Raw genomic sequence first — 72,089 nt, 5'->3', positions numbered from 1 at the left:
TCAACATTCGTTTTCAACATTCGATTTTCAACTTTCAACATTCGTTTTTCAACATTCAACATTCGTTTTCAACATTCAACATTCGTTTTCAACATTCAATATTCGTCTTCAACATTCGTTTTCAACATTTGTTTTCAACATTCGATTTTCAACATTCAACATTCGTTTTCAACATTCAACATTCGTTTTCAACATTCAACATTCGTTTTCAACATTCGTTTTCAACATTCGTTTTCAACATTCGTTTTCAACATTCAACATTCGTTTTCAACATTCAACATTCGTTTTTAACATTCAACACTCGTTTTCAACATTCGATTTCAACTTTCAACATTCGTTTTCAACATTCAACATTCGTTTTCAACATTCGATTTTCAACTTTCAACATTCGTTTTCAACATTCAACATTCGTGTTCAACATTCAACGTTCGTTTTCAACATTCAACATTCGTGTTCAACATTCAATGTTCGTTTTCAACATTCAACAATCGTTTTCAACATTTAACATTCGTTTTCAACATTCAACATTCGTTTTCAACATTCGATTTTCAATTTTCAACATTCGTTTTCAACATTCAACAGTCGTTTTTAACATCCAACATTCGTTATCGACATTCGATTTTCCACATTCAACATTTAACAGTCGTTATCAACATTCGATTTTCAACATTCAACATTTGTTTTCAACATTCAACATTTGTATGTTTTACATTATGTATAATTATACTCTGTATGTACTATATATATATATTTCTCTAATTCTTCGTCAATTTATCCCTTTCTGCACCCATTGTATAAAAAAAATTTAATCAACGTGTGGTTCGTTTGATCTCAGTTCTTCATTGGTTAAAATCCGATTATGACGTCGAATTTTCTTGCTTTCCTCTGAATTTCCTATTGTGACGGCATGAAAAAAGGCGACCATGCCTGATGACGTCATATAGAAAGAGCACATCTTTTTGCAGATCATTCGAAAAGAATGAATAAATTTGCCTGCGTATTGTTTGAAAATCATTTGAGAAATAGATTCCACCACCAAATCTCGTGTAATACGATATTTATCCACTCTCGACAGTTAAATTTTAAATATTTAAAACGCTCGGCGAGCCTCGCGTTTTAAATTTGAAAATTTAACTGTCTCGAGTGGATAAATATCGTATCACACTCGATGCAGTGGTAGAATCTATATATATTGCACGAAGTGAGACTAGTATGATAAAATATTAAATCGGAATCGGAATCTTCTTAATCATCTCTAAAATACTAGAATATATTTATTTATTTTTATCTCATTAGCTTAATAAACCTTATCATAATTGATAAATACCGTACAGAATATCTCAGATAGTTATATAAACAAAACAACGGTATTCAATACAAATAAAACTAAAAGCAATGCATGTATACAAATAAAAATACATAAAACTCCGAGCAGCTGATTCTATGTTGAAAATCTAATGTTGAAAACGAAGTTGAATATTGAAAATCGAATGTTCAAAAGGAATGTTGAATGTTGAAAACGAATGCTGAAAAAAAAAAGAAAAAAAATTGAAAAAAAGTTTAACAAAAAAAAATTATGAATTTTGAAAACGAATGTTGAATGTTGAAAACGAATGTTGAATGTCAAAAACGAATGTTGAATGTTGAAAATTGAATGTTGAAAACGAAAGTTGAATGTTGAAAATTGAATGTTGAAAACGAATGTTAAATGTTGAAAACGAATGTTGAAAGTTGAAAATCGAATGTTGAAAACGAATGTTGAAAGTTGAAAATTGAATGTTGAAAACGAATGTTGAATGTTTAAAAAGAATGTTGAATGTTGAAAACGAATGTTGAATGTTGAAAACGAATGTTGAATGTTGAAAACGAATCTTGAATGTTGAAAATCGAATGTTGAAAACGAATGTTGAATGTAGAAAACGAATGTTGAATGCTGTAAACGAATGTTGAATGTTGAAAACGAATGTTGAAAGTTGAAAATCGAATGTTGAAAACGAATGTTTAAGGTTTAAAACGAATGTTGAATGTCGAAAACGAATGTTGAAAGTTGAAAATCGAATGTTGAAAACGAATGTTGAAAGTTGAAAACGAATGTTGAATGTTGAAAACGAATGTTAAATGTTGAAAACGAATGTTGAATGTTGAAAACGAATCTTGAATGTTGAAAACGAATGTTGAATGTTTAAAACGAATGTTGAATGTTGAAAACGAATGTTGAATGTTGAAAACGAATGTTGAAAGTTAAGAACGAATGTTGAAAACGAATGTTAAATGTCGAAAACGAATCTTGAATGTAAATAATCGAATGTTGAAAACGAATGTCGAATGTTGAATCTGAATCCTCTTAATCATCTCTAAAACACTAGAATATATTTATTTATTTTTATCTCATTAGCTTAATAAAACTTATCAGAATTGATAAATACCGTACAGAATATCTCAGATAGTTATATAAACAAAACAACGGTATTCAAAACAAATAAAACTAAAAGCAATGCATGTATACAAATAAATAAACATAAAACCACGAGCAGCTGATTCTATGTTGAAAATCGAATGTTGAAAACGAATGTTGAATATTGAAACTCGAATGTTCAAAAGGAATGTTGAATGTTGAAAACGAATGTTGAAAGTTGAAAATCGAATGTTGAAAACGAATGTTGAAAGTTGAAAATTGAATGTTGAAAACGAATGTTGAATGTTTAAAAAGAATGTTGAATGTTGAAAACGAATGTTGAATAATGAAAACGAATGTTAAATGTTGAAAACGAATGTTAAAACGAATGTTAAATGTCGAAAACGAATCTTAAATGTTGAAAATCGAATGTTGAAAACGAATGTTGAATGTAGAAAACGAATGTTGAATGTTGAAAACGAATGTTGAAAGTTGAAAATTGAATGTTGAAAACTAATGTTAAATGTTTAAAAAGAATGTTGAATGTTGAAAACGAATGTTGAATGTTGAAAACGAATGTTGAATGTAGAAAACGAATGTTTAAACGAATGTTAAATGTCGAAAACGAATCTTGAATGTTGAAAATCGAATGTTGAAAACGAATGTTGAATGTTGAAAACGAATGTTGAATGTTGAAAACGAATGTTGAAAGTTAAGAACGAATGTTGAAAACGAATGTTGAATGTCGAAAACGAATCTTGAATGTTAAAAATCGAATGTTGAAAACGAATGTTGAATGTTGAAACCGAATGTTGAATGTTCAAAACGAAAGTTGAATGTTGAAAACGAATCTTGAATGTTGAAAATCGAATGTTGAAAACGAATGTTGAATGTTGAAAACGAATGTTGAAAGTTGAAAATCGAATGTTGAAAACGAATGTTGAATGTTGAAAACGAATGTTGAAAGTTAAAAATCGAATGTTGAATACGAATGTTGAATGTTGAAAACACTTATGTTGAAAGTTGAAATCGAATGTTGAATGTTGAAAACGAATGTTGAATGTTGAAAACGAATGTTAAATGCTGAAAACGAATGTTGAAAGTTGAAAATCGAATGTTGAAAACGAATGTTGAAAGTTGAAAATTGAATGTTGAAAACGAATGTTGAATGTTGAAAAAGAATGTTGAATGTTGAAAATGAATGTTGAATGTTGAAAACGAATGTTGAAAGTTGAAAACCAATGTTTAAGGTGTAATACAACCATTGATTTTCCCCTATTAGTCTTTGTTAAATTTGCACTTTTCAAAAAAATGTGCAGAATTTATCTTTGTTTCAAATAAAGAAATACTTGGCATGAGTAAAGTTTTATCCTGTCCAGTACTATAGAAAAAATTTCACATAACATTTCATTGCATATAAGAAAATAACCATCACTGGAAGTTAACCAATCAAATTTTCCCCCTTTTTTAACCTGTGTACAAGCTTTAGTAACCATGTAACCTCAAGTTTCCAAAATATTCTATAGAAACCCCAAATAAAGAAATAATGTTGCTTTGAAATACCCAATATATATGTTTATGACTCAGAAATGTTTTACTGCAATGAAATGTAGGATCAATTACCTACAACTGTCAAATTCAAGGGAATATTTTTTTTCGACCTATTTTCGTATGCAACCGGATGTGACGTACTATGATTTGGTGGTATTACACCTAAAGAAGACTTTTTTGTTGAATAAACTGAATGTGACTTTTTTCCTTTGTAATACTGGTTATTTCAAGCATTCCTGTCAAGTTTTGTCATAATCAGTTCAATAGTTTGAGAAAAATCTAGTATAATGTAAGACGACATCTACAGCAATTCGAGCAAAATTTCTTCGAAAAATTCAAACCATGCCGCATCATGATAGAATATAGTGTGGACCAATAAATGATCAAATTTTATCTCATCTGCCTACAAACAGTTGAATATGATACAAAAGATGACTTTAGGATGATAAATACTACTAATGGACCTCTTATTCTTCCTTATAAAGTCTCTTTTGGTCCATTTATACCTCTCATTTCCTCAGAATTTCTACTTTTTTAGGCCAATAAATAAAAATTTTGGGGTAACTTTCACTCATTTATGATAGAAATGTTATTATAAATGATTAATTGAAGTATTCAAGCTGCTTGACCTATCCGTATAAAAGTTTATTGTCTCCAAGGAGGTTTCAATAAGTCCTTGCGTAAAACTTAAATTTACGCCGCGTTCCAGAGAGGGACATAAAAAACTTCTCTTTTGGTGAATATTTTGTTGTTACTGCTTTAAAAATAATTTCATTTACTTAAAACTATATATTTATTAAAGTATTTCTTAGGAAAAATTTTCTAGTATAGTAGAATATAAGAAATAAGGAGAAAAAGCTCCCCAAGACTCTAAGTATGGCTTGTTCTGTCAACTAATATTCATGGTAAAGTCCTATTTCAAGGAAATTTTCTCATAAAATGTATTTTGGAGACTCAATCCACTCAGAATATTTCATAATTTGTAATATTTCACTTAAATAGCAAGAAATTTTAACACATGAGAGTACTCACAAGGTCAAAGGTGCATGTACAGCTTCCCATATTAGGTGTAATACCACCATTGATTTTCCCCTATTAGTCTTTGTTAAATTTGCACTTTTCAAAAAAATGTGCAGAATTTATCTTTGTTTCAAATGAAGAAATACTTGGCATGAGTAAAGTTTTATCCTGTCCAGTACTATAGAAAAAATTTCACATAACATTTCATTGCATATAAGAAAATAACCATCACTGGAAGTTAACCAATCAAATTTTCCCCCTTTTTTAACCTGTGTACAAACTTTAGTAACCAGGTAACCTCAAGTTTCCAAAATATTCTATAGAAACCCCAAATAAAGAAACAATGGTGCTTTGAAATACCCAATATATATGTTTATGACTCAGAAATGTTTTACTGCAATGAAATGTAGGATCAATTACCTACAACTGTCAAATTCAAGGGAATATTTTTTTTCGACCTATTTTCGTATGCAACCGGATGTGACGTACTATAATTTGGTGGTATTACACCTTAATGTCGAAAACGAATCTTGAATGTTGAAAATCGAATGTTGAAAACGAATGTTGAATGTTGAAAATCGAATGTTGAAAACGAATGTTGAATGTTGAAAACGAATGTTGAATGTTGAAAATCGAATGTTGAAAACGAATGTTGAATGTTGAAAACGAATGTTGAAAGTTGAATATCGAATGTTAAACACGAATGTTGAATGTTGAAAACGAATGTTGAATGTCGAAAACGAATGTTGAATGTTGATAATTGAATGTTGAAAACGAATGTTGAATGTTTAAAACAAATGTTGAATACGAATGTTAAATGTTGAAAACGAATGTTGAAAGTTGAAAATCGAATTTTGAAAACGAATGTTGAAAGTTGAAAATTGAATGTTGAAACGAATGTTGAATGTTGAAAACGAATGTTGAATGTTGAAAACCAATGTTTAATGTTGAAAACGAATGTTGAAAGTTGAAAATCGAATGTTGAATGTTGAAAACGAATGTTGAATGTTGAAAACGAATGTTGAATGTTGAATGTTGATAACGAATGTTGAATGTTGAAAATCGAATGTTGAAAACGAATGTTGAATGTTGAAAACGAATGTTGAAAGTTGAAAATCGAATGTTGAAAACGAATGTTGAATGTTGACAGTTGAAAATCAAATGTTGAAAAAGAATGTTGAATGTTGAAAACGAATGATGAATGTTGAAAACGAATGTTGAATGTTGAAAACGAATGTTGAAAGTTGAAAATCGAATGTTGAAAATGAATGTTGAATGTTGAAAACGAATGTTGAAAGTTGAAAATCGAATGTTGAAAATGAATGTTGAATGTTGAAAACGAATGTTGAAAACGAATGTTGAAAGTTGAAAATCGAATGTTGAAGACGAATGTTGAATGTTGAAAACGAATGTTGAATGTTGAAAATCGAAAGTTGAAAAAAAACATTTTAATGTTCAATCATTACTTAATTTTCAGAGACAATAAGTATAGTTCTAAAGCAATAAGCATTTCATTTTCGAAAAATAAAACAACCATTATGAAATATTTCGAATACACATAAGATCGATTCAATTATCGTTGCTGCTTAATACAATTTATTAATGATCAAGACAGTTCTAGCAAAAATGTTATGCGATCTGAGAGATAACTAATTTTTCGTAAGTCAAGTAGGCGGCAAGAATGAAACTAACATATAAACTGAAAAATATTAAGTTATCATTAATGGGAATCATAAGAAAGTACCGTTGAGATCCCAACAGTATTACTAAAACATGTCTTAAATATATACTGTAAATTCAGAAATTATAGCATGCTTTTATTATTGCGATTGTTGTAAAAACACAACGAAAATATTTCTGAATCAACAGTAATACAAGGTTTTATAAAATTGAACATTTCCTTTTGTTTTTTTTTTTGCCTTAGTGATACCATTAGTTCAGGACCACCTACAACTGAAACTACATCAAAAATACGTTCTTGGCGGGCGTTGGTTTCGAAGGCTGGTATTACAATTATAACCTAACAACAATTCTGCAATATGGGTATGACACCTACTTCTAACTATATCTAAAGGACTTTGATTATCTGTATTGCACACATTAAGATCACAGTTATTTTCTAACAAAACTTCAACAATCCTTGAAAAAACCACAAACGATGCTTTAAAAAGAGGTGTTTCCTTATCTTTGTTGCATGTATTTGGATACAGTTCTGTTTTAACAATAATCTTACAACATCGATATATCCCTTGCCTGAAGCTATGCTAAGAGGTGTTTCGCTATGCACGCTACTCATATTAGGATCACCATTATATTCCAACAACAACTCTACAATCTCTGCATAACCCTCAAAAGATGCTTTAAAAAGAGGCGTTTCCTTATCTTTGTTACATATGTTTGGATCACAGTTTTGTTTTAACAATAATCTTACAACATCGATAATACCCTGGACTGAAGCTATGCTCAAAGGTGTTTCGCTATGCAAAATACAAATATTAGGATCACCTTTATATTTCAGCAATAATTCTACAATCCCTAAAAAACCCTCATACGAAGCTTTGAAAATAGGTGTTTCCTCATTTCCGTTCCATATATTAGGATCAAAGTTGTGCATCAATAAACAACATCGATATAACCTTTGCTTGAAGCTATGATGAGAGGATTTTCGTTATACGAATTACGTTTATAAGAGTAACAATCATTTTCCAGTAATATCTTAATTATGTCTGCATTCCCGTTATATGCAGCTGCATAGATAACACAACTGATGGTTTCCATTCTGATATTATGTTCAGATTTATATTTCAGGATTAGTGATACTATATTAGTATAACCAAAGTAGGATGCAACATGCAAACAGGCTAACAGTTATTTTATCACACACCTCAATTTTACACATATGATCTAATAGTAGTTGTACAATCTTTAAGTTACCATTGCGTGAAGCTAAGACCAGAGGAGACAACTTGACCTCGTCAAATATGTTAGCATCACAGTTATTTTGCAACAATATTTCTGCAATATCGGTATGACCTTGCAATACTGCTTGGAACAGAGGCGTTTTGTGTTGATCATTAAAGAGATTGAGATCACAGTTGCGTTCTGATAATACTTTAACAACCTCAAAATGACAATAAGATGACGAAATAAAGAGTGCTGTTTCTTTTCTGCTATTAGACATATTAGGATCAGAGTTGGAGGCAAGTAATAATTTTACAATTTCTGCGTTACCGTTACGTGCGGCTATAAACAATGGTGTTTCATTTTCTTCATTCTCGATATTGGTATCACACATTTGTTCTAATAATAATTTTTCGGCCTTAAATACGCTTTTATTATGACCAATACTAGTATCACAGTTACTTTCTATTGGTAATAACTTCACAACCTCAAGATAGTCATTAGATACAGCAATGAAAAGTGGAGTTTCCTGGTTCAAATTAAAAAAATTACGTTCACATTCTATTTTTATTCTATTTAAATTTTACAATGCCTTCATAACCTTTACTAGACACGATATAAAGAGCTGTTTCAAGTAATGTATTAAAAAAGAGGCGTTTCTTCAAAGTTATCGGAAATAGTGGCATCACAGCCGTTTTCTAACAACAATTTCGCAATTTGCACATAACCTTTACATGCAGCTGTATAAATTGGCGTTTTATTAAATTTATCGCTTATATTTGGATTAGCGTTGTATTCTAGTAAAAGCTTCACAATATCTGTACGACAATCATCAGACGCTATAAACAAAGCAGTTCGTTCATCTTTATCTCTGATGTTAGGGTCTGCTTTGTAGTCTAACAATAATTTCAAAATACCGAAACGACCACGACCTGTAAATATAATGGCGATATGCAGACATGATCTTCCGTATTCATCAGGAATATTGATATACTTTTTGGTTCTGTCACAGATACGGCTAGTATGTCTTTGGCTTCTTTCTTTCTGTTATATAATTCGTGCTCTAGCAATAACTTTACCACCTGAATATGACCTTAACGACAAGCTATAAATAAAGGTGTTTTGATGTCTTTATTTTGAATAGCTGAATTGCAATGGTGTTTCAACAGTGACTGTACAACATGAGTATGGCCAATACGACAAACTATAAACAAAGATGATTCGTCGTCTTCATTGCAGATATCTGGATTACAATGATGTTGTAAAAGTAAATGAACAATTTTAGAATAACCCTTTCGAGAAACTGCACAGAGTAATGCCTCGTGATCAGTTTTATAAATATATAAATCATTTGTAAGTTATAGTAATAGTGCTACAATATATGTATTACCTGCAATCGAAGCTTTATACAAATGTGTATCATTGCACCAGTTGCTAATATTCGCATTACATTGGTATTTCAACAATAATTCAACAATCTCAATGTGACCATTCATCGACGCTATTAAAAGCGGAGTGTCTCCTAAGGTATCGGTAATATTAACATTTGCGTTGTGATCTAACAATATTTTTACAACATCTGAATGACCCGAGGAAGACGATGTAAAGAGAGGTGTTGCACCATGTTTATCACGTAAGTTAATTTCATTATTTCGGTTTAAAAGTATTTTTACAATTCCATTGTGACGTATCCTGCAAACTACGTGCAACACTGACTGATTGAATCGATGCTATTTAAATCCACTTGTTTTTCAATTGACGACTTAATTGTCATTATATCACCAGTTTTACAAGCAATATAAAAAAGAACTGCATCATAACTGTTTACCAAATTTACGCCAGCTTCACCATTTATCATCATGTCTACAACATCTGAGCATCCTTTCTCTACAGCAATGAAAAAAAGGTGATACATTATTTATATCAGAAATATTGCAATTAGCGCTGTATTTTAGAAGCATCCTTGCTATGTCAGTGTTATTTGCATACAAAACTCTTAAAAGAGATGTAACATTATCATCATCCAGGTAATTTATTTCAGATTTGTACTGTAACAATAATGATACAATATCTTTGTAACCTTTTTCCGTTGCAATATCAAGAGGTATTCTATTGTACTTATCTCTCAAATTGGGGTCTGCATTACATTCAAGTAGTAACTTTACAACATCAGTGTGACAATTGTTCGAAGCTACGAACAAATGTGTTACATTTCCCCAGCTGCCAGTATTAGGGTCAGCATTAAATGATAAAAGAAGTTTTACTATAAAAGCATAGCCATTGAAGGAAGCTAGATACAAAGGTGTTATTTTTCCTCTGCATCTAATATTTGGATTCGCTTTGTGGTGTAATAATAATTTTACTATATCACTATTGGCCTTTTCTGAAGTTACATATGGGGAGGTCTCTGATTCTCCACATATTATATCTTTATTAGCTTCATTACAATATCGGCAAACCCATTTTCTGATGCTAAATGAAAAAGGGGTACGACAAATAAAAAAAAGAGTCATAATCTGGATGTATGAAGTTTACATCGACAATTTCTGATAACAATAATTTTTCACTATAACCTTCACGAACCATTGAAAATAACAAAGAAGAAACTGTTTTTGTATCTAATTTAGAAATCGCTTGATGAATATCAACTTTGCCTTCTAGAAATCTGATTAATTGCTGCCGCAATGATTTATACCTTAATTGTTTATTCAAAAATATCTTTTCAATATATCAGCATTATATATCTCTCAAAAGCCTCTCAAAATAGCTTTTTCGTTTGTTTTAGGAACTTTAATTTAATTATCGTGTGTATCCTTATTTTCTGTAATTAAACGTTTCAAAATGAATCGATCTCGTACAGCATCTGTGTGGGCAATACCAAGAACAAGATCAAACTTATGTTCACCACAGAAAGACACAAAAATGTCAAACGATTTGTCATGCAAAATACTGTATGAGTTTTCATTTTTTTTTTTTGATATGCCTCCTTCATTTTTTTTTATTCAAACTGAACAGTTTGAATTGAAAAATTACCCTGTAATAAGAAGTTACCGCTTAATTCTTCAAAATTTGTGTAAAAGCAGATCTCTTTGAATTCGAAAGCAAATTTTCGTTTAAGTTGTTATCATAAGCTATGAATAGAAATAAAGTTGCAAAGGTTGTTTGATCACTTTCGTCCATTAAAAGTTGTAAGTCGTCTCGAATAATATGCAATGGGTTATAAAAGAAGGAAACGACTTCTCTTGATGTTTGCTTTGCAGATATATTACATAAAAGGGGGAAAAGGTCATACTTCTCAAAAATATTGACCTGTACTTTCATAACTTCCTCGTTAGTCAAATACATTTTAGCGATTGATTTTTTTTCTGATTGTGTCAAGCTAAAATCAGATGTCAAATTACACACTGCAGAAGCCAGGTATGTGATCTTTTTAAACATACGGTCTTGATAAATGTGTGTTCTACATGTGAATAAAATTTTGATCGTTTTACCTTTTAACATTTTCTTAATATCATAAGTGAATCTAGACCACTTGTTAACTAAATTAGTATCTAAAGTATAGGTATGTTGTCATACCCTTGTTGATGTAACATTAAGGCAATATATTGGATAGATGTGGACTTTCCGCATCCTGATGATCCAACAGCTAGGACTGTGTCTTCCTTTTTGATAAGTTGAATAAGCTGATTTATAGCTCTAGTTTCTATCACCTTTTGCTTTTTCCATTCTTAAATTATTTGCATATGAATTCCTACAAAAGATACACATTACCAAATTACTGCTGTGAGAATAATTTTACAGAATTAGATATATATATTTTTATCGCACCGCGGGAAAATTATGACGTTGTGATTGGTTTAAATCCGTCACGTGGTGACCCCCTTTGGAACCGTATAGGGTTAGTCAATTTCATTTGGGGTTCATGACGTGACGTATAATGTGAATGGTGACATCATCTATTGATATTGTTGTATTTCATTGCGAATTGTTCTACAAAACGCGGCAGGAAAAGTCCCGTGTGCGAGATTCGACCTTCGGTCTCACCCTCTGTGGATTTTACTAACCCACTATGAATCCATCCGTATGTGGTCAGTAGCGAACCATATAACTTATGATATATATCAAACCTCTTGTTATCAATCTATTCAGATGATAAAATAAGACTTACTAATAGAAATACAAAAAGAACTTTACGTGTTATTAGGTTTATATTTAACATCCATTTAAATCGACAAGGTTGTAAAACGAAATGTAGTTAAAAACCGAATAATACATGCTAAAAAACAAACGTGTTATAATCATACTTTGTCTCTGTTTGTTTACACATAACTCCAAATAAAAATGACTATCATACGCCGATGTTAAAAGATCAAAGTTAAAAAGATTAAAGAAATTGTTCAGACAATGTGCATTAGAATATCAGAAGAAACAGAAACTCTACTTTAATAAGGGAAGAACTTATTACACAAATTCCTATAGCATGTATCTATCATCGGGGCTAGATTGATCAATGTCATGTTTATTTAAAACCATAAAAACAACATTTTATGATTTCTGGCGTCCAAATCATGTTCTTGATTAACCTCAAATCCCATAAAACAAACGAAATTCAACTACCTATATTATGAACGTGTTATGGGAGTATACGCGTGTAAGAAGCAACATAAGTTTTACGTCAATGGTACTATACCAGTTCATCTATTTAATACAAACAAAAACTACTTAGTCAAGTACCGACAGAAATACATTTTGGTTTTACTAAATTTACGACCATCGGCATTAGCAAACATTAATTAATCACAGAATGCACTGTTTCTTGTCGACGGAAAGGAAGCTAAACAATCGATGGACCAGTGCAGTTTTGTCTTGGTTTATACGACTATTTTTTCAATGTCTCCTATCAACCAACGAAAACAAAATTGCGAATCGATAGTTACTAATTGCCAGTACTGCGACAAACCATTAAAAAGCATTTAAAACAGTAGGATACCAGTTTACATATTTGTTACTAACATGTTATTTTAGAATATATAAGCACATATTACTATTTTCGATTGTGATATAACATTATCTTTAACTGTTCTAGATTAATGGAGAAAATGTAAAATTGCACGGCAAAACTATGTTCAGGGTGCCCTATGTGCAAAGAGATAAGAAAATAAGATTATTTGCAAATCATTAAAATAACAAAAAAAAATATTATCTTTCTTTTTCAAGTGAGAAAATCATTAGCAATTCCAATTTTACTAACTTTCTCATTTCATTCCGCACATTGTTCTGACAGAAACGTTCAGAATGAACGATACTTAAATGGCGATAGCAATACCAGTCTTTTGTGAACCTCTATCATGTCTATATGTGTTTCTTTGCACGTACAAACTACCTTTGTGCGACCCGTTTTCGTCTTTAAATTCAAAACTTAGGAATACATTTTGTCATGGATAACTTTGACTATTAGTAATATTAGTTATCTGAAATCCAACGGACGTTTACAGGCTCATTTCACAACGATTTGTGTAAAGGGACAACTTTTGTTATTCATTTTGGATCCGTAAATACTAGAATTCCTGCTTTATTGGAAACAAAACAATTTTAATTTTACGTTAAGTGAAGATGAAAAATATAACGGAGAAATGCAAATAAAAGACGATTGCAACGCGATTTGATTTTCTTAGCATTTTTAAATCTATTGAAATTGAAACAATTTCAGAGAAGTTAAATAATTCGCGATAATGAACGTTCAATGTCCAGCCATACATTTAATAATTGTTAGTGATGACATCATAATAATGGAACTAATCACAGGATTAAAACGACGAAGGAAAAACATGTTCGATAACAGTACTCATTGAATAAGTTTAAGCATCTTAAAAACATAAAGATACTGTTAAATTTGAAACAGATTTAAATAGAAACAGAATAAAACTATTACTTTTTGATTGACAAATGTTATGTTTATGGATAGAAATGTTGTTGAGCTCTTCCCAATGTCTGTTTTTTTTTTCCCTACATATTTCCATGAAGATGGCATTGAACATCTTGACATTAGTCCAAAACTGTCAAATGGCATTTTTGTAGATCTTGTCTTTAATATTAAGACATATTCTAAGACTGCAACCTTTCCAAATTTTTTAGTCTTCAATGCACTTCTACTTCGTACTTTATTTGGCCTCTGCAACATTTTTTTAGTCGAGAGTTACTGATGAGTTCTTTGTAAACGATATGCGCATCTGGTGTACACAATGCTAATCCTGGTATCTATGATGAGTTTATTTACGTGTATCTTATCTTTTCGAAAAGGAGTAGGGGCTATAAGGGCCAAAAATGGCCCCAGATTTACAAAATACAAAAAAATCAAACAGAGCAGATTTTTCTCCATAAATTATTAGAATATGAGTCTATGATTAAAAAAAAGTGTTTTCGTCTAACAAAATAAGGTTCAATGACGTCACAATGGTATGTGCAAATGACGTCATAAACGGGAAAATAAGCAAAAATATAGAAATTGGGATGGTTTTTCTACATATTGACCACCGCACCATGCTTGCACCAATTATAAATTTTAACATATCAAACTTCAGATAAAAAATCTTTTTGGTGCAAGGTTGGTGCGATAGTTTATTTCATAGCCAAGCGGAGCAATACAAATCTGAAATTTGCCGTCAAAATTAGACCTGTTTCTCTGACAAAGTTTAATTTATACATTCTCATGTCCAAACGAATTTAACTTTTTTGCTTATGAATCAGTAACATGTACTTTTTATATTATTTTACTAAGTGTACCTAGTTTAACTTTAAAAAAACCGAAAGCAATGGCCTACATATTGTAAAGGAGTAAACGATAACTTTGAGGAAAAGTTTTTTCTTGAAATATGAAATTTGAGATAGACATGCAATATAACACAATCTGTACATTTCTTATTTTTCTGCTAATCTCAATTCAAAATCTGGTGTTTGAATGGGGCAATCTTCTCTGGTATTAGGGTCAGATTTATAATTTATATGGGAAAAAGGGGGGGGGGTGGGGGGGTGGGACAAAGTATACCGAATTTAAAAGATTTTTTGCTTAAATTTACATAATTGGTGAGAAACATGAGATTTATTTTGAAAATGATACCACGCTAATTCCAATTTGATGTGTCTTTCTGGGTAATAAGCATTGAGTACAAGTTTCATAACATTTGTTTGTGGCAAAGTAAAGTAAGAGAACGGAAACAGCAAAATCCCGGTTTTTTGAACTTGTAAAGGAACATTACTTCAGAACAGTGACAGTGACACCATGCAAATTCTGACTTGATCTGAGTTTAGTGGTAAAAAGGATTGTGAAGTTTTAGAACATTTCGCAGGGGCTAAGTAAAGTTAGAAAACGGAAAACTAATTTCGGGACGGACGAATGGACGGGGGAAAACCGTGATGATCCAGGTTATTTCACCAAAAATCATATTTGTTTCAATTCACGTTTATTCCCTTTCACGTTCCCACTGCACATGTTTGCACCGTGGGTCTGTTCCAAAGGGAAGGTAGACTATCCATATATTCATATATATGGATGGTCGATCTCCCCATGGTTAAAAAACAAGTGCCTGTAATCTGTTAGCGTCCTAGACGTCTGCAACGGTTACCCTTTTAAACGTTTATGTTTTCAATATTTTTTTATGTTTAAAAATAAAGAGAAATTTTTAAAATGTAAACAGGTTTTGTTTTTTGAACTTTTTTGACGTAATGAATAATGAATATTGTAATGATAATCAAAGACCAGGTCATACGTCTCTAAGATTTGTGAAGGCGGAAGATACCAAGCAAAGATCATACTAGTCACAGTGACAACAACCACAATAAAAGAAATAATATATATATAAAGAATAGAGAAAAAATTTAGGAATACAGATATGAAGGACCCAACATACAGACCCTCTACCACTTTTGGCGTTGTTGTATATCATACTTGTCTAAATACACACGAGAATAAGGAGTCCAGCTGTTAAAAGCAATTAACTTTCATGTTTTAAATTGAAAATTTTCTTTGTTCTTACACCTACCAAGATAACTACTTGTATTTCTCTTTACACCACTAGTTATAACAGCTATCATGATTTCAAATATATAACACTAATACCAAAAAAGGTTTGCAAATACAATTTATAGTAATCATAGATAATAAACATTCAAAAATTAATCACCTAATCAACTAAAATTAATTTCATCCAACAATTAACAATTTTTGTTCATGAAAATATAAATATTTTGATATATACATCTGAAAACACAAATGTACATATAATAACCTGCATTTAAATAAAAATGGAGTTCGAATGTATATGGTGCGAACGAACCCATGAGGCGATCGTGTGGGGTTCGAACATATACCGTACAAATGTGGGAACGAGAGAACCGAATACCAACAATAATGCCTTCTCCACCACAGCGGGTGGTCTCACTTATTAGCGACAAGACATTTTATATAATATCAAAACAATAAATTAATAGAAAAAGTCAATTAATTACAGCTGATTATTTGTTTGTTTGAAAGGTTTAAAATTTTGTTTTACTTAGTATCACGTTACAGTTTTGAAATGCTATATATATGGTTATCTTGACTCTGAAATAAATAAAGATATACTAAAAAACGAAGATGGTTTGAATTTTGCAAATGTCAACCCTATTGATCCTCTACTTATGCTATTTCAATACTTAATTGATAGGGGGTGTCGCTGTGCACAGCATTTTCATATAATTTAGATTTTAAAGATATATACCATTTCATATATTGCGTAGGTAAAAAAGTAACTTTTTCCCATATTGTTTTGGTTTCATGTGATGTGTAATGTAAGAGTGGAATACCAAAGTGTCAAAAGAGAAAAAAAAAGGTTGATAAAGACACAGCCGGGAACACCAAGAAAGATGATAGACGAAGAAGTTATGGGAACCTTATTGACCTTATCATATATTTCTGATAGTTTTCCTGATCTATTCACATATTTTCAAGTTTGAAAAGGTGGCTTATGCCAGTGGCACGTCCTATCACCTTGTATATAGAAGTCCCCCCGACCCCACCCCCACCGAGACATTAGCACTTTAATGAAAACACACTGATATTTAAAAACACCCTTTTATGCATATTTCTATATTTTATTTATTTATTTTAGATAATCAATATTTATAGAATAACTAATTGAAGAATTCAAATAGAGATAAATTTTCAACGAGTGACCGAACAACACATTACTTCACGAATGCGCGTAGCGCATAAGTTAATTATCAGTGTTGTTCGGTCACGAGTTGAATATTTTTCGACATATAAATTCTTTGATTAGTTGTTCTTTTTATTACATTGACAGTTGCTTTTTTTTATGAAATTAAAGTAGAAAATATTTTTTTCAACGTATTCACAATTTGTTATGATCAGGCGTAATCGACGACTTGCAATTGACAACCCCTATTGTTGTATGACGTCAGAGGAGTGAAATAACCACGTTTATTTCACGTTTATTTCACATGTGAAATCATCGGTTTTAATTTCACTGGGAAATCAATGTAATTCATTGCAATCAATGTAATAATAAGATTTCTTAAAGCTAAATAAGTCTTCTTGTCCTTATATTATTCTTCTTGTCGCTGATAAGTGAGAGACCCACCTAGCACTAGATGCACAATCTGTATATATCAGCAATACCCAGTATAATTATAAGAATATATAAGGTGCACAGGCATTAATTCCTGAAAAAAAATGTAATAACCAGCAATTTCACCGTACACGTAAACGCAAAGACAGATTTTTTTTAACTCAACAGATGGACTCTTTAATTAAGTGCATTTCCTTACCAAGTTATCTTGAAGAATTACTGTTGGTTGTGTGTAGTTTTGTTTGTTAATGTTTCAATATTGCTTTTTCCCCTTTACATACGCTTTCGAGTTTGTTATTTTTTACAATTTGCATCTTGAATTGTCTTTTTGTTGCAACATATCTAAAATTAAGTCTTGTAAAATAGAAAACCAATCGCCGTTGCTGTGGACAAAGATTTGTTGCTAGGGGAAACAACAGTGAATTTGGCAAGAAATTTGCATTTCATTATGTTATATTAAAACAGTGTATAAGTGTAAAGTTTACTTCATGCTAAACAGATTCAATTTCAAATATAGATAGATTTAAGCTGTATATTAAGCATTTTTAACTCCGCCTTTATGTTGGTTGCTAGGCAACAAAATATACGAGATAGACCCAAAATGCAACCATTTTCAGAAGGTCTATGGTATAGAATTACAACATGGCAAATTAAATGAAATTTGGGGATGGGGCCAAAAATGGCCCTTATAGCCCCTAGTCCTTTTACATGAATGAAAAAAATAAGATACATATTAGCAACTTAACACTCGATCTTACTGTGCCTTTTGCCATAAATGAATACATTAACACAGCAAATTTACCAACAATCCAAATTACAAAAATAAATATCATACAATAAGTAAACGAACGCAATAAGACTGTTTGTCCTTATGCTGTGGTAATTATCAGACCTTTATCGTTGTGTATTTTGACATCATACCAAAAATCTAAAAATCTGAAACTGATCATTCGGTGTCGTTCTTAAATGATGAAAAAAAATAGATCATACCTTTAAGTCCCTTTGGAATAGGATCATGTGATCTTTCCATATTTCTAATCTCTGTGAGTATTTCTCTATCATTGCTGTCTAGCTTACATTTTTTCAAGTCATCGCATTTCTGTTTAAAGCTGGTTCCACCAAGTCTTACAATTGCCTTAAATGGAATAATTAACAATAATTAGGATGTTCATTTTTTCCTCTTTATTTTTGCATTAAAGAAAATAGAACAAAATCTATATATGTTTAAAAGACAATCTGTTCAAAGGTTTTTACATAAGTATAACTTTGATGTAAGTTTTTTTTTTATTCTACTAATGTTGAAAAGACAATATATTTAGAAAAGTGTATATAAAAAGCAACCATCAAATTTGAATAACAAAAGGTATAATTGTCAGAGTATTAATTTACCTTAGATATGTCTATCCAGTATTCTTCAATTTCAACATTAGTTAAAACACCATCATCACAGTGAGCCATTTTGTTTCTATAGTATTTCAACCTTGATAAATCTGCTCCCTCACTCACATCTGTTAAAAGGGGTAAAATCTCCCCTACTGATACTTGTGCAAGGTTTTGCATCAAACAAATCATGAGCGTCAAGTCAAAGTTCTTAGAGGAGGCCTTCCCTATTAAAAAAGCAAATCTATTTTTTATCCATGGTCAGGATGTATGAAATGTAATATGTCAATGCATAATTAGCATAGGCAATTAGGCTTCTTATAATATTCAACATTTTGTGTATGGTGAATCCATATCGTTGTTTATGATAAATCTAGTATTTTTATAACAATATATAGATAAAAGTTGCATATTTTACATAATATAAATTCATTTACATTTTCGTTTCTACAATATAGTTAATTTCCTCTCTTTTCTTTGCATAAAGCTTTAAGCAACTTTCGGCAAAGTATGCAGCAAATAAAACGTTTGCTTTACAATTATTTGATATATGTCAATAAATGTATAAAAAATCTGTAGTACAGAGATTGATTCTGTTCTAATATCAAAATAATAGATTCAATAAAATGTATTATAGCACAGTAAGTTATTAAGTGTAAGTGTTGGTCAACTACGTTCGAAAAAAATCGAATTCCTTGTATCTTAAACACGTGTTAATCTAAATGCTTATAAGTCTCCAATAGTGATAATTCAAATTTTGATAGGGTCTTTATTTTCAAGATTATAACCTTATAGATTCATAGACACTTTCAACCATTGAAAATATAGAAAAATTTAAAAACTGTTGTTTAGTTAACAATATAAATTGTTGTTTGTATACATAGACAATCACGTTAAAATTGAATACATTTTTGATATTAGATCTACGAAAGATAATCAATCAATCATATTTATCGAAAATGGTTTATGACATAATAACGGAATAACATAATTCCTAAAAGGTAATTTGTCGTCTGCAGAAAAAAAACTGTTTAGATTCCAGTTGTAATTAACTATACGTTACCGTACTCGAATTCTGCACGTATTTGCCTTAATTAAGTATGTTCACGTGGTTTGTATTTTCTTAATTAAAGTAGTTACATGTGCAGCATGTCATTTTGTTGAATAAAACCAGTAACATCAAATTATTTCTTAAATTATTCGAATAGAAATAAAGTTTTGAAGTATTAACATGACTCTAGCTTACAAATTTAAAAAAACACATGTTCAGTGTAAAATGAATTAAAAGTTAACATTCAAATTGAATGCCGTGTGACAAATGGATTTTTTCACAGAGTTAAGGTACCATTCGACAAATTCTAGTTATTGCATATGAGTGTATAGCTTTCAATTATATCGCAATGATAACATCAACTGTATTTTGATGAATGACTCTAGATAAGAATTTATTTTTCGAAAGTTAAACTATTTGTTTAATGTTTAATCGATAATTACCCGAGGCAGGAAACATCAACTCCCATTGCACCTGGTTTATGGTTTTCCTTCTTCGCAAAAATTCTAACTTTCCAAATTTGACTTTATTAAGTGTCGTCTGAAGTACACTGGGATCAAATTCTTTGTCAAATGTAACTCTGACAGTGGGTGGAGCGACTCTCAAGGTTAAGTTTGCTATCTTTAAGTAGTTCAATTCTTCTCGCGTTAATGACCAGTCAGGTACATCTGTTTGAATTGAAGAGTCTGGTATTTTCCTATGGAAACAAAGTAATTATGTACTATTTTCTCTGTATGTAATTTTGCAGGTTGCAAAACTAGTCATTTTTCATCTATGAATAATTGTTCAATCCCAATAAAAAGCAGCAATCTAGGATCAAGCGGACATGAAACACCGTACAATGCATAGCGACAAGAAGACCATTTCTTAGATTGGGATGGGTGTGAACCTGATCAAGGTCATTCTCAGGACATCACGCTCGAGCTCTATGGACCACCAATAACCCAAATGATGTTAGATACAATAAACTAAATCAGTAAGATTTCTTTTTTAAATACACATAACTTCATGTGGATGCCACATGAATGATATCGGAGTCACCACAAAACTTGACAGCACAACAAACCACCACTAATACCAACATCCGACTCAAAAAAAGACCCGGCTATGACCGCCCATATCTGAACATTTTTGAATAAATTTTGATTTTCATGGCATTGTTTATCCTATAAGGGCAATAGTTCTCGATCTTTGTTGAGTTCATGTTGTTTCTTTGCGTTTCGCACTTTGATCATTCACCCGAATTAGATGTATGATGTTTAAACATCGGTAGACTAATGCTGACTTTTATATAGTATGTTATGTATTGAAATTAATGGAAATTATGTATACTGTAAAGTTTTGAATGACTTAAAACTGTTTTAACTATTTAATTGGATTTTAAATAAAGTAATACGTTTTTTGTGTGATGAAACAGAAACTCGACACACAATATGAGCATATGTGTTTTGCTAGATTAACCGAAATGCTAAGAATTTGCAAATATAGTATGACGTACGTCATGTTATACTCTATAACATGTATGTTTTATCTTTTAACAGACACGGAGAACAATATTGGTTAGTGGACATTGACACGGATTGTTGAAAGACAATTGACGGTTGGTTTGAGCTTTCATTGGTGATCATGATAATGGAAACTGGGAAGAAATATATATCAAGAAGGCAGTTCTTGCAACGGAACCGAAAAAGTGGCTTACGAAAACGTCATTTGCTGGGCTCAATGTGGAATGATGAACGTTTTTGATTTCAATCAAAGGGCATGTGAAACATATCCATTACATTAATAACCATTTAAAACTCTAAATACCACAGAAAGCGAAGTCGTTGCTTCGATTAAAACACAGTTGATGTACACCCCGTCCCAATTGAGCGATACAACTTTCTTATTTGAACGTTTGAGCTTGAACTGTTGACCACAACTTGTTTGGGACTAAAATAGAGGAAGCCGTCGATGCTGATATGTGCATGTGTCTGTGTAAGACATTGTATTACTGATTACAATTTGCAAATTAACGGATACATTTAGAAGTGCTTAAATCGACAACATATTCATCACGATGCACCGAAATGATTCAGGAGTGTAGAATTATATATAAAATCAAAAACCAATTGTTCAAAGAACCATTGAAGGTCTTTCCACATGAATTTTCTAAATCATTGATTAGAAGCTACTTCTTGTTTACTCAAAGTTACTATTGGCGTCCAATCATAGGTTTCTTTATACTGATTCAATACATGTATGGTTTCTATATACTTTTGCCTAAAATAAGGGAGATAATTGCCAACATCTGGTTAAGAAAATGTCACTTCTGGTCTCATACGATAGCTTTATTTTCACTGATTCCCAATATATATGGTTTATATATCCTTTTGCCAGTAAAAAGGAAAATAATTGGCTACTTCCGGTTTAGAAAATCCTATTTCCGGTCTCATATAATAGCTTTATTCACACTGATTCCAAACATATATAGTTTGTATATACTTATGCTTGTTATAAGGGGAAAAAGATGCTACTTCCGGTTTATAAAATGTCACTTCCAGTCTAAAATGATAGGTTAATTTATGCAAATTAAAAAAATATATGGTTTTTAAGTACTTTTTCCATGAAATAAGTGCACAAATGACTATTTCCGGTTCAATCAAGGTCACTCCCGGTTTACATTTTTCAAGGTCATATGTCACCCAACATTTTGAAAAAGAGCTTATGGCTTTATCATGTACCAATTTGAAGTAATAATCAATTTACCTTAAAATAAAACATTTCAGGAACAATAACTCCTATAAGATGTCATTGGATTGTTTCAGACCAAATGTATCATATCTTCATCACAATAAAGCAAACATTTTGCACTAGTTCTTTTATAAATAACTTTAAAAGTGTCAGAGATCATGCAAAAACAAACAAAAATCAAAATTGAGAAAATGACCTTGACCTTTGATCTTGGTCTAATTTTCAAAGTTAGGACCAAGAGACCTCAAATAAAAAAATTCTAGAGTTATACGGCTAACGGTTTATGAGTTACAAAAACATAACGACAAATGTATTTGGTAAAGGTAGATAATTCCTATAAGATTTCCCTGGATTGCTTCAATCCAAATTAGCCAAAAATTCCTGAGGATGTTACGAACAATTCAGAAAAAGAATTTTGTCAATATCTTTTTTTGTTACAAAGAAGATGCACACACAAGATCAACAGTGAATGGGGAGATAACTCTTACAAAGAAAATTGTTCTGCTTAGCAGGGTGAAATCTAAAAGCGCATACACTGTGCGATACATTATAAAAAATATCTAAGCGACATATTGCAAAACAAAAATTTATCGCAAGAATAAAATTTGGTAGAGGAAAAAAGAATAATTAAAAACCAATTGTTCAGAGAACAATTGAAGGTCTTTTCACCCCATGAAAAATATTAAAATTCAGTTTGAAATGTCAGTTCCAGTGTCAAATGATAGATCATTGTTTGCTGATTCCCAAAATATATGGTTTCTATATAATTTTGTTTGAAATAAAGGAGGTAATTTGGTACTTCCGGGCCAAAACATGTCATTTCTGGTATTATTTGATAGTTAATTTGATACTGCTTTCAAAAATATATTGTTCTATATACTTTTATATGAAATAAGTACAAAAAATAACATTTTCCGGTTTACACAAGGTCACTTCCGATTTGATTTTTTCAAGGTCCTATGGCTTTTTACCTAATGCATAAAGTCCTTTGGCTTTATGATGTATAAATATGAATTTAAAGCAAAGGTCAAATTCTAGAACGTCAATTTCAAGGTCATAAACCAAGGACCTAAAATCAAAAGACCCTAGGTCTGTAATATGTATAGTTAATGAGTTATATAACTATACGCATAATTCTAAATATAAGAGGGGCGAAAACTCCCATTTTATGTCTACGCACCCTTTTAACCAAAATTTATGAGTAACGACATGTCGCAATTGACAATTTAATAAAAATATGTTGTCGATATCTTGTACGGGTTCTGAAAAGAAGTGAGAATAAGCCAAAATCAAAATTTAGAACGTGACCTTGACGTTTGACCATGACCTAATTTTCTTTTTTTAGGACCAATGACCTCAAATCCAAAGACCCGAGGTCTCTATCACTTATGGTTTACCATTTACAAATGCAAATCACCTATATGCATAAGGGGAAATAACTCTCATATGGAGTCTTCGTACCGCTTCTGTCAAAATTGCACAAAACATCCTGAGGATATAACGAGTAATTTGATATTGATTGATTGATTGGTGTTTGCTTTACGCTGCGTCAGCGCAAAAAGGCTATATCGCGGCGAGAGCTAACTTAAATATTTTTACAATTTAAAGTATATTTTTAAAATCAGACAAAAGGTCCTTCAATATACTAAAACTCAAGTCTAAAGCAAAATTGCTTATTTACAAATAAAATTCAACACTAAGATAATGTGATAAAAATTAAAATCATTTTATATTTATACAACATTTTTATATTTTATAATATATTCCAACTTCTTTTAAGAATGAAACAATATTTGTAATTGGAACACTTTCAAATAAATCATACAAAAAGTCATATTATTGACATTGAAATGCTTCCTACGAATATCAGCAAAGTCAATACAATTGATTAAAACATGTTTAATAGTATACTTGCAGTTGCAAGGTGTACATTGTGCTTCATCTTCATTTTTTAGAAGATACTCATGTGTTATTCTAGAATGACCAATACGGCATCTAGAAATAACACACTGATCTTTTTTGCACATAAAATTATTAGAAGGTTTACTTAAATTAGGTTTAATTTCATGTAATTTATTATCATCTTTTTTACTCCATTCATTTCTCAATATATTAAAAACATATTCTCTAATATTAGATCTAAAATCGACATATGGTATATCACAGTTAGATAAAGGGTTATCCAGGGCATTTTTTGCTTCCTGGTCTACAACCGTGTTTCCATGGATTCCAACATGACTCGGTACCCATAGAAAAATTATTTCTTTATGAAGAACTTTCAAATTCCTCATTGCATATAAAATCTTGAGAATTATCGGGTTTTTAATTTTAGTATATTGTATAGCTTGTAAACATGAAAGTGAATCAGATCATATAATACATTTGGATTTGTCTAAGTAGCAATAAATTTCAAAGCCAAAATTATTGCCTTTGCTTCGGCAGTAAATATGGATGCGGCAGATGCAACTCGGTAACCATCCTTCGATCCATCTGTATAAACAGTTGAAAAATCTGAATAATTTGCCTTAATTTCAGCAAAATGTTGTTGAATTAAAAGAGGGTATGTTTCCGTTTTATTGTATTTACGGAGATCAAATATCATTTTCGGTTTGGGAAGTTCCCATGGAGGGCATTTGCAAGTTTCAACCTGAGCAACAGATTTTAAATCAAAAGTGGTTAAATGCGGTTTAAACGAATTCCTTATGGAGAAATTTTATTATCATGTTTTGCAAATATATCTTCATAAATGGGATTAAAAAATACAGTTATAGGCAGGATTTTCTGGATATGTTTTTAGCTTGACAGCGTATTGAAGTCCAAGCTTCAAACGTCTGTTGGAGAGTGAGTGCTCGTCAGCCTCTACATACAGACTCTCAACTGGTGAGGTTTTAAAGGCGCCAAGACACAGACGCAAACCATGGTGATGCACAGCATCGAGAATCTGTATGTAGGACCTCCTTGCAGAGCCATACACTATTGAGCCATAATCTAGTTTAAATCTAACTAGATATCTATATAAGTTAAGTAAAATGTTGCGATCAGTACCCCAGTCAGTGCTGCCGACAACTTTTAAAATATCTAATGCCTTTAAACATCTTGATTTTAACATTTTGATATGGGGTAGAAAGGTTAACTTTTTATCAAAAACTAACCACAGAAATTTGGTTTTATCAACCATTTTAATTGGGGTTCCGTTTAAGGTGAGTTCTGGACAAAGATGCAATTTCCTTTTGTTACAAAAATGCATCCCAACCGTTTTTGATGTAGAAAATTTAAAACCATTTTCCGAGGTCCATTTTTCAATTCTTCCAAGACAAAGATGTAATTGTCGTTCTATGTTATTCATATTTTTGCCTCTGTAGCATATTAAAAAATCATCAACATACAATGAACCTTCAATATTACTTTTCAACACTTCAACAAGGCTGTTAATTTTAAGACTAAATAGTGTAACAGAAAAAATACTCCCCTGAGGCCACCCATCTCTTGATTATACAAATCAGACATTGAATTTACTCTAACATTAAATTGTCTGTTAGACAGAAAATTCGAAATAAAATTTGGCATATTGCCTTTAAACCCCATATCAAAAAGATCTTTTAGAATACCATAGTTGCATGTAGTGTCATAGGCCTTTTCAAGATCGAAAAAGACTGACACCACATGTTCATTTTTCGCAAAATTATTACGGACAAATGATTCGAATCGAACAAGATGATCAAGAATACTGCGACCTTGTCGGAATCCACACTGGATGTTGGCTAATAGCCCATTTGATTCCAGGAACCAAACAAGGCGATCATTGACCATCCGTTCTAGTGTTTTACAGACACAACTGGTAAGAGCAATTGGTCGATAGATAATAGGATCCGTGTGATCTTTATTTGGTTTAGGAATAGGCACAAAGGTTGCAAGCTTCCAGATTGATGGTAAGTCACCAGATTCCCAGATATTATTCATGAGCTGCAAAAGAGCTTCCAGCGAGGAATCTGGCAAGTGTTTTAAAAATTGGTAGTGAATATTATCAGGCCCACAAGATGTATCATGGGCCTTTGACAGAGATGTTCTTCCAGAGAAAAGAGTTTATTATAATTTTCACCATTTTTCGATTTAAAGTTCAACTTTATTTATTCTTTTTGTTTTTTAACTTTTTTTAAATCTCCCCTGTAGATGTCGCCTCGACCCCTACCCCGCGACCTCCTCTCAGAAGGGGTGGAATTTGCTGGCGTTTTTGGGACGTTTTGCTGTTCTGGAGAACGAAGAGGAGACGGGGCTTTAGAATAATGTTAACGAGATGCAAAAGATAAACTAGTAGACTTTTTATTAGATGCAGATTTAGGAACTCAAGACTATTTACGATGGATGAAGTATCTATGTCGTCGGGAAGATCCCAGATAGATCCATTGCCCCAACTGTCTGATTTATTTGCATCTCTTTAATTTGATTTCTTACTTTCATTTTTTTTTTTAGGTGATGACATTGAGCTCTGTAAGGAAGATTGAGTTGACTGAGTACTGGTTTTGGTAGAATTTGGTTTCTTGCTGTAATAATTCTGTCAGATGGTTCAGTTTGAGCTGGCAACATCTTTAACGTTTCAGCATCAATGGGCCAGTTCATTCGAGTCTGTGTCGACTCGTGACTGAATGAACAGCTAACTTTGCTCGCATACGAAGGCTTGTTCGTAGCGTTGAAATCATTCGAAACAGAAGCTATCTGTTTAGCTTCCGTGTGACTGATGTTTCTTTCTTTTTTAATTCTAATTATATTTTTTTTTCTTTTAAGTAAACTGGGCAGTCCCGAGATGATGAAAAATGGGATCCATCACAATTTGAGCATTTGACAAAATCAGGGTGACAGGTTGTTCCCTCGTGTCCTTCCCCAGAACTCTTGAAGCATTTCTGCTTACCATGACATTGTTTGGTCCTATGAGCAAACTTTTGGCATTTGAAACACCTAATTGGGTTTGGGATGTACATGTCTACCTTGATGCCTAAGCATCCCAATTTCAAAGAGGAAGGAGGAGTTGGAGTTTTGAAAGTCAAAAGATAAGTATTTTATTTAATCATTTGGTCATTCTTTTTAATTTTGACTCTAACCACATCAGTTACATCTTGGTTTGAACGTTCTTTGCAAATTTCTCCAACAGTTAGATCAGAAAGATAATGAATTCTGTCTCGAATGATTTCCTTGCTACTGTTTAAACTAGTGTGTGCAGAGTCCGAAACAGTTAAACCAGTTATAGTTGTCAATTTCAGCAAATTTGTTGATTGACTTTTGTTTATACATTCAACTAACAAATTCCTTGATCTCATTTTAGAAACTTTTTTTGACCGTTCCAGCAATGCCTTGAATACATTTCTGAATTACAAAAGGAGAAATTTTGGATATAGGTTTGTCGACAGTACCTGTAATCACAATAAATCGGGGCCAACTATCATCTTCCCTACAGAGCTCAGAGTATTCACATTTTCTTTTTTTTAATAGAGCTGATTTGGAGTTTGGGTTTTGGTGTGCCATATTGAGAGGAAAAATATTCACTATTCTTATCATCCACCCTCCTCGGAGTGCCCACAAGGGCAATACTATATTACCGTTGCGAGCCGGGGTCAAGTGCCAATGCTGAAACCGACCTCCAAATAATGTATCTCGTCCCCAAAATTAGTCGAGCAATTTGATAAAATAAATTTGTCGCTTTCTTTTACGGTTACTGAGGAGATGCACCCACAAGAAAAACAGTGTTTGGGGATAACTCTTACAAAGAAAAATATACGGTTAAGAAGGGTTAGTTTCATAAACTATGCAATATCATATACCAAACATCAAAGCGACATCTTGAGAAACAAAACTTACACGCAAGTAATAAAAGTGGCGGAAGAAGAAAAAAAAATAAAAATCAGAACAAATACAATACGTTTTTCCACAGAAAAGTGGAAAGACCTAATAATAATCAGAACAAATACAATAGGTCTTTACACAGAAAAGTGGAAAGACATAATAAATTCTAGTATAACAAGCTTCAAGTGGCCATTGTGAGTTTTGAAGGACTTTTGTGTGTAAAGTTAATTACCAAATCAGCAGACTGAAGTTCAACCGTCGGTATGTGCCTTCGGAGGGATCTATTTGTAATAAAAATTCTCACGGCTTGCTAAGTATTGAAACATGTACTGATAGAAGCAATCTCGTTACAATTCACCCACCTCAACAACTATCATACCTTTTTGACTCTCATTACACATACCCTGGCTATAATAACTAAGTTCTTGTTTCAAAATCACGTTGTCTCCACAGGACTGGACCTCAGAAATTCGAGCCTGGATCTCTTGGTTGAAAAGTTTCATTGTAAGCAGTAACTCTCTATCAACGAAATCATGATAGGAAATGCAGGCTCTTGAATATCGTATCAACTGGGAAATATACTCTATATGCAGGCGCTGCTGACATGTTGCTATATAGAAATGAAACGTTTCACAATTGGGAAGCATGAATCATCTCTTTTATCGTAATCTTTTGTTTTAAATTGTCAATTTCTAGATGTAAGTTAAGATGTGATGCAGACTTAACTTATCTGTTGTATCCTTTATTTTAAGTTCGATGAGATAGATACGTTCAATATATTAACCAAACTCATTTATAACTGAATTATTCAGTGAGATGACATCATCTTTATAACGGAATGCTATGTTCAAGGGTAATGCTAGCTTTTTACCACTCGCCAAAGAAGCCCATCTATTAAATCTACCTCATATAGGTTTCTAGTGTTCTAATTGAACTAACAATTGCATGCGTTAGTGGACAATGTATTATTCATATGTTTATGAGTAAGATGATGAAATTAATACAATTGAAAGAAGAATTATTCAACATTTCCTTTGGCGGAATCGGGATTTATTGTCAATTGTTTTCATTTTAAGATAACGCTGTTGTCAACAGTACGTAGTCTATTAATAAATTATCTTTAAATTGGTGGATATTCAATTCTAAGAAACATAGTCATTTAATCCTACATATCATTTGTTTCTCATATCTGTTACTCAGCTTTTTATTTGGTCGAGTTTCCTTTTCAATGAATTTTTCTTTTTTTTTTCGATGTAAAGAAGTAAAACACTAATACAACTAAGAAGAGAAATGTTTTATTGTATTTGAAAGCTTTTGAAAACTCATTTAAAATCAACTCTTGCAGTAAACGACATAGATAACAATATCTCAAAAGCTGATTCATAAAAAGCGAAAAGTGGTATTTTTACAACATAAAAAGAAATCTTTTATTTGTTTTTTTTGTAAAAAAAAAAACACAAAGACAAAAATTATTACAATAATAATGATAATAATAAAAAACAATCTTAAAACGCGAGCTGTTTTACTACTTGTTAAATTTTATTGAAAGCGTCAAGATTTACAAAACATAAACATTCAATGGTGTTTTTAATAAAACGACGTTATATGAATGTAACAACAAGATAAAACATGAATCTCCCATAGATTAATGTAATAATACAATAAGACTGTCTTTCCAAAACACGAAGGAATACAAAAATGTGATTTCAGAAATTTCTTCCGTATCTTAATTGAACTCTAAATAATTTTGAATTGTCGTTCTTACAAATTCTTTTTAAATAAACGTTGATATTTCCCATGTATATAAGAAAGACAATTCCAATCTGTTATAAGAGCAAATATTTAAATTAGTTATTATATCAAAATTGTTTGACTTGTACTAATATGTTTTTTACAAAAAGCATGAATCTTCCATAGATTTATATAATAATGCGATAAGACTGTCTTTCCAAAACACGAATAAATACAAAAATGTAAATCACGTATGGGAATTGAGGGATGGATTATTGAACTTGATTTCGGAAATTTTTTCCGTATCTTAAGGTGGTACCAAACACCTTGACTAAAATTAATTTGGCTCGTTTAATTTTCATAAAATTTTGACAAAATATTTACTTTGACCCTTTGACAAAAATATAAAAATTTCAACAAACTTGAACCACACTTTATCGGAAAAATTTCATTGGATATATAGCAGTTTGAAAAACACTAATTTTGATCATTGAGAAGCTTAATATTTCCTTAACAATAGAACGTGATTAAAACGTTCAGCTGATTTTTACAGAGTTATCTCCCTGTAGTGTTATGTACCACCATAATTTGATTTTAAACATATTTTATTCATTAAGATATGAAAAGGATTGAGCAACAGGCACAGCATATAAAAGCTCTCTCCATATTACATGTACACGGTATAAATCAAATATTAACAACTGTATTTAAAATAATATTATATAGTGGAAAATACATGCTACTTATGAGCACACACAAGCAAATATATATTTACAGTCACTGTGTTAATTACTAAATGTAAAGTATATGTAGGCAATTAATCATCATTTATTCAAGTACATGTACCTTGAGACATGTAAATATCCTCTATAATTCATTAGAAATATATATTTAATGTTTGGAAGAGACACTAAGCTTACTTAGTGGAATAAATGTATTAATGTTGAAGGGGAAAAAGAAAGGAAAGAAATGAAAAAAAAAACACTAAATAAAATAAAAATTAAGAAAATTTCAAACAAAACGGTGAGTGTCACTGATATATTTCTGAACAGATTTAAAAATAGCAATATTCATATCATATGAAAATAATCTGTTTCCAAAGAGTAATAAATCAATATTTATGTCAACATTATCAACACTTGAGTAAATGGAATAAAGTAAAATCTGTCTTACATCATTTTACTTAGGGCAAATAATAAGAAATGCTTGTTATCCACAACAGGGTGATTACAGTTTGCACAAATAGTGTTCTCTGATAAAAATTGATTAAACAAATGAGATTTTAGGTTGCTAGCATTATTTCTGAGTTGACAATGACTTATGTTATGTTTCCTTATCCCATAATTGAGAGGTTTAAATATTTCATCAGTCCTATAAAACTTATCCAGCTAAATATACACAAACTTGGGGATTTGTGTATACTTAGAGGAAGACTATTCCAAAGTCTTATAGTGGGAATGAAACTATTAAAGTAAGAGTTAGTTCTAGCAAGAGGAGGGTGAACAGTATTATTTTCATTCCTCAAAGTATAAGGGGTTTGTCTCGGAAAATATGGCTGGACTAACTCATATAAGTATGCAGGTGTCATCCCATTTAATATTTTATAAAACAGTATAAGCTTATGTTTATTTAGTCTATACTCCAGAGTTTCTAATCCTACTTCAATATAAAGTTTTTGTCTTGAGGAATTACGCCGTAGGCCAGTAATAACTTTAGCAGCTTCTATTTGAATATTTGCAAGAAGCTCGGACTCGTGCTGGGAGCAATTGGCCCAAACAACATATCCACACTCTAATATAGGTGTAATAAAAGCATAGTAAATACGTATAAGTGAATTCCTGTCTAATAAATGTTTAACTTGTCGAGGCACAGATAAACGAGAGCATGCATTTTTATAAATATTATCAATATGTGTGTTCCATGAAGTTGATGACTGAAATGTTATCCCAAGATGACAGTGAATATTTATTTTCTCAACCTCTTCACCATTTATCCCAAAAAATACAGGCGGATGCTCCCTGTCCCTTCTAGTAAATACAATATTTTTTGTTTTCTTTGAGTTAATTGAACAGCCCATGATTTTGCCCAATTTGAGATAACATCTAAGTCATCAGTCAAAGAAGCAGCTGCTACAGCATGATCATCATCTACTATAACATATAAAGAGGTGTCATCTGCAAAAAGTCTAATATCATTAACAATGTCATTTACTATATCATTCATATAAATGAGAAACAGAAAGGGTCCCAACAATTATCACTGAGGGACACCTTTATGTATACTTCTAAGAGTTGATGAAAAACCTTCTGAAACTACCGTTTGTTGACGATCTGAAAGATAACTTTCTATCCAAGATAAGAGCTGATCATTTAAGCCAGATTGTTAAAGTTTAAATAAAAGTCCTTTGTGTCAAAAGCCATAGATACATCACAAAATACAAACCTTACATCCATATTACTGATAATTTTATGTTATATTTCAATTAACTTATTAAAATAGAGTCACCTGGCTGGAATCCAGATTGACACTTTGACAAAAGGTTATTACTCCTCGTATAATTATACAAGTGTTTAAAAAGAACCTTTACCATAACCTTACAAACAATACTAGTAACAGAAATTGGACGTTAGTTAAGAGCTGAATGTGGACTACCTTTTCCTTTGAAAATAGGATTAACATGTGCAATTTTCCATAACAATGGAACCTGTTTAGCTGAAAGAGACATATTAAATAATTTAGTTAATGGTTTAGAAATAAAGCTAGCAACCTCTTTTAAAATTCTAGGACTGATACCGTCAGGTCCAGCTGATTTATTTATATTCAAAATTTTTAACTGGTCTAAAATTTCTTTCTCAGTGATGACGAATTTGTTTAAATGACATGGAGGAGGCTCGTTATTATCAGGAATTTCTGGTTCCGTATCAATATTAACTATATTTGCAAAATGGTTGTTCAGGATCTCTGATTTGTGCAATGGATGAATACAAATTTGGCCATCATATTCTACAAAAGGGGGTGAATCTCTGTTTTTGTGAAATTTGACACCGACTTGGGCCACCATTTACCAGGAGGAATATTTTTTATTAATAAGTTGTGATGTCAGTTTGCACTTAAAGTCATCTTTTGTCTTTCTAACTAAACTAATAATTTCATTACGAATTTCTCAACATTTTTTCCAGTGATCTGTACATTTGAAGTTTTCGCTTTATGGTGAATTCTATTACGATGTCTTATCTTGTTTCTAATTAAGTTGTTGATAAACGGTTTATCATTTGGTCGTACTGTAATAGTTTTAGTAGTTATATATCTATTGACATTACTTTCAAATGTTTGACAAAGTTCATATAAACATCATTTATATTATTTGAGTTAAAAACTACATCATCCCCGTCAGTTTCGATCAACTGGTTTTTAAGACCCTCATAATCTGCACGTTTGAAATTTCGAATTTGTCTTTTAAACGAGTGTTGTTTAAAAGTTCTAAATGAAATTTCAACTGAAACAGGAGAATGAGAACTGCATATCGGAGTAAGAACAGTTACTGATTTAATTAAGTTTTTGCGATTTGTCACACATAAATCAATACAAGTTCCAGTTTGGGTTGTAAAGTTGGTAGACTCCCAAACAACATTTTCTAAATTTAAACGGTTAAGTAACTTTTTGAAAGAGTTACTTGTGCTTGACAACATACCGCAATTAAAATCACCACAAAGGAAAAGTGACAAATTACAATCAAGTGCTTTATCTACTGACTCACTAAATAAGTCCCATATATGAGAACTAAAAATTTGTCATTGTTACAATTCCTCACTTTAATCCAAAGTAACTCAAGATTGCTTACGGATAGGTCATTCCGTATAATACAATGTAGACTATTTTTCACAAAAATGGTCACACCTCCACCATGTCTATTTCTATCTAACCATTTAGGTTTATGAAACCCATTTAATTTAATTTGGTCATCATTAATTGGCTTGTCGGGATGAGATTCTGATATACAAATAATGTCATACTCATGTACTTCATTGTTAACGAGGTCTAACTTAGGAAGTAAACTAAACACATCATTGTGTACTATTTTCAAATTCTTTTTATTACTCTGATCTGGACCTGAATTTTGCTCAATTCCTGCGACCAATAACAAAAACTGTATAATATTACTGGGGATAAAAAAAATTGTTAAGATTATAGGGAGGATTATGTTGTGATTAATATAGTTTATAACTTTAAAAATTAATATAGTTTACAACTTTAAAAACATTGATCAGTCAAAACTATCAAAACTGATGATGAATACATACTCAAACATAAGCAAATGATTCACACTTTGTACAGACCATTGAAACACGTACCAAAAGCTGACATTGATTGACAGGACACTTAATTAAAGTCGCTAAAAATATTGAGTTGTCTTCCTTACAACTTCCTTTAAGACAAAAGTTGGTATTTCTCATGTCTAAATTTACAAATAGAGTCTTCGAAAAACAATTTAAGTCTGTTATAAGAGTGAATTATTAAATTCATAACATTAAAATTGTGTGTATCGAATGATAATGGCTTTTACTATATCATAATCGAAATCATTAATGGTTGTTCCCTGTACTTCTGTAGCGAGTTTTAGCGCTTTCTTTAAATAGCCTTTGCTTGAACTATATACCATCTTGTGGCGAAAAGGGCTGTCTTCGGGACACCTGTAATAAACAATGTAAATTTGTATTTCAGACCAACTATTAGGTATCTTTTACAATAATAACAACAGATCAACCTGGCTAGCGTTTCACAAAAAATCGTACGATTTACGTTTACGATTAAACTTACCTTAAACGTATGATTTAGCTACGAGTGTTTCACAAAGGTGATCGTAAACGTAACGTAAACTTACGATTACAAAGAAAAAATGGTGCTTTCTTTGACAGCCGCGTTAGTGTCTAAAAAAAGAATCTTTCTTTCAAAACCAGGAAGAAAATTCATATCATAGATTTTTTTCAGCTCAGCTTTCAAAGTCGTATTTTGAAATGGTTATCAGTTTTTTTTTTTTGTATGGTAAATATGTTTCGTGAGGTAAGTGTCCCGTCTAGTTTTAAGATATTTTTTGCTTTGTTTTTATTAGAAAAAAATTGCTGTAGGTGGGTTTGTTTTTTTTTTTTTTTTGCAAGCTGGGTCTGTTTTTGATATAGCCGTCGAAGAATGATGAAATCATAAAAAAAACAGACAAATTCACTAGGAGTTCGGCATTTCTTGAATCCAAAACAAAATGAATTTCTAAATTGTTTACATGAAATTATACGTATCTTCAAATGTTATTATGAACTGGTATTCAATTCATTAAGCATCGTGATAGTTTCTGATGCGTGTCTAGGCTTTTTTTTTTTTTAAAGAAACCCACCGTCAACACAACGTTAGGACTTGGACATTGTAAAAAGTCTATGCATACACATATGTGAAGCTCTATATAAGGGGGCGCCCCATCCCCCAGCCCCCTACCCCACTCAAATCCGCCTTTGAGTTTTAATACTGATTCAATCAGACTTTTACTTCAAAGGGACACGACATCAAGACTCACTATAGAACAACTGCTATAAACGCCTAAAACTACATTCCAAGCTCCCGTTAAAAAGCCATATAAAAATAAGGAGATATGGTATGATTGCAAATGAGACAACTATCAACCAAAGTTCAAATGAAGTGGATGTAAGCAATCATAGGCAGCCGTACGGCCTTCAACAATGAGAAAACCCAATACCGACCTGACCTGAAAAATATGCAACAATTCAATTGAAAAAACTAACGGCCTAATTTATAACAAAACAATTTACGAGAAAGAAATAACCCGGTATGACAGACATGAACCAACGACAACCACAGAATTACAGGCTCCAGACTTTGGACAGGCACATATAGAATGTGGCAGTGTTAAACTAGTTTGCTGGCGCCAAACCCTCTTCCTAACATGGGACAGTGGTGTAAAAGTACAACATAAGAACAAACTATTAAGATCAGTTGAAATGGGCTTAACTCATCAGATCGACACAAAGCAGAAAACATCTAACGAAAACACAGACCGGACGTGTCATTGTATCTATCATCCCACACCAAAAAACACTAAGTTAAGATCTGAGAGTACTGGCAGTTACTGACAGCTAGTTCAAAGCCAATAACAACTAATACCAAAAATCATGTGATTAAGACTAAAATATCAATCAGTACACATCGAACATCCAATGGATTTAGTGTGAAGACGTCATCAACAGTCAGAGAAAAACATGACCTTGTGCAATGCCAAAATATAGGTATCGACAGATTGTAGTACCTTTAAAGTAAATAAGAAGATGTGGTATGAGTGCCAATGAGACAACTTTCCATACAAATCTGCATATTTTCATTTCATATTGTATAATGCTATGCTATGCATTTGCCACTGTGTCATCCAAAAATATAATGGTCATCAGGAGATTTAAAAGATTTTTAAAAGCATAAATGTCTACGTATTTTTTATTATATTTGTTTTTTCGGTATCTGGGGGTTTTCGTTTCCCCAAATTTCTAATTCATATAAATGACGAAAATCAATTTGATTTTTTTATTCATTTGTGTGTCTATTAAGGTATAAAACCACTAATTCATAGCCCTATTGATTTCTATGTTAAATTCTGCAATTTCAAGCATAAAAGGCTACTTTGTCTTAAGTTCAAATAAAGTGGCAGTCATTTCATGTCAAAACTATACCTTATCCTGACTTGTGCTGAAAAATTCAACACAACCTTTAATTGCATATTAGAGCGTACTGGTTCCCGGAAGTTTGATAGTACAAAAACAGGCACTTCTGATCTGAACAACAGGGCAAATGTGCACTCCTATTATAATTTTATATACTTCTTTATTAATCAAAAGAAACTTTCAACAAGGGTTCTACAGTGATTCCAAGTCCCCAAGCTTTCATTTGATACCAAAACTACCCAAATATTTCACCCAAAGATACAGCTATGCGTAGGAACTATTTTGTTTAAAATATGTACTACTTTCTTGTTCTTTCTGACTGGGCCTGAATTAGTGGTTCTATACCTATAGGGCGAATCTAAAATCCTGCTGATGCACATCCCCAGACCCCCTTTGTCTCATTTTTTTAGGAGTGCGCTACGGCCGTGAATTCAGTGTAACTATATAGGCTGAAATATCAAGAATATAAGAAGGTCTGGGCGAGGTTTCCTTGTAATCTGTATTCTCTAATTTTTTTAACCATTTTTCTATATTCTTCATAAATTTTGCACATTATTCTCTATCCTTATTATTTTGGCCTATTTTTTCTCTATTATTTTTTTTTACCCATTTTCTGTAATGTTAGCCCTTTATTCTATATTTTGTACACCCCATATAACTTTTTTTAATTACAGGACCAGTCAGCAATTTATGGCCAAAACATTAATGTTAAATAGATAAATCGATGCATTATCAAGAATCGGTGCAAGACACCAATCCCTGCTAGCACTATTGCGTACCAATGTTAATTTTGCATATTTGTTAAACAGTTCTCTGCATAATGAACATGCGCACCAAGTTTCATTTTGATGTGACCTCAAAGTAACTTAAACCAAAAATTTAACCTCATACACGTTTAACTGACATTTCATTGAAAACTGACTCTTGAAATCTTGGTCAAACCATAACGTTTGCATAAGGACAAGTGGCGATAAGGGTCGTTTTTTTGGACTCGTCGCCACTTTCATTTAATTTGTCATATTGTAACCATTGGGAAATCGTGACAGTTTTGTGTTTATTTTATATACCGGTGTTCTGTTCGTAGCAACATGTACAATGGAGGTGATTAAATAAATAAATATGCTTAAAATACAGCTTTAATTTATTTCTATGACAGTTTAAACCGGCTGAATAGGACATTTATACGTCAATATGCTCTTTAAATATTACACAAAATTAAGTGCATACTTTTTGGCAATTGTTTATATATTTTAATTGTGAGAGTTTTTGAATTATACAGGTACTAGTAGATACATGTGGTAAATATATTAAACTCGAAGGAAAATGTCAAAGATAGAAAAAAATGTCAATACTATCAACAAACAAAACTATAGACAAATAACTAGTATTCAAGAGAATTTTGTAACGTAATAGGGCCTCGATGGATGAGTTGTTTAAGTAGTTCAACTACAGCAATCACTAGTTTGTTAACATTGCTCGTGACCGTACTTTGACCTTAATTGACTTGGATTCTCCACGATATAGCACAGAGTAATAAAAGTGGCGTTAAACATCAGCAATCAATAATCAATATAACGCAACGAACATCAAGAGTCTTTTGTGGAATACAATATATCCCTTGGTTTTATGTAGAAATAGTTCACCATTATATTTGTTTCGTAATCTCATACATCTACGCCATATATAAATTCTTTAAATGATATTTACAAATTTTGTCTCGTGCTATTGGTGGAGTCCGTAAAAAGGTTTTTTCGTACATGAGGAGTATACTTTTGTACTTTTACATTTATGTCATAACTATTGCCGTATATTAACTACTACACGTTCTCTCTTTCAACCCCCAATGAATTGACTGGTATAGATAAAAATTGGACTGCCTGATCTTCTCTCGTCACGAAGTAAAACCCTCGCTGAAGTGGTCGTCAGTTCGGATGTGCTGAATGTATAAATACGCAGCCACGTCCGCTCGGTATGGAAAACGATGTCCCGTGCATTCCACACTCTCTGCACGTTAAAGATTCAAAGTCAAACATATGTATAGGAACAGTTAAAAGAATAAATCGAAAGGAACAACATTTTTAATAACGGAAAACATACACGAGCAATAGCGAAATGAATATTAGTTCGAGCTCATATAACTACTACAATTACAAAGAGATGGCTGCCTTGGTAAATTATCTGTTGCACTTTGATTGGGGACTGGTCATTTGCAACCGAAGGGTGAGTGGGAAGAAATCAACGGGGCCTTGTAAAATTTTGGGAATGGAAAGGGGGAGTATCCAACTTTTTAATACTTCAAATGGGGGGGTGGGGGCATCGAAATGTTTTCAAAAGATTTGAGCAACTCTGTAAATCAAACATGCAAAAAATTATAGCTAATTGGTGAATAAAACTTTTTTTCCTTTATGACCTTGAGATGCGTAATCAAGAGTCGCACACCCTACCGTGCGCTCCCCATACAATAAAACAATGTAATATTTTGGCACAAAGAAAATTATTTCCGCTCGGCTCAATTCTTAAGATCCGAAATTCTAAGTTTCAACATGCCCTTCCAGGAGAGTATTTTATCTGAAGCTAAAATGGAATGACGGTGTGGTAAATGTCAATGAGACCATATCTGGCATATCCAAATAAAGTTCCCTGAAGCTCTAGATCCCCTACTGATACAATATAATAATAATAATAATAATAATAATAATAATAATAATAATAATAATAATAATAATAATAATAATAATAATAATAATAGAAATTGTATGCTTTTATTGTTTGTTATAACGAACAAAAGTATTGAGTAATGAGTAGGGGGTGTTTGGAATTTTTATGTCTTTGGAAGTGGGGTCTTGAATTTATTTTTCTTTCTTCAAGATAGGGACTTCAAAAAAATAAGAGAAATTCCAATGTTTCTTCCATCCACTGGAATGCTTAAAAATTAGAATCTCGTCACCTTAACAAAAATTTGAAAATGAAAAAAACATATCTAGGATTTGGAAATTGTAGTTTTTTTTATACCTACAACATTCTAAATTTGAAAATGAAATTTTATAAGTAATAACAAAAACAATAACATGATGGCAAAGTGAAATATCATAGTTTCAAATTAACCTAGAATTATAGAAATCTTTTTAATTAAAAAAGAACAAAGCAGGTATAGAGTACGGGGTTCAGGCATACATTTTATACCACAAAGAAAATGCGAACCTGATAAAGCATGTAAAGCGCATGGCAACTAGTGTAATTACTTTGAAACTATGGGTTCATAAAAACTCTACCATTACATTCATGTATATAAATTATTTTTTTCTCAATCTTGACAGTTATTTGTTTGCAAATCATCGTAATTTATATACAAAAAAGTATATTAAATAAAGTGCAACGTCCTCCGCTATATAACATTATCACTATAGGGGATGATTGCAACTTTAGTTTGACATATTTTCATTGTTAACTTCATAAACTCCGTGTAAAACACCACCATTGTGGTGTTTAATGCTGTATATGACATAGATTAAAGAACTAGTAAATAAACGTTTATAATTTTCTTTTTTGAGAATATTTAGTACCAAGTTGCATGGAACGTACCAATCCCCCTTAATTATAGCAGATGTCCCTATTGGCAATGCTGTGCTAGCTCAATCACTTCTAAGTTTTTATGGTCAAATATTTGGACCTTTGGAAGCAAGGTGCTCGTTTTAGTTCAATTAAAAATAAACTCAAATATAGGAATGGTAAATTTACGATTATTTCAGGAATTTAAAATATCAGTTACTTATGATTGGGACAAAATAACACGAATACATGTATTCTGTTCATCCAATGGAACTTAATCTTCTGTAAGATAACGTAATGTTGTTGAATTTAACAAAATGTCAACTTTCTATTATTATTATTATTATTATTATTATTATTATTATTATTATTATTATATTGTATCAGTAGGGGATCTAGAGCTTCATGTGGGTTAGTCGTTGTGACTTCAGGGAACTTTATTTGGCTATGCCAGATATGGTCTCATTGACATTTACCACACCTTCATTCCATTTTAGCTTCAGATAAGAATAGTCTCCTGGAAGGGCATGTTGAAACTTAGAATTTCGGATCTAAATTGTGCGACTCTTGATTACGCATCTCTAGGTCATAAAGGAAAAATAGTGTATTCACCAATCAGCTATGATTTTTGCATGTTTGAAATACAGAGTTGCTCAAATTTTGAAAGCATTTCGATGCCCCCCCCCCCCTTCCCCCCCCCCCTTTCCCCCATTTAAAGTATTAAAAAGTTGGATACTCCCCCTTTCCATTCCCAAAATTTTACAAGGCCCCGTTGATTTCTTCCCACTCACCCTTCGGTTGCAAATGACCAGTCCCCAATCAAAGTGCAACATATATTTTACCAAGGCAGCCCCCTCTATTTAATTGTAGTAGTTATATGAGCTCGAACTAATGTTTATTTCGCTATTGCTCGTGTATGTTTTCCGTTATTCAAAATGTTGTTCCTTTCGATTTATCCTTTTAACTGTTCCTATACATATGTTTGTCTTTGTAAAAAATATATTCGATAATTATATACAATTTCATTACAATTTTAAGACAGTTCCAAGCATCGTCAATCATTGTACTTCTATGCATAAAGAACACAGTGATAGGAAGATCAACAAATTACAAACAAAGAAATCAACAAATAATCCCATAAATTCCATCAATATATTGATGTGGCGAGAGCACTTCAGAGTAAAGTTGGTAAGATCTAGATAGGAGTGAGAAATGATTGAAAACACATGTTAGAGTTGAAAGGTTTAAAGTTGCGATTGTGGGAATTCAGAAAGAAATATTTATGCTAGGTCAGTTGATAATCTGAGCTGAAACTGTAAACACATATTAATAGATTATAAGGATATTTTACACTATACTGAAATGGAATTAAAAATGTAACTTTAATGATTGGGACACATACGATGTGATATAAAATCTTGGCAAACATCGTCGTCAACAACCCCACAATGTAAGAGAGAAATGTAAAAGTGAAAAAGTATACATCATTAGTCAGCTAGTTCCCCTGATACCTTGGTCCTATGCAACATCGAGGATTACAAGCGTATCATATGGTGGAGGTCCCGGTGGTTGTTTAAAATGGACTTGTTATGTCATACCAGTTGAGAAACAGAACTATTGAACATTCAAAAATGAGCGATTCCGAAAGTGAGGTTACTATTCAAAATCAGCCCGAACCTGAAGAAAATTCAGCCGAAATACCTAGTCAGCCAACACCAACACCAGCCACAGTGAACAGGGAACATTTCGAAGCTTTAATGAACAACATAAGTCAAACGCCAAAAACATTTCAACATGGATCAAAATAATCTACACCGGTATTTTCTATAGATAGTTTTGCCGGTTTACCTACAGAAGATGCCAACCTATGGCTCGATAAATTTGATGCGTGGATTGCGTTTCATGGATAGAACAAAGAAAATGAAAAAATCGCAAGTGCCATGCGTCTCAAACTTAAAGGAGGTGCGCTATCGTGGTTCAATGGTCTGCCTAATAGTGTTAAACGAAACAGTGATCAATTATTTACCAAATTTAAGGACCATTTTAATGGACTTCACCCGACGTGGATGCTTGAACAACATTTATATGAACGATGTATGCTTCCATCAGAATCCCTCGAAGTCTACATTAGTGACATTGAGAAACGGTGTAGCCGTTTGTGCAAAACAGACAGGGAGACTACAACCGTATTCATCAGAGGACTACCTGGATCGTTACGTGTGTTTGTGATTCAAAGGGACCTACAATACTTCAAAGATGCCGTGCAATCTGCAAGAGTGGCACAAGAATCGATGGCCGGACTCACAAGCACCTTCGAATATGGAGCTTCAAACTCAGTGTTGAATAAACTTTCCGACCAGGAGAAGGCAATCAACGATTTGAAAGACACTATATCCGCTATGCAGATTTCTCCCCCTAGAATAAACAAAAGTGAGTACAAAGTAGAGTGTAAACTCTGTACGAAAGCCAGACATTCTGCCAAAGACTGTCGAAGTTACAGTATACAAGAAAAATCTGGTTTTAATAAAAAGAGGGACATCGAGTGTTATAATTGTCACAAGCGTGGACATTACGCGAGAGAGTGTCGAGAATATTATATGGGAAACTAAAAAAGCCTAACAGTTCGGGGCGACTAGTTAGGCCGGAAGGACTTATTGACCCGTCAAGCCCAACAGTAAGTGACAGTTGTGTACAGTAAACGCTGCTTCTTTGATAAACAATTATATTAAGATTTCTATTGATAGTTATGATACATTTGCCTTGATAGATACAGGTGCAGATATTTCTGTCGCAAATCCTTCTTTAATTAGCAAATTGAGAAATATCAGTGTAAGAGTAAAGATTGATATATATGATAAAGAGTCTATTTTGATACCCAATAATGAAAAGGTTAAAATTATTGGTGTAATGAGTGTAAATATTGTAGTTGAGAAGGAGAATGCACATGTTAGATTTTATTTAGTACCTGATCTAGAACCTAACATTATTTTAGGTATTGATTTTCTTAAGAGTAAAGGAGCAGTGATTGATTTTGTAAATAGAAAGGTTACTTTTTATCCTAGGCGTCAGTTAGTTGCACAAACTGATGTTACTGTACCCCCCAGGTCAGAGAAGGTAATTATTGCAAAAATTAAAGGCACACGTCTGCCTGATTTCATTTTAGGTATTTCTACAGAGTCCCCTGTTTTGGCTTCTCATAGCTTATAAGCTGCGAAATCACTTTCGGAGGTTAGAAACGGGACAGTAGCACATGGTTTATGCAATTTAACAGATAAGCCTATTACAATTAAGAAGAATTCTAATGTAGGGAAATTTGTGTGCTTATCGGACAAAGATAAGGTGTGTGTTGTTAACGAATCAAAGACGTCTGCGTCTGTGCAAAACACGCCCATCGAAGATGAGGGCTCTGTAATGAAGGAAATACTTTCACACATAGGTCGTGACCTAAACGATAATGAGATCAGCTGGTAAATTTACTAGAAAATTACTCTAATGTTTTTGTAAACGGTGGAAAGTTAGGAAATTGCGATATTTTACAACATGAAATTAGCATGCCATGCGATCAAAAACCGATTAGACAACGACCGTAAAAGATTGGTAATAAACAAAAACAAATATTAGAAAACATGATAGAGGATATGTTAAAACAAGATATTATAGAACCAAGTACTAGTCCTTGGGCAACGCCATGTTTTCTTGTTGCTAAAAAAACAATACCGAGTATAGATTCGTGGTTGATTATAAAAAAATTAATTTTATAATAGAACAGGATGCTCATCCTCTTTTAACTACTGACGATGCATTAGAAAGCTTGGGGGCCACCCAACCCTCATACTTTAGTTGTTTGGACCTTCGTAGTGGATTTTATCAGACTCAGATCAGTCCTAATTCTCGCCAATATACAGCATGGAAATGTCATTTAGGACTTTTTCAATTTAAACGTCTTCCGATGGGACTGAAAAATAGCCCTCAAATGTTTCAAAGATTAATGGAAACGGTATTACGAGGAATGACATTCAAATTTTGTTTGATTTATTTAGATGACATAATAGTGTTTTCAAAGACATTTTAGGAACACATTGAACACTTGAGAGACGTTTTTGTTAAACTACGAGATGCTGGACTTAAATTGCATCCCCCAAAATGTTCTTTGCTCAAAGGGAGATAAATTATTTAGGACAAAAAGTTAGCAACGAGGGTATTTCGCCAGATAAGTCAAAAATCGACGCAATCACTAAGTATTCCGTTCCACGTAAACTTAAAAATCTACGTGCCTTCTTAGGTTTATCAGGATATTATAGAAAATTTGTTCAAAATTATGCAAAGATTGCTGCTCCGCTTTATGCACTGTCTAAGAAAAACTGTGATTTTGTATGGTCAAAAGAATGTGACAGTGCATTTGAACACTTAAAATCCGCCTTGACGTCACCACCGATTTTGGCGTATCCAGACTACGATAGACCTTTTCGTGTTTACACTGATGCTAGCTCTTTTGCGTTAGGTGCTGTTCTCTGTCAAGAACAAAGTGGTCAAGAGAGAGTAATTTGCTATGCTGGTCGTGCATTGAGTAAACATGAAAAAAACTATGGAATTACCGAACTGGAATGTCTAGCACTAGTTTTTGCTATAAAGAAATTTGACTGTTATCTCCGATTTACAAGTTTCACGGCTTACGTGGATCATGCCGCTTTGAAATGGCTACTTTCGCTTAAGGAACCAACAGGCAAATTTGCTCGATGGGTAGCACTCATACAATCATATAACTTTGAAATCGTGTATAGACCTGGATCATATATATATGTTGATTCACCGGATGATGACCTCGACAACGAAAGTCTTTTGAATATATAACCATCTTATCAAATACACGAAACTCAACAGTTAAATACGAAAGAATCATCAAATCCGATATTTTCACCACCTGTTAGTAAAATTGCCTGTCAATCAGTGAAACAGTGCTGAGACATTCATGCTAATGCTGATAATTTATTCTCAACGACTGAAATAAAATCTGAACAACGTGCAGATAACAACTATAAAGATATCATAGACTACTTAGAGACCGGTAGATTACCTAAAGATAAGGACAAGCACAGAAAAGTATAATTGCTGCAGCCATTTTATTTCTTACATGATGACATTTTATATCACGTTAATAAACGATCAAAACGTGGACAAAGAGACTTAAATGCAAATATTCAGTTAGCAATTCACGAGAAATGGTTCCAACAATTTTAGCAGAAACCCACAATAGTCTATTTTCTGGTCACTTAGGAATAAGTAGAACTATCCGTCGGACTCAACGTCTTTATTTTTGGCCATTAATGAATAGCGACATTGAAAACTGGATAAAGTCTGTGAACTTTGTTTGGAGCGTAAACAACTTCCAAATCCTGTCCGAGCTCAGCTATCTAGCATTGCTATAGCATCAATGCCTTTTGAAAGAGTCAGTACTGACATTATGGGACCGTTACCCGTTAGTGGACCGTCCAATTATCAATATGTGCTTGTATTTATTTGCTATTTTACAAAGTACGTTGAATTTATACCTGTATCAGATATAAGAGCATCAACAGTAGCTAAAGCGTTTGTAGAGAATGTACTGTGTCGTCATGGTTCGCCAAGTTTTTTATACCCCGACAGAGGATCCAATTATTTATCGAACATTGTTAGAGAAACTTGCAAACTATTTGAAATTACAAAAACTCATACGACGAGTTACCACCCACAGTGCAATGATCAAAGTGAAAGAATGATGCGATCCGTAAAAGACATGTTATCAAAATATTTAGATGATAATAAGAACTGGCATAACTTTCTGCCTTTATTCAATTCGCATATAGCACAGCGCCGTCTGTGGATACAACAGACTATTCACCATTCTTTTTAGTGTATGGCCGACATCCGAAAAATCCGATCGATTCTAACTTACCAAACTTAGATGTCAACAAAACGGCTCAAGAATACGTCACCACCTTACTTGAAGAACTTGAAATAGCTAGGACAATTGCGAAAGAATTAATTGAAATCCGTAAATTAATTGCTCAAATTTCGAAAGTCGGCAGTTAGCCTTTTTTGTCAGTCCAATATGCCGTAAATATCTTATCTCCGGTTATAGGGGCCTTGTTCATGTTTTCTGCTTACACAGTACCTGAAAGATTGTTTTAATAATCCTTAACCATAATTTTAAATCCTCTGAACTCATTCATTCCAAATACAGTTAACCGAAGCGCATATCAAATCTCGATTCTGATTGGCTGAATTTCCTAATTAACTTCATCTTTAGTACTGGCTCTTCAAAGGTTGAATTTTTGCTAAATTTTTTATAAATGAATTCAACTGTTTTTTTTTTTTTTAAAGCGTATTAAAAAGTGTTGTATAATTGAAAGAAAATCAAAATCTCGAAAAAAAACAAAACAAAAAAACAAAGTGAGATAATGATAACAAAAACATATATGGTATATATACATCAGTTTAGTTGTTGACGCGAAGTAAATTTGAAATAGTCAATTGTTTTCCGCGGAGATACACATTGAGTAAAAATTATTTTACGACTGATATTTCTCGATTTAAATACACTTACCATGAAAAGAATACGATAGTGTTCTTCTTTACGAGCTTGTGTTCCCACTGAACATCAAAAACAGCGTATCGACAATCAGCTGTCTCTACTAACTCTTGGAGGAACCGTTTGTACGCAACGTCTGAAAAAAAAACAGATTTTGAAGTTAACTTGTCATATTCATAAAGACATATGTGAGCACATAAACTAACTTCCATTGAAACAAACAAGGCCATGGCCAAAAAGGAAAATTTCAATAACAAACACCGAACACAAAGGTAAAGACTGAGCAACAAAAACCCAACCAAAATTGAGAGAAGAAATCAGGTTCTCCGGAAGGATAGGCAGATCCTTGATGTTAACCGTCGTGTTATAGAATGCAATTACAAATTCATTGTCAAGTTGTATTCCTTGTCATAATCGAGTTAATAATGATAAGAAGTGTTGCTACGACGGTTTGTATTAGTTGTGTACTAAGACACAGATTTTTCACATCGGTCTATCAAATTATGACGGTGTCTGTAAAAATCAGAAAAGATATCAACCAGTCTTATCATAAGGTACGTCAGACGTGCGTTTTGTGTACGTAAGACGTGCATTTTGTCTACTTCAGACTCATCATTGGTGCTCGAATCAAAGGAAAATTGTATACGCAGTTGAAGGGTATTGAAAACCAAGAATTTTGAAAAGTAGTGCAAATACGTCGTAGGCTATCTATGCCAGGTGAGAGGAAAACCTTTATTGTTTCGAATAAGTCAACAATTTATAACAGTTAATTAACAGGAAATGTAGATTGATATAAAGTATTTACTTCAAGGAAATCATAATAGGGATCGCAAGACCTTAATTTACCGTATCCACTTTAAGATTTATACTAAATATTGAAGAGCTACTGGAATGCTGCTTCATTGAAATTGCAAATTCACGGTTGGAAAACGAAATCAACTATTTTGTCGTGAAGCTAAGATCTCGTGTAAGTGAACTTCAACATGTATTTCAAATTAATAGAGACAGTTGCAATCAGCATTGTCGCCAAACTTTGAATTATGCAGTGAAAAGAGATCATCTATATTGTTCTTTTGTAGTATCTTCATGCAAAATTTGAACTTATATTTGTCAACTTTATGCTTTGAAAGTGTTTTTTTCTTTTTTGTTACATATCCTACATCTAACTCTATCAATCTAGTTTATGACGAGTACAAAGAGATGAAGGCTATACATTAATGAGACACCTTTATTCATCAAAAAAGACAAAAACACATATAAAGTCATCAAAAACGCCAGAATTTTAAGATTGTGCGCCCTATGCCTCTATTGTCTACACATATTCATCAGTGGTGTTATAATCAAAACACATGAAAGTCAAAATCAATTTCAAGTTGAAGGACTTTTGAAAACCAAAAAAAAATTAAAATGTAATGCATCAATTCTGGCAACGGCATAACAACTTAGTGTTTCGAAAAATTAACAATTTTACTACATTGTAATAGCAATCTCACAGAGGATGCCCATATCAAGTATATTGCTGAATTCTAAGTAGGTTTTATACTTTGGGACGAAACGTCCAAAAACAATGACATCGAACCAGTGGTCGTAACAGGCTTATTAATTGTAACGACAGCTACAAATAAATTAATGAGTTAGACAATCGTTGACCACTTTCCACCTTCCTCTGCAAAGTTACTTAGACATGTCATTTGAAATAAACTTGTTCCATTATATCTCAACTCTAACCATTTTCAATCTCTATTGATGCACCATGAAGGGACAATTGCATAAGAGAAAAAAAACTAACAACTTAGAAGGGGGAAAAATATCACTTAATATTAGTGGTATAAAAGATTTAGAAAACAATAAAACAAACAACTATAAATAAACGGTAAGACCAATATACCATATCAAAGAAGTCTCCTAGTCACAGATTCGGAAGATTTGGTGTATAATTCATTTTATTTTATGTCCCTTTTGATCATATAACTCTACATGTTTTTTATTGTCTTGTACATCATTGGCTTTGAAATACTTTGGGTTCCTGATGAAGGTAAATACAGAAAAGCGGTACGGACGCACAAACATTAATGATATGCTTTTTTCATTTATTAAAACCTTGCATTAATACTGTTTTTCTTTCTTCAATAAACGTATTACGTTCATTGAAAGATATCAATGAAAACACATCGAATGTTAGTGCAAAGAATAGAGAATTGTAATATTTGTTTATACTAATGCATGAGGAAATAGATAAAAACATGTACTTGGATAGATCTTTGGATCCATTTAGTAGCCCCATTTGGTTCACATTTCCATGACACTAGATTGTTTCACAGTAACTCTGTACCTTGATTTGATTGCTGATAAAATTGATGTGATTAGTTTGGAATGGGGTTCCGTGGAGCACAGGGCTGACCCAACAGTATAACGGTGTTTGTAGGAAATTTGAGTACCCAAAAACTGTGAAGATTTAGTTCAAAAACACTTCAATTAAGTTACATGTTCATACCTGAATCACAAAGTCCTCGGTCTAATGTCTTGTCCACAACAATGTTTTGCATCTGATGGTCTAGCTTGAATGTTATGTAATGATATTGATGGTAAAGTTTCAGCTCTTCAAATTTGTCCACGCATTTCTTCGTTACTTTTACTCCCTATAACAGTATTCATCGGCATATAAATAAATTCTCATATCCAGTCATACAGTCAAGAGGAACAGACTAATATTTGTTTGTAAATAAATAGTAGAATAGCAGATAGGCTTTTATTATGGGTTTCAGTATTTTAACATTACCATGTAGGGTACGTGTGTGATATGATTCTGTGAGGGAATTCGATTTAACTATACCATGGTTGACTTAAAGCACTTGATGACGTTTTAATGAATTAATCAGAATAAGATTTTTTGTAATAGGTTAAGAAATGATTTTGCTATGTATCTGTAAATTTACTAATTTAAAAGTGAATATGTATAAAGTTAATACTTTTGTTTACTTTTGAAGCTTAAACTTTGTATTGCTGAAAAACACTCTAATGAGAGTTTGAAAAACAATGCCATAGTTTTTAAATTCTTGCAAACAGTTTGGATGATTAAAGTTAGGTCGAAATAACAACACGATATATTTTTTAAATCTATCATTTGCTCCATACCCAATATAAACCCAACATTACTTGTGATATGGACTGGTCATTGTAAGTAAAGTTTATGCTATTCGATTTATTTGTAAGAGTTATTAATGTTATACTTTTTGAATTTTTTCCTTTGTGCATTTTGTCAGACAATGAACTTTCCTTATAAAACAGAATCGAACTTTCATATGCACTTTGGTTAACAGCACGTGTAACTAAATACTCATTTGTTTACATTATAAATTTTAAAAACAATGTTTTCACACTTCATATGTAATAATGTAACCTTGTTGAAAGTCCTAGCCTGCAAAATTTCATTTGAAATAATATGCTTTTATTCTATGAATGTATAAATAAGCTTGTTATATGAAAACCCTCTGCATTTTTATGCACCTGTCCTAAGTCAGGAGTCTGTTGTTCATAGGTGTTTTTTTTTTTTTTTATTGTTTTACTGTTCAGTGTGAGCCAAGGCTCCTTGTTGAATGCAGTACTGTGACCTATAAATTTTAACTTTTTATACATAAATTGTGACTTGGATGGAGAGTTGTCTCATTGGCACTCATACCACAACTTCTTATTTATAATTTCAAGTTTTTTGTACACACATGTGTAAAGCAGATTTACATGCATTTGAAATCTACATACAATAATTTTTTTATAAACTTTTCTTAGACTTATAAGGATATATAATTTATAGGTTTTTCAAGTTTACCTATTTATATTTATCAACTAACAAATTATAAAATTCTTATTGGAGTGACAGTTTGATTTAAAAAAAAATATGCTTTCCTTAGTGGTGCAGATAATGAGTTTAGATACTATTAGTTATTATATCCAATATCATTTTGATGCGAATTCTTGGGGATAGGTCTCGAAATCGTTTTAGCAATTATACGCGATTTGTTTTTACTTGAATATAATGTCTTTCGAGAAAGGCTATTGTAGTATTTAAAATTGATATGGCCACTTAACTTCAAATTTGAAGCAGTATGCTATCCATACTTTATACACAAAAGATGTTACAATGTGGTCGGGCACTGTTTACTTTAACATCCCGGAGTTCGTCTAAATTGTTAAGTTTTTTTTAGGGTATTCGTAATATTCAATCTTTTTTTCTGTTTGTTGTTTTAATGATTATTTTTTTTTACTTTAATATATTGTTTTGTCTGTTCCTGTGAATGGTTATTCATTAGACTGTAAAGAAATTTTTTATAAGATTGTTCACCTTTGTGTCGTCTGTTGTATATTTATAAAAATAATAATAAAGTATATCTTGATAAAAAAAAGGAATAAAGGTCCCCTTTTTGAAGGATTTCTAGCTAAAATCCTACTTTTAATTTTGAATGTCTATACTAATTCCTGGTTAATGTTTTGCAGTTGTTCCCAAGTAGTGCAGCCGAATGGATCTATAAAAAGTCCTATCGATGAGGAATAATAAACATAGAAGTTTACACCTATAGGTTACCGTACGGCCTCCAACAATCAACAAAACCCATACCGCATTGTAAGCTATAAAAACCCCAGAAATGACAAATGTAAAACATGTTAAACAAATAAAACGAAAAAACTAACGGCATGATTTATAAAGCATAGAACGAGATACATTTAACATGAAATTTCATTTAATTTTCTCATTGCTATTGTATTTAAAACCTGTTGATTAATTCCTGATATCTAAGCTGGTAACTAAACAACATATCCAAATTTGTTCAACCTTTTTTTCCTGCATTTTCTAATCTTTTAATGGAATCTGACATGGTTTTAAACATAAGAGTGATTAACAAAAAACGTAAATTTTAAAATCTGCAGAAACGACATGTATTTGGTTGGTTATCCAGCAACAATCAATCAATCATCATAATTCTTTACTTTTACATGAGAAAATTGCAAATGGCTGATTTGGAATGATTTTGTTTTTAAAAGTATATCCAAACATGTTGTGATTGGTTCAATCTTGCTCGACAATTGCAATTTAGCCAATACTGACGGTTGTTCATTTTATGGAGCTTGTAGTGTATCGCAATAGATTTTCTCTTGAAAAACATGATCTGATGACATACTGTAGCCAAATTTTTGAAACCTAGACGTATAGTTTAACAAAAAAATAACTGAAACTCTTATAAACCCAAAGGTAATAATATGTTTCTGTGACAAAGTTATGGCCATTTGAAATTACAAAAAAAAACTTTATGGAGAAATCTTACGTTTTACCTTGGTATGTACAAACCATTCATCTTTGTGTAAATTAGATTCTACGGAAGACGTTTTTAATAAGTTTAACATAATAACGAGATATACAACTAAACGTCAATTATTTTTTATGATTTCTATATTTGTTAGTTCCTTAAATAAACTACAAATATTCAAATAATATGATTTATAGCTGAAATGATATTAGACTGATTAAGTTTTTTGGTACACACGTTAAACATAATATAAAAAGCTGTAGAATTATTTGCATATTTGTATCTTAAGAATGCTTACATTTCATTTATGAATAATAGCTCAATTCAGTTCGTCTTTTCATTTTTTTCAATTTTTTTTTATTATAATCCGGAGCGTTACTCATTGTTGGTAACTGTATAGTACAGTTATTTACAAATTTGTTCATTAATCTGTTTTTGGATAGCTTAAATCTTCATTTAGTAACAATCAAATTTTTAAAAATGTGGTTAAATGATAATTTCTCAAAATGTCACGATTTTATATGAGTTTATATTCACACACAAACACACACACACACACACACACACACCAAAACACACACACACACACACATACGCACTTATACAATAAAAATTAAACAAAATATAACACAAATAAAACATAAAAAACAAGGTAATCAATCAAAGAACAATGTAACAAAATCTTTAAAAAGTATTGTAAGTATACTTTAAGATTAATGAACCTACCTCTGCACCTTTAATCACTGCAGTTTGCAGAAATAAAGTGACAGTCCAAAATACACCAATAAGAAGAATCTGGAAAGTAAGAGAATTCTGAAATAGAATGGAACATCAGTACAGATATATTTATAAATTGATATATAGTGTTTTATAACATTGAAATGAATTTCTTTGAACTTATTCATAACGTTCAATTACATGCCATAATATAAACAAAATTATAATCATTGATGTTTACAATGTATGTTAATTTGAGAAGAACACCGACGTACCTTAACTACTAACCGTGACTGTACAAGTTTGAATGCCGATCAAGCCATTGCTTATACTTTAATATTAATGACAAGTTTTAAAACGAGGAGGTCATTTTGGCTATATCAGACATGTCAGAGGTCTGTTTTTTTTTCGTTTTTTTTTTTTTTTTTAACTCGGAGCTTTTTTGATACAACACGGAATGATATTGATGGGCGTATAATGTTGTTTATAACATTGAAATGAACTTCTTTTAAATAATGCACAACGGTAAGTTGTCTGTCAAATTATAACTGTAAACTGTACATGTTTGTCCATTGGTCTGTTAAAGAGTAGTTTCTAATAGTATACGACATCTCTTTTTATATAATATACATTATAAAGAGAACTTATGATACAAAAAATGTTTTTATAAATAAAGCTGTAAATCAAACACCAAAAACAATACCAAGAAGAGAAATAAAAACAAAACCCATTTGAAACAAAATAATAAACTACTTTTTTATATGTTTTGCAAGGGCAAATCAATAAAAATAAATTGGTAAAAATGCAGATATTTGGTTTTCGGGAAAACAAAATAAATTTCACCACATGTAATGGAAACGACCATTATTCTATCAGTTTTACCTTGATCCTCAGGACTATAAGTACACACACGCGACCATTAATATCAAACACACAAAAAAAAATATCAAAGAACCATGTAATAAGAACTTTAAAGTATTTTTAAACATTGAAATCAATGAAAATATCCTAGCAATATACTAACCTTTAACATTTTCAAAAATGAAATGACTGGTCCAAGATATAACGTTACAATTAAACAAATACGGCAAGTAGTATAATCCTGAAATAGAATATATATTGATAGATAGTTTTTTTTATATTGAAATGAACTTCGTCGAAATTATTAACAACGGTAAGTTGCATGCCATGTTATGACTGTAAAGTTTTGAAAGTCAGTAATCTTTTTTATAACTTATAAGTGTGATCACACTTAAGCAGAAGTCCAGTTTTAAATCATGTTTAGTTAGGTTAACTGATACTTTGTTTATTGCATATGTTGTTTTTTTAATAAAATATATAATGCATATGTTTTTATTGTCGTTTGAATTCTATCAATTTAAAGTAAACAAAAATTAACTTCAAAAAGTAAAGTTTTCATATCATTGGGTTTTGCTAAGTCCATTCCGTTCATAAACGTGTTTTTGTAAAAGTGAAATTGTGATATACGCCAATTAAAACAGATGCCTAGATTTTTTTCATTATTCTCCTGTGCTTCTGCAAACAAACCCAGTGACAATAATAAACTGTTGATTGTAAGGGGCTAAAATTCAGTTTCCAATAATGGGTGACATCCTCAATGTCAATATATGTATTTTTTTGGTCAAACCTTTGCTCATATAAACATATTAATATAAAAATTGAAAAAAAATGCTATTTTGGCAATTCGTATTTTTTATGCCAGAACCGAGGTACCAAGCTATTGATCTAGTAAGAAATAGTGGTATTAGTAACCATGCTAACAAATTGAGTATTAGTATGTTGTGTATGACTTTATATTGTAAACCTTTGATTTATATTTCATTGAAAATCTAAAAATTTACAAATTATGTTTGTAAAGTTATTTTTATTTCCAAATACAAAATTGGAAATGACCGATAGAACCCGAGATTAAGTACCCTGTCCTCAACACAAAATAGTTTTTTTTTTTGCTGAACTGCACATTTCAGTTAAAACAGTAAAACAAAAACAACGGTACATTCTGATTTAACAAAAATGTGCATGATACTTGGTATGATATTTAGAGGTAAGGAAAAACAAACCCAGATAATTTAAAGCATTTAAATAATGACAACGTATAAAGCAGAAACTATAACACTACAATAGTCCGAAAGACGTTTTTGTGTAAAATTTTCGTGGAATTTTATGAACTTTGGACAGAAGCTTGCTTATCACGAAAGGACGGTATCTAGATCAAAATTTAGAAAATGATTATTTTCCTTCACCGTATTGTACTGATAAAAGGACTACTATAACTTTGTCAAACCTCCATTGAAATTTATGACACTTTGGCACAGGGTTTATGATAAATAAGAGCAAACTTTCAAAAATATGGGTTTTTTTTTCATTTTCAGTATTTTTCTGATAGATGGACTTTGTTTTTTTACATCTAACATTCATAGACAATCTAGGATTAAATGTTTTTTGACATGATCAATTTATAAACCTTCATAGATTGTAATGAAACTTGGACAGAGAATAATCTTAAAAATATAACATTTAAAGAAACGTTTCATTTTATTTATTTCTGTATTATACTGATAAATGGACAAACTTTTTATTGTCAACATTACACCTTTGCACGGACAACAGCAATAGCAAGCTAAACACATGGCTTCGAAGAACCTTCACAATTTGTTTTTAAAAATTACCTGAAACTGAACAGGCAATTTGCCGAATTGTGCTTTAAATGTTCGGCCGTTTTACAAAATGATGAGGCTTTTTAGTCATTTCATATATTGCCCATCAAGGTTAGGCATTTTATAAATTGCCTGAAAATTCAGTAATTTTACAAAATGACTTTAACGTATATATATATATAAATATGTATGTGCCCTTTAAAACATAAACTTTTTTTACGGTTTTGATCATTCCTATATGAAAATTGTTTATTTTCATATTTTTGTTGACAATGATAATACCCGACTTCTATATACAAATTAGGAGATGTGGTATGATTGCAAATGAGACAACTATACATCAAGTTCAAATGAAGTGGATGTTATCAATTAAAGGGCAACAGTGCTGCCTTCAACGATGAGAAAAAACCCATTCCGTATGATCGGTTTTAAAAGGCCCGTACATGAAAAATATAAAACAATTGAGAAAACTAACGGCCTAATTTAAAAAAAAATAATTTACGAAAACAAATATGACAGACATGAATCAACGACAACTACTGAAGTACAGGCTCCTGACTTGGGACAAGCACATAAAGAATGTGGTGGGGTTGAATATGTTTGTGAGTGCTCAACCTCCCCTAACCTTGGACAGCGGTGTAACAGTGCAACATAAGAACAAACTATATAAAAAAAACAGTTACAAACAGATACAAATAGAAATACATCTAACAAAAACAGAGTGGAGGTGGACATAGTTAAGAAGATATCGAAACAATTGATCACTTTATCGTAAAAAGTAAAATAACAATACTACCAACTCCAAGAAAAATTCAAATCGGAAAGTCCTTTATTTATCAAATGCCAAAATCAAAAGTTCAAACACATCAAACGAATGGAAAACAACTGTCATATTCCTGACTTGGTACAGACATTTCCTTATGTAGAAAATGGTGGATTGAACCTGATTTAATAGCTATCTAAACCTCTCACTTGAATGACAGTCACATGACATTCAATTATATTGACAACAATGTTTGACATTTTAGCGCCTGTCCCATGTCAGGAGCCTTTGATCTTTGCTAGTCTTGTATGATTTCTAATCTTATTTCATTTATATGTTTCGGAGTTTAATATGACGTCCATTTTCACTGAACTAGTACACATTTTTGTATATGGGCGAGTTGAAATCCGCCTCCGGATGCGTGGTTTGCTCGCTGTGTTTTTGAGATTAACACAAGCATATTGAGTTAAGACGGATAGAAAATAACAAAATTGGAAAAAAGAAACGAGAAATGTTTGAAAACAAGATATTGTATGTTGTTTTGATATTATTATTTTGCAATTAAAATAGATTTGAATAAACTAGGGTAACAATGTTGCAAACCTTTGACTTGGATGCAAGTAATTTAAACCAAAACATTGTCTAGCTTTATGACTTGTACCCTTCACTTGTCAAATATGTGTGTTTTGTTCAAATTTGTAAGCGGTAGGAGTAATTTTTTCCATTTCAATGATATTTTGTACTAGAAAATGATAGACGTCTGATGTTCATAAGATGTCAAATACTAGAAAATTGTTGCATGCAAAATAGACACATCTTTTGGAATCAATGTACAATGTTATGAAAAAATTATGAACTTGAAACGTTGAAATTCATTAACTGCGAAATTGTCTTCTTTTTAGAATCGAAGCAATAGAAATCGCATTAGGACAGCCAGGCGGTTGAATATATTCTGTGTTATGTAACTACTTCTGATTTATACCAGATGATTTTTTAGTTGTAAGATTAAAGTTGTTCAGTGTTTGAACTTCAGTTTTCAGTTGAAATATGTTTGGGGTAGGGTAACATTTTCCATATTGTATATCTTATAAATTAGAAAGCTGAAACAGTTTTCTATTAAATGTTAAACATCAAATTGATAATCAAAACAATATTTGTGTTAGAAATGCAAAAAAGGAATAAATGGAAAAATCTTCAAATCTAAAAGGTGTTCATTTGCTACGTTTTCTGACTACAAACATTGGTTTTAACAGGTCAAACACCACAACATATGCAGTTATTACAACAACTTTCAGAATGGTTCAGATTTTCTATAAGTTGTTATTTCTGGTGTATTTGAGAATAATGAATACACGTTTGTTCTAACATTTTTGTCGATTTGTCATGGTGTGGGTGATTTGAGAAGAAGCGTGAAAAACAAAGTTTAACACTTGATAATATTCAGAAAGTTAATTCCTTGGACCTAATTTAATACCATACATGAATATGCACGGAACTGTACTGTGTGTTGGACATAATCATTAGGTAAATGGTGCTATATGCCCATTAACTTGGAACAGTAAAAGTACTGGATTTTTTTTTTCGTGGCTCCATATTCAAACATATTTATAGTATCATAACTATCACTGTACAGTATCATGATTTTATCATAAAGGGAATAATAACGCCAAAATATAAGACTTAGCTGCTAAACGCCTTCTGGACTAGAACATACCATAGTTTTCTATTGATATGTGGTTTGATGTTAACAAAAACTAGCGTTAGGGTGCGTTGTGTACGATTTACAGAAACGAGTTTCGGCTGTCGCGTTCAATTATTTCAGTGGACAGGGATTTCCCCTTGTAAAATCAATATAAATTAAGATGGGTAAATATATATTCAAATAAAATAAAAAAAGATAAAATATTCTTACCTTGTCCAATATAACATAATCGAAAAGTTAACTTCTTGGTGTTTATATAGTAGTAAAATTAATAATCGCTTGATTGACAAGCGGAACAAAATGTACTTTCATTATTATACTATATCTGACTAATCATATTTTTGATGTTTGTAAAAGATTTACTTGATGATGTGGTAAAAGAATTAAAGCATGTAAATTTGTGCCATTAAATTGTTTACGAATTTTAAAAGAACTGAAAATCCTTTTAATCTTATATCTATGATACACAATTATTAGTAGGCATCGAGGTGTAAACTTGCATTTAGATTTAAGAGAAATTATTAGATCATGGTACGGAGTTCACTATAGGTGGATATTTTGTCAATTTGGCAAATTGACAATGGTAGTTATTTGTTGCCTGTTTAATTCCGCCGTTCAATTTCAAGGACGTAAATAGTCTGAGCATCGGTTAAGGCGTTTTGGCCCTACAAACTATATGAGGGCTTTCGGGTGAATGACTTTTACGACATATAATTCAAAGATAATTCTTCTGTCATTGCAATGTCAATAAAACGACCATTTGCAAATACAAAAAAAGCAAACAATGATCTACGCCCTCAGAGATTTATTTGTTGTGCTTTTTAACAGTATAAAATTGAGAATGGAAATGGGGAATGTGTCAAAGAGACATTAACCCGACCATAGAGCAGACAACAGCCGAAGGCCTCCAGTGGGTCTTCAATGCAGCGAGAAACTCCGGCACCCGGAGGCGTCCTTCAGCTGACCCCTAGTATGTTTACCAATGCCTAAATGTGACTTTGAGAAGGATAACAACTGTTATAAAAAACATGATGTATCATGACCTAATACAGTATGTCATAATTTTTTTATTTTTTTTTTTGCTATATAGACATATACTAGTAAATGATGTCATGTATTAAGAGTAGGAATTTGAGAAGATGTGTCGGATAGGTCAATGAAAAAAACACCCTAACGACAAAAAAGAGCAAAAACACAAATAAAGGGTAGCATTAATTCTTCAACCAAAGACATAGATCCCAGTCTATTTATATGAATAATCATTGAATAGTCATATTTAAATAAATTATGTTTATTTCTGGTTTACACAAAAATTGGATTCTGTGCAATGTTTTCTTTTTTTTTTCATAAGACTAAAAAAAAAGATACGACAATTCCCCAAGGATATTATAAATAACTCAGAGTGGAGATAAATTTCTGCATCTATGATTATGCAAAGGTCTGGCATCACTTGTATATTTCATATTCAAATGTATTTCTTTTTGTTTAAAAAAATAAAAACGTTCCTGAATTTGACGTACAATTATTTTTTTTTTGGTTCCTTGGTTCCTGCAGAAGATGGTAAAAAAACAACATTTGCGTTTCCCTTGATATGGCCAACTTAGTTACAAACTTGTAAATTACCTATTGTTGCATCGATAACTAATGTCACTCTATTCACGGCTCTCATTCGGTATATCAATCAAAAATAAGTGGCCAAGTATTGCGATCGGATCTTGAAATATATCTTGGTATTGCATCGTTAATTGTGAATGCAATTAAATACAATTCGACTTAAAAATCTGTGAAAATATCCGCTGTGTTATAAAACGATGAAACTGCAGAACAAAATCAGAAAAAAGTGTGACAGTCTAAATGGAATAACTCCATCAATACTACTGTAATAAAACACAAGAAGTAGATATAACTTTGTGTGAATCTTTAAATCAAAACCACGCTTTGAATCTATAATCATATGATAATGATTTGGGTAGAACGGTAAAATGAAATTGATTTATTCCATGAAAATGTTCTGACTACTATTTACGTTTCTTAAAAATACATCTATAACTTATTTTCAGCATTTCGTAATGCCAGCAAACGGATACAGGTTGAATAAATTCAGAATGGCATACAAAGAATATGTTACAATTTTCGTAAAATACTTGCACAAAAAGATGCTTCTTAAATATTATGAATTTTCTTTAAAAAAAAAGTACAGTTTTTATCTCAAAATGTTTCATTTTCTGCAATCAAAAAGTTTTTTTTTTTACCCAAAATTTTGACACTCGGAATCAATTTAAAAATTCCATATCATACTTATATACAAGTTTTTATTTAAATATTAGAACAGAAAGAAGAGAAACAACAATTTCTCTAAGTGCACATGCACAAAGTCTCTGGAATCAATTCGGAGTATCACTGTGTATCTTATTAAAATTTTTATTGAAATGATTGTTCAAAAAGATATGTAACAAAATGTATGATGTTTAACCTTAAAAAATTACTTTTTATCGAAACTCCGAATCTCTGATTTTCTCTGAAAGTTATCATAATTTCAGCAATTAAGACAGACATTTATATATTATTACAAAACTGTCTTTATTATTCAATAAAATAAATTGCGTGTCTTTTCTATACGATTTCCTTAAAAAAATTCTCCCCTGCTTTTCTTTTACAGATACTCGGCAAGGACTGTCCTCTTATAGATATAAGTATTGTTTATACAAATGAATTATTGCCAGATTAGGCAATCTTATAATAAGATGAAAAATTTTGGCGGGTGGACAGACAAACAGTAATGGCTATACGGTACCACAAACAGTCGGCGCGTTTGTTTAAATTGTGTATGTCTTTGAAATGTTAGAGAGAAATCTGCTTTTTACAGTGTTTTAAAAATTGTGATCTTTTAAACTATGATTTTCTAAGATGGTGATAATAATATCCAACCATTAAGAGAGAGATTTTTAAATGATTTCAAAGCTTGTCTTTATAATTCAATATATTAATTAGATTATGTGTCTTTTCATGAATATGGCAGTTGTTTTCAATTCGTTTAATGTGTTTGAGCTTTTGATTTTGCCATTTGATAAGAGAATTTCCGTTTTGAATTTTCCTTGAAGTTCGGTATTTTTGTTATTTTACTTTTTTCTATAGATTTCCTTCACGATCATTAACAAGAATTTACACAATCCTTTCACCTATACTTGACCATCGTTACTTATTTCTGTATGATTTTCTTTCTCGATAAATCGAACAGTCGCGCTATTGTCCGTGTCAATCTATGCAGTTCTGTTCTATTCAATATACTATATGCATTTCCTGCATTATATTAGTTGAAGTAAAATAATTAAATGGGAGATTCCGAGAAACTATACAAATTAACAATTTTCAGTTCTATTCCACGTGTGATAGTCAACTCATTATAACCTACAGCGCATTATGTTTCTATTTTTTTGTCGATCGGTATCTTCCCAGGAGTATGTTTACCTTTTTCATTTGGGAAATTACTATGCAAATGTAGTTTGACGTCCTAATACAATAGGTCTTGATCTGTTTAAATCAAAGTAATCTTGCTTTTAATTTCTATATATTATATATATTGCAATTGCAGTTTTTTGGTGACATGATACTTTGTATTAATTTGATACGTGTATTTGACAGAAACAGAGAAAATTTAGTTGAAACAAAATGGGAATAATTTTCCAAAACGATAAAACAAGGGAAATATTTGTAATATTTACTTATTTATAAAAATGATAATTTCAAACATTTCGTGGATTGATGTGGAAGAAATTAAAGTATGGAAAGTTGAAAGCATGTAAATAAGTAATTAAATTGTTTTCGAATTTTAAAAGGAATCATAGGTGTTTGAACCTTATATTTATATAGGAAAATAATAAGTGATCACTGAAGTGTATACTTGCATTTTGATTTAAAGTAGATGATATGTTCAACCGTGATATCTCAAGGACATCACATGAATTGATAATTGTTTAGCCATCAAAACATGGGACAATTTAAAGCAAACGATTTGTAGGACATTGAATCCAAAAATGGAAAATGCCGTCGAATTTCAATAACAAATAGACATCCAGGTACAAATAGTCTATACATCAGGTAACCTTGAATCTTCAAAAAATTGGAGTGAACGAACTGTTTAATAAGATCTGATATAAGATTTGAAGGTGTTGCAATTTGACGGTGTAAGAATGAACATTTTTTAATACAAAATGAGAAGACCTGTTTTAGCATGTGTCGCTCTCTTCCAGATCAAATCAATCAATTTGACTCTATACCTTCATTGTAGTATGCAAACTGCAGTTTTTATCTCCCTAATGATAAGTCACTTTTAGTTTATTTGTGAATATACTTCATCTGCCTGAATCCATGACTTGGCCAATAGCAATGGCGGACTTTTACAAACTTGGTTTACAACAAAATCGGTTTCACAAACTCGACTTAATACAGATCTGCCATAACAAACTTGAATTATTAAACGAATTTAGTGAAGATTGTTTACAAAATTATTAATATAAATTAGATTAAATTAGAATTTAATCCTCTGTTTTTATCCATGTGGTGCCATTAAAACATTTTGCCCGCTAGCCCCTACTTTTCTTTTCATAATTTTATTACTTATCGTTGAAAATGCTATTTTGAAAATATCATAAAGTACTTGTTATTTTTCCATAGTTTTTGAAAGAAAACTGGTGTCAATGTGTATTTTATGAAGAATCTAGAGAGAATCATTTCCCGCCAAATTTTCAATGGCCTATATCTCAAAAACAAACTCACAGACCTTGTATTTTTTTCTGCTTTTTTAGTTCCGTTACATATACATTATCAATTTATAACAGTCATTTAAAAAGCTTGTTATTTTGAAACAGAGTAGCAAACATCATTAAGGAGGTGTGTATGTGTATATGTTCGTGTAAGTGTATGTATATGTTTGTTTATGTGTATGTCGAAAATACAGAACTGGACAAATGTTATTTCAATAACTTAAATTTCAGATCTACCCAAAAGTCAACGCCTCCAATTCAGCAAAATTGATGTCAGTCTTTTATTCATGATACTATGTATTTCGCTCGATATCAGGTAAAATGTCTTTACCGTACTACATCTATCTTGCTTTACGAGATACTTTATATTTCGGAAAGACATAAGAATAAACAATTGAAAATTCCTTAAGCATATAGTTCCCATTTCTTTTGGCATTATCTAATGGTTTTAAGAGCTCATTTGAGTTTAACAGAAAAAAAAACACTTTGCTATTTATTTCACGTGAATTAAATACAAAATGATAGTGCATTCCAACTGACAATATTTTGTTTATCACTTTTACAAGACAATAAAAGCAGAATGCTTATTCCTGTGAACAAAATGGTTTTGAACATAAACGTGCAAATCTAAGATTATCATATATACATCAAATGAATTACAGAAAACCAAAAAATATTCATTCGGGATTACTAGATTCAATACAAAAGGACATTTTCAAGTTAAGTCCATGTTTTATTGAGGGATTTTAACTTGTAGTAGCCCACAACCCTCTATGATTCATTGTGTCGATAGGTCATCATGTTTCCATTTGGTGCATGTTTACATTTAGCTTGGAAAAATTAATAGGCAGATGTATTTTTATGTTAAAATTCTAGTAGTCACGACCAGTTTGAATCAAAATGATTTAAAAAAATAATTCCTACATTAGATGAACGTAAATGTTACGTAAGAATTCTTCGGATTGATACATGAATTTGAGGATAACAGACTCAACTAAGATGGACCAAAATAAGAATGATTTTTCAATACGACAGAAAAAGACAAAACTTTGGAATGTTTCTTAATTTTGAAAAGTTAACCATATTAAAACATATTGATGTGGAATAAAATTCGTAGATGGAGGGTGGAAGGTATTTAAATCAGTGATTAAATTGATTGCCAGTTTGTTTATGGATGTATAGATCTTTACACTTTATATCTATAATGAAACTATATATTAGGCATAGAAGTGTATACTTGAATTAAGATTTGAAATAGATAATAAATGTAAGGTATGAATTTTACACAAGGTGTGCATTAATTTAGTTTATAAAAAGATGAAAAAAAATGGTAGTTGTTTACGGTTTATTTCCTCCTTGATAGTTCAAGGACATAACATCTGTTAATGCTTGGTGAGCCTTCAAAACATACGAGCTTTTTATTAGTGAACGATTTGTAGAAGATAGAGAAATCACCTTATAATTGATGCAAACACCTTGACGGTTAATGCTCGTATAGCCTACACAACAGGTTTAAACGAAATGTTTGATGTTAAGTAAACAAATCTGATGTCAAATTAAAAAGTAGTGCAGTTTACAGATGTTCGGATTGCAAATCTTTAATACTTTTAAACATGATTGTGTCTGTTCTCCTTCTTCAAGATCAAACCAACCAATATGACTCTATACCCTAAAGGTAATGCTAATTATAGTTTGTTTTCTTCCAATATTATTATTCTATCTAGGTTTGTTGGGGCATATATAACGTCCGCTTGACATGCTGGATAGGCCCATAACAATTGCGCACTATTACAACCTTGGTAAATAACAAAAGTCCGTTTTAAAAAATCAAAGTAATAAAGATCTGCCATAATATTATAATAAAGACATGTATCTTTTTTTCAGAATGATTAAATGCTACTAATGTTTAACGAGTTAAGAGAGAGTAATATCTCTTGCACGTAAAAGACACCCTTGTAGATTTCGAAAAAGAGCAGGCTAATGCCGCTACAAGGCAGCTCTCGCACCAGCAAAGTGGAAAGGGATTAATATAAGTTGTAATAACTTGTTTCCCAATAAATATGTTTAAACTAACTTTGGAATAACTTGTATGTGAATACATTAACATTTTTAAAAATGATCCATTCAGGGAACACAGCTAGCTGAGTGTGCTCTAACGCTGGAGAGATTAATGTAAAGATTGCCAAATGATTCCGATAAAATATATCCACAATTTTGATTTTGGATAGCAGCAAAAACTCAAAATTAGAAGAAGACCACATTAGGTGCATTTCTGAATGATGTGATTTTAGTATGCGAGATGGTGTCAAAGAAACTGCATGCATGTAATATTTGTATGGTTCTATTTATATGTCTTTGAGGTGGTCATTTTTAACTTGGGTTTGTCCACATAAAACTGAAAATGTGTTTAGGATCTTCCAAGTATCATTAGTAAAAGATTTTGTTTAAATGTCGAAATTGTATTTATGAAGATAAATTATGGTTTTAAGTAACGACAATATACCAGATATGGCAGATACCAATACAGATGCGCATAACTCCTACAAACTGATAAAAATATTTTATATATGGACAGGACTGACAGACAAAGGGATAAAAAAAAATAATTTATACTTACTAACATTACCGGTATGTATAAGTGAATGATCATGTACACCCTAGACTCATCAGCAGGCAGCAAAGATGTTTAAAAAAAGGTGTAACAAAACCACCTAGCATTATATTGTTAGTAACACGATTAGCATTGTTTGGTAAATTTGTGCTTTTTTTTATTTGGCTTCTGGGCAAAAAATGTTTGGTTCAAGTATAAATAAAATGCTTTAATCTCCCCTTAAATACTTACATTGAATGGATGGTACAACTCCTTGTGCTGACAGTTTTAATCATATTACCTTACAACAGATCATGTGCAGATGTGATTTGTCTGTCAAATCTTTATTTCGCAAACAATGAATTTACATAACAATGAACTAAGCTCAAAGCAAAGCACGTTAATAATACACTTAGACAAAAAGCTCAACCCAGTGATATACTTTGTAATAGAGGACTGTCATGAACACTCACCCTTCAAAACAAACAAACATGCCAAACTACATGGATCAGAAATCCTGAAAAAGACATGTATTTGTTTTATATTATATGTACGTATCCCATTTAAAACATACAAAGTTGTGGTAAAAACATTCAGTTTCTAGCAAGTAGTTCATACACTAATTAATAGTATATGCTGAGTGGCCCTCTTTTTGAAATAAGAACAAATTTCCACCTAATCATTGTAAACAGGTGAACAAACATTAAAACTATAAACTGTTATCAGACTTTTCTATCAGTGTCTATTTAACAACACAACTGCATCAATATATAAAACCATTTGTGGCCTTCGGTTGTCTTTTTTTTACTCTTTGGTCGGGTTGTTGTCTCTTTGACAAATTCCCCATTTCCGTTCTCTATTTTATAAGACTCAGATTGACGTCCAGTATTTAACCAACCCCCATTCCTGAAGTCGACATCCAAATCTGACGTCATAATAAAATACGATTTCAAATCTACATGTTTGACTAATGATATGTCCTTCAAAGAGACATGTTGTTGTTCTCAAATTAATGTCCCAATAGTATTGGCTTATCTAATTGATGTCTTGTTTACAGACTAGCCCCAATGAAATAAAAGTTTTATAAAATGATAGATTGAACCTAATACTAAAAAAGCTGTGAAAGATATAATATGTTAAATCTTGCAAATACATGTAAAAATACATATCTTTGGCATTGGGTTGTTTTCTTATTGTTGTACCTGTATATATCCTTGTGGCTTTAATTTAAATGAATATGAAAAGAATATGACAAAGCAGATCGAGAGGATGAACTTCTTTCACCAAAATATTAATATGCATGTACATATATCAGTAGTTTTTAAGATGATGTTGATGATGGTCGTATTGTAATTTTCTGAGGTTTGACCTTTTAATTTTAAGCTGTAACATGCCCAAGATTTAATGTCAATAGACCATGACAACCATGACTAAGGGGGTTGACCAAATAATCCCCATGGATGCGATGTTGTAATTCTGATACATGTACAACAACACACCACATATTATTGACTTACCAATACTGGTTCCCCTCAAACTGAACTAATCAAATCCATCATATAATAAACTTCCCAATATTTTTTAGGGGCGGGCTACTTAATATCAAAAGTATGAGATATTCCAATGCTCGTTCAACTGCAATATAGTACATGTACATACCATGTATCATTGACTTCCCTTAAGTGTTTCCTGTTAAACTTACCTACATGTACACAAAAAGTAATGTGGTCTTATTTTATAGGTGGAGTAAGCCAGAGAGAACGACCAACCATCGGTTGGAAGACTGACAATCCTAACAATAAAGATTATATTTGAGTCAAAAATTGTAATTATAATCTTTAACAAATTGTTAACGTCATTGGCTATGCAAAAAACAGCATACATTTTTTTGTACCTTAGTTAAGCTTTGGAGACTTTGTTGCAGAAAGACAAAACAAATAGACAACTTTCGAGTTAATTACATTTCCCTCAAAAAACTTTGGTTTAAGTGAACATCATTCGTGCGTTTAGGGGCGTCGTGACTTCCGTTCCTATGTTGATCGATTGGTTGCAAAAAAAATAGTGCTATGTTGCACGAATTATTTTTGCGAATTAAATTCTTATAATTGATATTCAGCACTTCTGTCATTAGAGGAATGTTATTAAGCACCTTTTGGAACAAACATTATTTCTAGTTCATCTTGACGATCACGAAGACACTTGATGAACTTTAATAGTGCAGGGATACAGGCGGTCCCCTCTATCTATTAAATGACGTCATTAAGGCGTGTATAATTGACGAAATTTTCCAGTGAAGGACATAACGTTAACTCTAAAGTGGTCTATTGGGAAAGGGTTCTTTATGCGACTGTCATACAAGTGAGAGGTTTAGCTAGCTATACAACCAGGTTTAATCCACCATTTTCTACTTATGAAAATGCCTGTACCAAGTCAGGAATATGACAGCTGTTGGCCATTCGTTTGATGTGTTCGAGCTTTTGATTTTTCCATTTGATGAGGGACTTTCCGTTTTGAATTTTCCTCGGAGTTCAGTATTTTTGTGATTTTTCTTTTCACTTACAATTGCAGCTGTCAGTGTTAATGTGTAATGGTGACTGTCAAAAATAAGTCCATTTATTAGTGATTAGTTTACAAATCACTATTTTATAACGGTGGACATGACTAAGCGAGACGTTTTGGCTTCATATGTACCGTTTTTATGTTCATTATTATAAAAAGGACACGTTTGGGGGATGGATGTCACATTTCTGAGTTTTACAAACATGATACTCCTTACTTGGGATCACTCAATGCGCATTTCAAAAATACATGTAGTTTATAGTATACATATATGTAAAACTATTATGAAGGGAAAAAGCATTACAGATATTATATGCAACCATAGATATGTATTTTAACCCGAAAAATTCCATGTATGTTTTTTTTTTCAAGTATTGAACATGTTTGTTAAAATAATATTTTAAATGTGTTTCTTCGTGCAGACTACAGCTATATCATATATCCATTGGATGATGATGTTGTATTGAAAAAGTTTCAGGGACATATTAGTTCAAGACAAAAATTTGGTCATACAAATAGGTGGAAATCCAGTAATTTTTGCAAAATCTGTAAAAATATTTCAAAATTTGGAATGATATGGAAAGTTCCGACACGTGTTCGTTTTTTTTTTACAAATAATAATGTCACGTGATTATTCAATGATGTCAGATTCATTACAAATTCCTCATCATAGACATTTATCATGTATAAACTTGAACAAATATAAAAGATATGTTCATGGTTACACGTTATATACAAAGATATTCCAAATCCAAATACAGATAATTCAGAAATTATTAAATGGTAAGATATTAAAATCAGAGAAAAATGACAGTGACCCATATCGTCAACGTTCACATTTTTGTCCATTGTCTACATTTCTAAGAAATGGGATTGTCACTTACCGCTCTCAAAGACAAAGATCAATAGCACCCAAATACAATACAATACAAATGAATCGTAAATAATGCTCAACGGAATTTCTGGAGAAAAAAAAATTATATTCTCCGTTGAAATCGAAGAGTCTTATTCATGCATTTTTTTATGGCGCGATAGATCCTTACTTACTATCGGATTTTATGTAACAACATTATATAGACGTTCATTTAACAATCTGTCAGTGTCTTCTTTTCTTCTGATATACTGTTTCAGCTTCATTTAATATTAAAGATTAAATCAAGATTAATATATTACCTTTACAGTAGCTTCACTTAGGAATTACATTTCAGCGGAGGAAATGTATTTATAGTTATGTTTGTGAATTTTAGGGATCACCACAGTAGTTCAACCAATCAGCGGAATTTAAACTTTGGAAATATTTATTTTTAATATTTATAGAAAAATGGAATGCTGTAAGTAGATATAAAACAAGGAATAATAAACTCTTTTTATAAAAGTTGGATTGGATCGGGGTTCTGTGCATTCACATTATTGTACAACTGTCCTTACTCTTGGGAATTTTGAGGAATTTTGTGACCTTAATGGTTCGCAAAAAATTAATGTTTTTATATATATAGTATGGTAAATACTTTTAAAAATCACTGTGTTTTAAAATTGGTATATGAAATGAATTAAGAATAAGCGAAATTCCAAAAAGAGAGAATAAATATACTGGACGGGTATAGCTGTCTTTTGCACTAAAATATAAACCTAGGGAGATGTGGTATGGTTGCCAATAAGATAACTATCCACCAAAGTTCAAATGAAGTTGATGAAAGCAAGTAATACAGGCAACCATACGGTCTACAACAATGAGAAAACCAATACCGTAAAGTCGGTTTTAAGGCTCCGACATCAAAAATACGAAACAATTCAATTAAGAAAACTAACAGCCTAATTTTTAACAAAACAATTTACGTAACCAAAATATGAAAGAAATGAACAAACGACAACCACTGAACTACAAGCTCCTGACTTGTCACAGGCAACCAAAGAATGTGGCGTGGTTAAACATGTTTGTCAGCGTTGAACCCTCCCTCTTACCTTAAACAGTGGTGTTACATCACAATATAAGAAAAAACTATACAAGCAGGTAAATAGGGCCCATAAGATCGATACAAGGCAGAACAGAATAATAATCGGTTCTTTTATTATATTTTCGCCACAGATGGGAATTTTTTTTAACTAGATCATGTTTTAATGGATCTAAATCTTCCTAAGATATTTACACTCCAGGTGCACAGTATACAATCGAGGACCCATACTTTAATCACTTTAACCGAATGTTCATTATTGTAGACCCATCGATTAAATCTAAACTTTGCAATTTATATTTTGACAATTGTTTAACGAAAGCAGGTGGGATTTTTTCATCTTTAAAACGATGTACCAAGTAGCTAGAGTTTAACATCTTTTATTATCTCATCCATTTTTCAAAGCATAGCTACAGATTTTAGCCGGGTTTATATTAATTCTGGAGGAGCAGATCAGAGTCAATTATGACGTAGATAGTAATAGTTCTAATCGTAACAATGTGCATTGACCATACCAACAATGAAAGCTTTTCATATAAGGACGTTTTGACATCATATACAGAAGTAAACTGAATCACATCATATAATGTTACAAGCAAATCATATAATGACACAACCACATCATATAAAGATGTTTGTACATAAGATAAAGGAAATTGCACATCATATTTGGATATTTGCACATTATATATGTATATTTCCACTTCCAATAAGGATATTTGAACATCATATGAGTAAATTTGCATATTATGTATGTATATTAGCACGTCATGTAAGTATATTTACACATCATATACGTATATTTGCCCATCATATAAATATATGTGCACTTTATATAAATATATTCGCACATCATATACGGACATTTGCACATCATATCAGGATATTTGCACATCATATAATGTCAACTGGACATCATATAAAGTGTTTGTACATCATATAAGGACAGTTGCACATCATTTAAAGGTAACATCACATCATATGTTGGATAATGAAAATGGACATAATAAGACAGTTTTTCCTTTCCATACACCTGTTCCAGTCGATTCTTTGAGACATAAAATATAGATGTAAAGGAGAACGACGATATTATTCTTTTAAATGTAATACAGCACATAAGTACTTGTTCATAGACATGTCAGAATTATCTTTCTTTGCCCTAGTATTTATAGTACTTTATGGCTTTGTTTGTTGGTGTCTTCATATGTGACAACGTTGTTATGTAAATTGTCATCTTGGATCTCTAATATTTTCAACCGAGTGTTTATTATCAACATGCCTATTTTCACCCGGTTTCATAATATATCTGCCCTTTCTTTCTTCGGACACTAAGAGGAAAACAAGTGCGTTACAAACATGCACTTTAATAAAACTAGAAGCAAACATCAAATTTAAAGAAGGCTTTGTAATTTTAATCCAGTCTAACAACTTACACGATGTGCATGATAATCGTTCCTGGAGAATTTAAAGAAGGACGTGTTCAGACAGAAAATGTTAAAGCAGCGTAAGCCGTACGTCTTAGTCACTGCGTTACTTAATAAGATGACAATACAAATAGTAAAATCCAGATTAAATTAGACGAGGTAATGAAGTCACGGACCCATGATGTATCAGGTGTATTAGTGCTAATAAAATGTATAAAGCTGTAAAAAATAGAATAAAAAACTTCACTGTAGGATTCAAGATTGATCACGACAATTATTACCTCCAAATTTCGGATATTTGGCAAAGTTGATCTTGAAATACATGAAAATAAACACTATTCTTTAACCCGGAGTAAAAGTAATCATGAACATAAATGCACATACAAGTATTCTGACAGTAAGGAATTTCGTGACTTTAATGGTTCCCGAAAATTAATGTTTTTATATTTATAGTATAGTACATACTTTTAAAAATCACTGTGTTTTAAAATTGGTATATGAATTGAATTAAAAATAAGCGAAATTCCAAAAAGAGAGAATAAATATACTGGACGGGTATAGCTGTCTTTTGCACTAAAATATAAAACT

General features: G+C 31.7%; 1 long non-coding RNA gene across 1 annotated transcript; it reads right to left on the bottom strand.

The window, feature by feature from the left end:
- Window positions 1-29,947: 29,947 nt before the first annotated feature.
- Window positions 29,948-58,485, bottom strand: LOC127714623 (uncharacterized). The gene is made up of 6 exons (XR_007987823.1): window positions 58,424-58,485; window positions 54,095-54,172; window positions 53,080-53,148; window positions 49,548-49,692; window positions 47,069-47,189; window positions 29,948-34,911 (listed from the first exon to the last, which is right to left on the bottom strand). It is a non-coding gene; the product is annotated as an uncharacterized LOC127714623 (long non-coding RNA).
- Window positions 58,486-72,089: the final 13,604 nt, after the last annotated feature.

Source organism: Mytilus californianus, unplaced genomic scaffold (genome assembly GCF_021869535.1).
Source record: "Mytilus californianus isolate M0D057914Y unplaced genomic scaffold, xbMytCali1.0.p SCAF_9, whole genome shotgun sequence".
Classification (NCBI taxonomy): domain Eukaryota; kingdom Metazoa; phylum Mollusca; class Bivalvia; order Mytilida; family Mytilidae; genus Mytilus; species Mytilus californianus.
Note: the sequence above shows the minus strand (reverse complement) of the source record. Positions and strands in the feature narration are given on the sequence as shown.